Genomic DNA, 72089 nt, shown 5'->3' with positions numbered 1-72089 from the left:
ATAGAGTGGTGTGCAGCCGAAAAACAGGAGTACGCGCGCTGCGCGGGGTATTTGCTGCGCCAAGAGTCGGCCAGACCAAAGCTCTCCAACAATCGGGAGAACCTGGTCGGGGACGACCCCGGCGGCACCTGGGAGGCGCCACCGGACCTATCCAGACCCGAGTCCATCACATTGTTAAAGTCACCCAGCCAGATCACCGGGGCCCCTGGGCTCTGTGCCATAAACGCCAGTCCCTCCATAATAATCACAGCAGAGTAAGGGGGGGGCACATAGAAAGCCATCAGTAACATCAATTCCCCATAGACTGACGTTTTGAGAAAAACATATCTACCCATTGGGTCGACCTGAGATCCTAGGAGCTGGAATTGTACCGATTTGGCCACCAGTAGCGCCACACCCCTGGAGTGTGAGCTATAAGCAGAGTGTTGCACCCAACCAACCCAGGGACGTTTGAGGGACTGTTGTACACGGCCCTCCAAATGTGTCTCCACCAGAACTATAATATCAGCCCGTACACGGCGTAGGACATTAAAGACAGCCGTTCGTTTAATCTTATCACGCATACCCCTGACATTCCACGTCAACAATTTCAATGCGGCCATGGTAGGGGTAGTACAGTGCGCGGAGCGGAGGCTCCCAGGATCTCAGGCAGTAAGGCCGCGGAACCAATAAGTCCACGGTCACACACCAGCGGCGATATACAGCAGCAAAAGAGCAAATAATTATTACTTGAGGTCAATGTGCATAAAACAGAAACAGTATAGAGATTGTACCAAATATAAATCATAAACAATGGTAACACCCCAATCCCCCCTCCCTGCCCTGCACCAACCCCAACTTGTGCGGGCATGTTCCCAAACAAGTGCCTCAACCAGAACAGGCCCACATGCGACTGGGAAAGAGCAAGATCAGGAGGCCAGGGACCCCCAAGGTATGCAGCAAAAATACAGCAAAATACAAATAGAATAAACAAGGGGGCCCGGGGGCCCAGGTCCAGCAGAAGTCGCAGGGGGCAACAGGGGAGTTGGGCACAAACACACGCCTTAGCGGGTGTAGGGGGCGAAAACCAACAGGTGTATCGCTGGGTAGCAAAGCCTATGGGCAGGTGGAAGTCCATAGGAAGAGAACAGAGAAATCAGTTCCATCTGTGGAGCTAGGGCGCTCCGCCGGTCAAACACAGGAGCAATAGTGCAGGAAAATGAGGGGGGAGGGGGGGGGGAAGGGGGATGCAAAGTCTTGAGTTCCGCAGGATCTACAAAACCCCCTCCTCCGCTCTTGCAGCAGCTTAAGGTATAGGCCATCAGGGAGAAAGTATCATGAAGTCGCCAGGGCAAGGTGGTCAGGCTCTAGCTTCCAGGCCTTCTAGCCAGGAGATGGCGGCCTCCGGATCCTCAAAGAAGTGGGCTCGGTCCTCGCCCTCCACTCTAAGACGGGCCGGATACAACATGGAGTACTTGATATTCTTGATACGCAGTCTGCGTTTGACCTCCAAAAAGCTCTTGCGGCGCCTCTGGACCTCAGCAGAGAAGTCGGGGAAAATCGCTATTTTGTGGTTTCCAAATGGAATGTTCCCCTTAACCCTGGCCAGGCGCAATATGGCATCACGGTCTCGGTAGTTCAGGAATTTAGCGATGAACGTGCGGGGGGGTGCACCCTGAGGGGGGGGGCGCCCTGAAAGGCGATGTGCACGTTCCACAACAAAAGTGGGTGAAAAGGATTCTCTGCCATAAGTCTGAGTGAGCAATTGTTCCAAATATGAAGAGGGGTCAGCACCTTCAGAGCCCTCCGGGAGGCCGATGAACCGCAGGTTACAGCGGCGCAGCCTATTCTCCATGTCATCTTGTTTTTGGAGGATAAGGTGTACTTGTTGCTGCAGCCTGTCTGAGGAGTTTTGCAATGGGGGGAGGGAGTCCTCCACCTCACTAATTCTGTGTTCAGCCTCACCAACTCTGTCCCTCAGCTTCTGCATATCCTGACGCATCAAAGATATATCTACCTTCACCTCCTCGATTTTAGTAGTCAGCATGGTCTGGCAAGTAGCAATCGCCTCCAAAACCTTGGATGTAGCAGGGCTCTCAGGCTCCTCCACCACGAGCGACGGGCCGGCGCCATCTTGGATCGGGGCCTCCTTCTCCAGCCTCCGGAATGCAGCCAGTTTTGCCGCAGCTTCAGAGCCTTTCTTCGGCGGAGACATGCGGAGGTCGGTGCCGCGGGTGTGCGGGAGGTGAAGGAAGGATTATCGTGCCCGAAGGGCTGCAGGATTAGCGGTGAAGGATATCGGTCCGGCGGAGCTCCTCTCACACACGTCCTCTCACATGCTGCGCCAGGCCACGCCCCCGACTCACTTCCTTGTTTATTCATATAATAGTTAATTCATCATAACCTTCCTCTAGAATAATCTAGAGCAGCACGGCGATTCGTTTTTTTGCGGGCAATTTGTCGGGGCGTTTCAATCATCATGGCACCATGGTTGATATGGTGTCAGGATGATTACATTACATTGTGATATAAAATGAAATCGTTCAACTCACCATTTTGCAGGATCAGTGGGAGCTCAGAGTGTGTCACCCCCCACCGTTGCCTGCCACCAGATGCAGCTTGTCATGTCACCTGCCTTCAGATGTAGCTTGTTTTTTGCCACATCGTCTGCCACCAGATGCAGCTTATTACTTGTCATGTTGCCTGCCACCAGATGCAGCTTGTCACTTGCCACATCGCCTACCACCAGATGCAGCTTGTCACTTGCCAGGTTGCCTGCCTTCAGATGCAGCTTGTCGATTGCCACGTCGCCTGCCACCAAATGTAGCTTGTCACTTGCCATGTTGCCTGTCACTAGATGCAGCTTGTCACTTGCCACATCACCTGCCACCAGATGCGGATTGTTACTTGTCATGTCACCTGCTACCAGATGCGGATTGTCACTTGCCGCGTCGCGTGCCACATTGCCTGCCTGTCACTATTTTACAACAACAGTGACAGCAGAGAAAGACGCTTCTCTTCCAGCTTTTCAGCACATTGAGGGAGAGTAGTGAGAGATTATGTAATTTCTCTGCTGCCAATGGCTGCACAGTGAGGGTGGAACTGCAGTGATGCAGGGCAGGTGGTGAGAAATGATGTCATCTCTCTGTTTGCTAGCCCGCTCGCCTGCTTACTGGCCCGTTCGCTCTTTCGCTCGCGCACCGCTCCCAGGGCTCGGCTGCATGGAGGCCATGGCTTAGTGGTTGGGGACCTCTGGTCTAAAGATCTTCTGTGAAAAGTACACCAACCAAGTCATAGCTTAGGCAGCTCATAGAAGAGTCAGTTTTATTTTTTGTTCAACCAGTGGGTGGAGCAAAAACAAAAAAAAAATGGACTTGATTCCCCAATTCACACACATTTGAAGTGGATGGGGAAATCCTCTTCACTGAGCTATTATAATCTGACAGCGGAGAGATTTCTCCACCATCAGAATACACTGATCTGTATTGCAGGTCATATCCTGCAGTGCTGATCGAGCAAGGAAAATCTGACAGGGTGGTTGCATAGACGTCGATCAGTAGATTGACTTCTGTACAACCTTCCTGCCCAAACATGGATAGAAATACAGGCAGTCCTTGTTGAACCAGCCAAATTTCAATCTTTGTATGGCCAACCTTTACAAGATTCACAAGGGCTCAGAATTTTTCTTGAAACAGGCTAAAAGACCTCTTTTATACATTGTAGACCTTTTTTTAGCCCATTCCTACTGGTAAATTTATAAAAACTTGTATTGTCAGTAAAATCTCATGTTTATGATATAGGTGTTGAACAAATTACAGTAACTACCAGTGCAATCTTAGCAAACACAATGTACGGGGATATGTAAAACAATAGACGCACACACACACACACATACACATACACTCAGGTTGAACTGTATGGACTAGGGTCTTCATTCAACCTTACCAACTATGTAACAAGGAGACTAACAAGTGTATGTGTTAGCATTGGTAGGTAACAGATACTCTTTATGGAGACATCAGGGGTTTATTAGAGCCCCAATATCTCCCTTGCCCTCCACTGCAGCTAATCAAGCACAAATCATGCTAGATTAGCTGCATCCTCAGCTACACTTGCCAATGAATGAGCTGTGATAAATAGCTTCTGGGGTCATTAATTGCAGTAGGGATGGGGAAAAGAAGGTTCCCATGTCCTGGGAACCACCACAGACACCACCAGCAGGGACACACTTTGAAAGCCTCATAAAAGGGAATAGGCAACTCTAGAGCCTCCCAGGTCACTTTTATCACAAATCCCTTTGTAGGCAGGTGCAGTCTACTTTCTCCACTGTAGGTGGTGCTCATCCACAGCAGCATTTCAGTTGGAGAGGAAGTCAAGAGGAACACAGCTCCTCTATGATTTCCTGGGTCGTCGGGGAATCTATCTGATTGGATGTGGCCTTTCCATATGACTCCAGTAGCCATCTTGGGTTAAGCAGATCCTATTTAAGGCCCTGGCTTCCAGGCTTAGCATGCTTTTGTGAGTAGGTAGCTTAGGGACAAGTACCCCATCTTTCTGGGATAGTACTAGTGGCAAGGAAAGGTTCTGGATGAGGAGGGAAGGCATAGGGTTTGCAACTTTTCTGGACATCATCCAAATTGGGTTTGAGATGGACTGCCACAGTTTTCCCATCCTAACGGGTGCTGTCAGTTCACCTGAAACCTGCTCTCTACACACTGCTGCAATTTGTAAGTGTTCACTGTCTTTCCACTGGGTTTTTTGTATCGACTTACTACAATACAAGTTCTTTTTATTACATCTGGACTGTGTGTTATTTCTGCAGCACCATGCTGCACACGCCTACACTTTGCAAGCTGTTAAATCCGGTACCAAACTTACAGCTGCAGTAATAACTGTGAGCTTGCTTAACCACCTGATTACCATGCCATTTAAAAACTTACTTTAGTAGACAGGTGGTTAAAATATGTTCATGTATAGAAAGTATTGCTAATATTATATGCTCATCATTATCATACAGCCCTTTCTGATCTAGACAATGCTGCAAAATAGCAGTGCATTCTGTGCTAACTTGCCCATAGACTTGAGGAGATAGAGAAGACGATATCCTATTCCAAATCTTTGGCCAGATGATATGGAAATTAGAGTTGAGCGAACACCTGGATGTCCGGGTTCGTGTAACGCTCCTGCGTTTTTGTTATAGGCTGGATTTACAGCTGCAAAATCTCCACTCAGTAGTCATGTAGAGATGTGTTGAATACCAGATCCAACTCTCCAGGACTCATCACCGTGGGAGTGTCAGCTTCAACATACAGATATATACACACTCAATGAGATGTTCCTGGAGTGATAGGATGTATATGATAGTATGAAGGTGATGTGCTGAAGGGACAGGTGTGAACAGTGACAAGGATGGTAAGCACTTGATAGGTTTGTACAGGAGAGTTCAAGATGGTATTTAGGAATGCAGATAGGTTAGTATCGAGTATGCTAACAGGTGGTGAGGACAGCAGATGACAAATACAGGATAGACTAACCCAGTGCAAGGATAGATAGTAGTAGACAGGAGAGCTAGCAATCTATGCAGCAGTGCAGATGATAGATGGTAGTAGTCTCAAGAGCTAGCAATCTATGTAACAGTGCAGATGATAGGATAGTATGGATAGGTAGTAACAGTCCTTAATGCAATAGTAGTAGTGTAAGTTATGGAGGTTTCCCCTGCGGGGTACTTATCACTATAGTATAGTAGTAGAAGGGTCCAGTGATGAGGAAGTGATCCAGTAGCGAGATACAGGGATCAGTAGCGAGGTTCGGGTCTGAGGAAGTGATCCTGGTAGCGAGATACAGGGATCTGTAGTGAGGTTCCACAGCGAGACATGCTTGTAAGCATAGATGCAAGGCAGGTTGAAGAGTGAAGGGTGAAAGCAGCATGCCGGGAGTGATCGGGTGGCGAGACACAGGATCAGATATGAAACAAGTTCAGGTAGCGAGATACAGGAGCGAGTAACATCTGGTATGCTGACTTCAGACAGGGACGATCCAACCATGACGGTTGAACGAACATGTGAGTGAGAACGCCGGCGGTTGAAATAGCCACTCTGCGGCGCTTAGTGATGACAGCATCGGTCTTAAAGGTGTATGCGCACCTACCATAAGAGAATGGTGGGGCGCATACACGGAATGGAAAGTGGAATAAGGGTACCAGAGGTACCAGAACATTACAGTTCGGCTGGTTCGGCCGAACTTGAAAAAAAAAGTCCGGGTTCGTGCCCTGGACTTAACCCGAACTTGACCCCGAACACCATTGAAGTCAATGGTGACCCAAACTTTTGAGCACTAAAATGGCTCTAAAAAACACATGGAAAGGGCTAGAGGGCTGCAAATTGCAGCAAAATCTTCTTAAGAGCACAGCAAGTGCTCTGCAAACAAATGTGGATAGGGAAATAACTTAAAATAACATAAATACATAAAAATAAAAAATAATGATCTTGAAGGATGTAGGAGGAGGACGAGGCCCATATGGAGTAGGAGGTTGAGGTGGCGGTGGATATGACGGTGTAGGTGGAAGCGGTGGAGGCGGTGGAGGAGGAGGACAAGGTAGCCAACACTGGTTTTGGTTTTTAATTTAATTTTTTTTATATGAGGGTACACCCCAAAAGAGTAAGAAAGATCAAATACAACAATGGCTGGGTAAGGCCGGTACACATGTCTATTCTGCACAAGGTACGGACAAGTCCTGTGGAACCCATGCCTGGTTCATTTTAATGAACGTGAGCTTGTCCACATTGGCTCTGGACAGGCGGCTGCGCTTGTCTGTGATAACGCCCCCAGCCGTGCTAAATACACGTTCAGATAATACACTGGCTACAGGGCAGGCCAGCACCTCCATGGCGTAAAGGGCAAGCTCAGGCCATGTGCCCAATTTGGAGACCCAGAAGTTGAAGGGGGCAGACCCGTCATTTAGTACATCTAGGCGTGTGCACACATACTGCTCCACCATGTTAGTGCTGGGTCGTGGTGCTGCTGGTGGAGCTCCTGTTGCAAGGAGAGGACATGGTCGATCTGTGCCAGCTACATGCACAAGTGAAACACCTTTCTCAGCTGCGAGTAGGCGACAGAACCTGCAGCAGTATTTGGCAGGGCCTAATGCGCCTACAAATGTTGAGGCCAGAACAAGTACAGGCGATAGTAGATTGGGTTGCTGACAGTGCCTCCAGTTCCTTCACATTGTTTCCCACCGAGTCTTCTGCTGAAAGGGCAGAGTTGCCACCTGCAGCCGATGTCCATCAATCTTTCACCTCACCCCCTTGCAAATCAGCCAAGCAGTCTGAGCCCCAAGTCATGCAGCAGTCTCTTCTTCTTTTTACATAGTTACATAGTTACATAGTAGATGAGGTTGAATAAAGACAATAGTCCATCCAGTTCAACATGTGTAGGTGTGTGTGGCTGTAATGATCTCACACACCCCTGAATGTTCTGATCCTTGAGATGTATGTCTAAGAGTCTTTTGAAAGCCACCATACTTCCGGCAGAAACCACCTCTTGTGGTAGAGAATTCCACAATCTTGTAGCCCTAACAGTAAAGAACCCCCCACGTTGCCAGGTTAAAACGCTTCTCCTCTAATTGCATTGTATGCCCTCGAGTCCTCATGCAATCCCTTTGACTGAATAGCTGTTTTTCTATGCCAAGATCACCATTAAGATATTTATAAATTGCTATCATGTCCCCTCTCAGGCGTCTCTTCTCCAGGGAGAATAAATCAAGCGATTGCAGACGCTCTTCATAATTAAGGTCCTCCAATCCCCTAATCAGTTTACTTGCCCTTCTCTGGACTCTCTCCAGCTCCAACACATCTCTCCTCAGGACTGGCGACCAGAACTGGACAGAATACTCCAGATATGGTCGGACCAGAGTTTTATAAAGTGGAAGGATTATAGTCTTATCTCTGGAATACATCCCTTTCCTTATGCATGCTAATATTCTGCTGGCTTTGGCAGCTACTGCTTGACATTGCATGCTATTGCCTAGTCTATCATCTACCAAGACTCCCAGATCTTTCTCCATTTTTGATTCCCCCAAGGGTCCCCCCCCCCCAACGTGTATTGTGCTTTTATGTTTTTAGTCCCCAAGTGCAAAACCTTACACTTCTCCACATTAAACCTCATTTGCCATGTCGTTGCCCACTCTGTTAGGATATCTGCTTCATGCTGTGCAGTTATTGCCCTGCCAAAGTTTGTGTCATCTGCAAAAACTGATATCGAACTACCAATCCCATCCTCAATGCTGTTTATGAATAAATTGAACAAGGTTGGTCCCAGGACTGAGCCTTGGGGGACCCAGCTTACCACCTCAGACCAGTCTGAGTATGAGCTGTTTATTACCACCCTTTGGACACACCCTTTTAGCCAGTTCCGTATCCAAGAGCAAACCCTGCGGTCGATACCTGCAGACCTTATTTTATAAATTAAGCGCATGCTGACTCTGTTAGCATGGTTTCCCAGGGCCATCCACCTAGCCTTGCCCTAGAAGTGGAAGAGATTGAGTGCACCGATGCCCAACCACTTATGTCTCAAGATGAGTACATGGGAGGACCATCGCAGCACGTCTTGGATGATGACGAAACACAGGTGCCAACTGCTGTGGAATTCCAAATTGTGGAGACCGACAAGGAGGGCAGGGGTGAAGACTGGGTGGAAGATGATGTGGTAGACAATGAGATCCTCGACCCCACATGGAATGAACGTCATGCAGGTGACCTGAGTAGTTGGAGGAAGAGGCGGTGGTCGCACAGAGCCACCAGCTCAGCAGAAGAGGGAGCAGGGTGCAAAAGCAAAGCGGCCGTGCCCTAGACACTACGCCTGCTACTGCCCAATGCAGCAAGGGGCCAAGCACACCAAAGCCAGCTCAAAGGAGTTCCCTAGCGTGGCAGTTCTTTAGACAATGTGATGATGACAGGACACGAGTGGTTTGCACGCTGTGCAATCAGAGCCTGAAGCAAGGCATAAACCTTCTCAACCTGAGCACAACCTGCATGACCAGGCATCTAAGTGCAGTAGGAGTAGACACTTTAAATACCAAGAAAGGTTTCTGGCTCCTCCTGCTTCCTCTTCTGCTGCTGCAGTCTTGGCCTCTTCATCCACCTCTGTAGTGACAGTGGCACCTGCCACCCAGAAAACCGAGGATCTGCCAGCAACACCACCACCTGGGTCACCAACAACCATCTCCACAATGTCCCATGGAAGTGTCCAGCTTTCTATCTCCAAAAACACTGGAGCGGAAGAGGAAGTACCCCCCTACCCACCCATGATCCCTGGCCCTGAATGTCAGCATTTCAAAATTCCTGGCCAATGCTGTCATTCCGTCTGGTGGAGACGCAGAGATTTAAAAGCCTTATGGCGGTGGCTGTCCCACAGTACGTCATGCCCAGCCGCCACTACTTTTCCAGGCAAGCATCCCTTCCCTGCACAACCAAGTGGGTGACAAAATTAGGTGTGCACTGCGCAATGCCATCTGTGGCAAGGTCCACTTAATTACGGATACATGGACCAGTAAGCATGGTCAGGGACGTTATATATCTCCCTAACAGCACACTGGGTAAATGTAGTGGTGGCTGGGCTTGAGGCGGATAGCAGTTTGGCGCATGTCCATCCACCACCGAGAATTGCAGGGCGCTTCAGTTTGCCTCCTGTTCCTAACTCCTCCTACTCCGCTTCCTCCTCCTCTACCGCCTCCTCATGCAGTCAGCGTAACACCTTCACCACCAACTTCAGCACAGCCAGGGGTAAACGACAGCAGGCAGTTTTAAAACTTGCCTGTTTGGGGGAAAAACCCCACACCATGCAGGAGTTGTGGAGGAGCATTCAACAGCAGACTGATGAGTGGTTGGTGCCACTGAGCCGCAAGCCCAGCCTGGTGGTGTGCGATAATGGTCGAAATCTCGTAGCAGCTCTGGGCATAGCTGGTTTGACGCACATCCCTTGCCTGGCACATGTGCTGAATTTGGTGGTACAGAGCTTCCTTAAAAATTACCCTGATATGTCAGAGCTGCTGCAGAAAGTGCGGACCGTCTGTGGGCACTTTCGGCGTTCTCACCCTGCTGCTGCTCGCCTGTCAGTGCTGCAGCGCAACTTCGACCTTCCCGCTCACCGCCTCATATGTGACGTGCCCACAAGGTGGAACTCGACCTTGCACATGCTGGCCAGACTTATTGATTGACTTATTGATTGACTTATTGACTTATTTATTGATAAGCTTAATAGAACAACAGTATCCAATGGGTGTATCTCACTAACATATGCAGACTAGCCTGCAATTCAATTTTTTTCCCCTAAATGTTTTTTATTGATAAGCGGAATACAACAACAGTATCCAATGGGTGTATCTCACTGTAACATATGCAGACTAGATCGCAATTTAATTTTTTTCCTCTAAATGGGTTTTTATTGATAAGCGGAATACAACAACAGTATCCAATGGGTGTATCTCACTGTAACATTTGCAGACTAGGCCGCAATTATTTTTTTTCCCCCTAAATGGGTTTTTATTGATAAGCGGAATAGAACAACAGTATCCAATGGGTGTATCTCACTGTAACATATGCAGACTAGCCCGCAATTACATTTTTTCCCCCTAAATGGGTTTTTATTGCAAAACGGAATACAACAGCAGTATCCAATGGGTGTATCTCACTCTAACATATACAGACTAGGCTGCAATTACATTTTTTTCCCCTAAATGGGATTTTATTGCAAAGCGAAATACAACAGCAGTATCCAATGGGTGTATCTCACTCTAACATATGAATGAAAATTTTTTATTTTTCCCTTTAATTGGTGATTTTTGAAGAGCAGATTTGAACAGCAGTGTCTAAACGCTGTATGACAGTGTCACGGTAAAGTATGAATGAAAAACTGAAAAATAATTGTCCCCTTAATTGGTGCTTGTTGAATAGCAGATTAGAACTGCAGTGTCTAAAGTCACAGTAAAATATGAAGGAAAAAAGTTTTTTTTTTTTTTTTTAAATCCAGATTAAGCAGACACATATGCACTGAGCTTGCATTACATGGCCGCTGCATGCCGCACGCCGCAGGCCGCCCACCTAACAGACTGATAAAAGTTTTTTTTTTCTCCCTCCTCCTCACTGGGCTCAGGTCAGGGCAAAAAGATTGTGCACTGTACCCCAACACAATAAAATCAATGTAGATCGCTGTCTGATTAAAGAAGATTCTTCCTATTCTTTCCCTAAAAGCAATCTCCAGCCTGCCCCTACAATAATCTCCTATCTCTCCCTCAGCAGCATCGGGAACCTGTCCCTAGTATAGTTAGAGCAGAGTGACGCGCAGCGCTATGTGACTCCAGCTTATATAGAGGCTGGGTCACATGCTGCACTGGCCAATCACAGCCATGCCATTAGTAGGCATGGCTGTGATGGCTTCTAAGGGCACATTAGTTAAACGATTGCTGATTAGCTGCCTTGCAGCTGTTGAAACCGCGCCATTAAAACTGCGCCAAAACATGAAATAACACTACCGAACAACGGACTGTATCCCGAACATACAGTGAAATGTTCGGGTCCGTGTCCGGGTACCGAATATCCAAAAGTCTGGTACGATCCCGAACAATACAGTCCGGGTTCGCTCAACCCTAATGGAAATCTAATTTATATTTTATCAAGATGCCTGTGTCCCCTCTGTGCATTGTAATTGCTTTCCTATGACCTCCTACACTACTGATGAGTCATATACTGTCCTAGGAGTCAGAAGATGCAACCACAGTGTGCAGCGGGAAATATAGGCATCCTACACTGCAAGTTTTGATGGTTAATGCTGAACTGGAACATTAGGAGACATAGGAGACATAGGGCACTAATGCAGTGAGTATAATGGCTCTTCTTTTGAACAAATCCTCAGGTTTTCTTAGATTAAAAATCTAAAAAGCTAACTTGAATTGAAATATTCTATACAGCTGTGTAACATCACCCAGCTACACATTCACACTTCTTAATTTATTGGAATTAAAAGACTGGATTGTGCTTTCAATTTACCCGGTGGAGTAGAGAATATCACTAGACTGGATTTTCCTTGGTTTATGTGTATTCTGTCTCACAGGCAGTAGGGTACATAACAGTGTCAAAAGAGCACATACAGTCTGCCTTAAAGAAGGAAGCCTGCATGCTTCCAAAATGTTGCATCTGTTCACAGCTATGTACTTTAGGTATGCACAAATAAAGGAACCAAGTTTTTAAAGGAGATGTGCCATTCATTGGTCACTACAGAACAATTCACACAAGGTTTAGTACTGCTTTGATCTGAAATTATATTTCAATGATGTAAGGGGAGCTTCATCAGCACAGACCCATTAAACAAGGATAGATTTTGTAGTGTTATATTGTCAGCTTGAAGCAGCTGAAGTGAAGTACCAGTGGAGTACACATCAGCAGCTGAGACTGAAGCAGGTGGCAGACAGACAAATAACAGGAATCAAAAGAACAGCTGGGGTCATAACCAGAGCAATATTTAGAATTCACAAGATAAATGGCAAAGCCTGCAAGGACCAGCAAGAACCTTTTGCTTTAGATACAGAAACTGTGGAATGTGCCTGCACAACACTTCCCGATTTAAACCAGTGTTGGTGTGGTTGTACGGCTAAAAACAGCACACTTAGCCTAAAGGGAAACACACCAGCATGCGGCATGGATGGAAGACTGATGGCTGCCAACGGGACATGAGCAGGAGCTGCTGGTTCTTGGATTTTTTTTCATTGTGCCAAAGGAATGTCCTATTAGCCTTTTGAAGGCAGTGTTAAAAATAAACTGCTTTTTATTCAACATAAGGAAAAAAGACGGTAATGGGCTGTGGACTGAATAAAGAAGCCATCAGATAATTAAGGCTGGATGAAAGCCAAAAAGCATTCATGTATTTGTAGGAAAGTGGTTCACCTTGGACCTGCGTATTTTAAAAAGATTATTCATTCTCATCACTCCTCATTAAAACTGCATTTCGTGTATATTCATTGGAACTAGAAAAGAAGTCAGAAATGGCAAATTGAGTTTTCAGCACTTATCAGTTGTGGGTTTTTGTAAAGAATATCTACCTCTTGCACTTTAATATTGCTGGTTTGTTTTTGTACACATTTCATTGTGTATTGTTTTAAAAAAAACAATGGTTTTCTAAATAACTAACAACCAGATAAGTTCATCCATAGTTATTAGCGGTGATCATTTTTTTAAAATAGATGGTAATGGCATTAATTTAAATGTTATATTAAACATCTCTTCTGGATGCTCCTGTTAATCCTCTTGCACACTGCAGCTTGAAAAAGCTCAGTACAACTTTTTTTTACTAAGCTAAAATACAGCCCATTAATTGTAATGTGCCTATGCACACAGACGCATAAACAAGCGATGCGCATTCTTCTTCAAATAGAAAAATTGCATGTGCAAATGCGCATAAACATGCGCAAATGATCATAACGTATTATGCAGAACAAGAACGTGAGAATAAATTTGTACGCAAATGCGAAAAATTCCTGAAATGATGTCTGAAAAAATAGATCACCCAGCAATATGGGCTGTTCCAAACATCCAAGGACACGGTAACACTCCACTGGCCTCAGGCCGTCACTTCCGGTAGTGTACACCCTTGTGCCAATTCTCTTTTCTTGGTGAGCTGGATTTTCCTCTCAGGAATATTCTTTTCTTCCTTGTATAGTCTCAGATTTCCTCTCAGACCAGAAGTGTGCACTTCCTCCCCCTTCTCCCAGGAACACACAGTGTGCACAGCGCCCCCAGAGGACGGAGGACTGACTGACCTCTAAGGGCTGCACTGCACTGCATATTGCTGGATGATACAAAGTAGCCTACTGTGACCTCCCGTAATAGGAGGTCTACTGTGACCTCCCAAAATAGGAGGTCTATGCTCTCTGGTAAGAGTACATCTTGTATATGGTGGCAGTGAATTCACAAGGTGAAGGGACCCCATTTGAACCTGGAACACAGAGATGTTCCTATACTTATTATTTCAACCCTTGGACTTTTCACTTATGTTATGAGTTTGACACTTGGATGCACTGATTGATAATATTTGATTTTAATTTAGCGCAACGCTGTGTTTGACAATAATCTTAATTTTGGAAAATATCTCATAAGAGTGGTGCAGCTTTGTTTTTGTTTATATATCACAAGTGCAATATTCCTTTGTTAATTGAAAAAATAGATTCTCCAACAGGAGTATAATGTGCAATAGGCCTTAAGATGTATTTACCATGCTAAATCAAGTTGCAATCACTTATCCGGGGTTGAAGTTGAAATGCAAAGGTGGGGCATCTGATGAGGATTTATTTGTATCCTTAAAAGTGTGAATAATGTGGTTGTAATAAATTGAAATTCGTTTTTCTATTGTGTTGTAGCCTGAACTACCTTTCCTGTGTTACTTTGCAGCTTATGTATACTGTTTTCCTGGTAGAAAAGAGGAGAAAGTTCTGGGTCATTGGATGGGAGCAAACACTGGCATCTATACCTTCAGATCACAGGTGGTAACAGCATGCACAGATTTGTGTGTTTTTTCAGGTATAATCTAGTGATCGACCGATATCAGTTTTTGTTGCCGATATTTTGGCCATCGCATATCGGTATCAGCCGATATTGGCCGATATTTTTGTACATTTAAAATTCTTTTTAAAATCCACTGTCTAGCTTTTTTTCTAGCAGTCTTGCACTGACTGCAGCGCAGCATGCAGACTCCAGTGTGGCCGCGGCGGGAAAAACACACTGTAACAAGGCTGAGGGAGACAGCCTAAGAAGGCCGCAGAAGCTGCCCAGTGCGCAGAGGAGCGTGGCGAAACATATGCGATAATGTCACGACAATATCGGCAATATCGGTAAATCCAAAGGCCGATTCTGATATATTGGGGAAAGTGCATATTGGCCCTTGATATATCGGCGTTGCTGATAATCGGTCGATCTCTAGTATAATCCACGTCTGCTAATTCAGAGAAAGAGGATTTCTGACACAAACATTCATCTAACAAGCATCTGAACTAATAAAAATGTATACCTCCCAACTTTAGACATTGAGAATGAGGCACACGTACCCACAGCATGCACAGCGTGCAGTGTCAATAAATGGACGTGGCTAAATTGCACTCAAATATGGCGGTGCTTAACAGAATCTGAACCTACATATTATATACACCACACATGTATGTTAGATACCTTTTACTCACAAAAAAACACTGCTTAAAGTAGAACTATTGCCACAAATTTTATTTTAGTATTGGATAGAGCAAGGGAAGGTAGCAACCCCTGTCAGATTTATTTTCTCAATCTGTGTCCCATTGCAGAGATTTCCCTTCACTTCCTGTCCCATAGATAAGCAGGAAGTGAGAGGAAATCTCTGCAAATTGAGGGAATTCCATGGGGACCCCTGGGTCACCAGAACTAGTGTCCTCATTGGAACATTTTCCCCCTATTCATTTTCTGGGGACAACCCAACATTTTGTGATTTTCACTTTCAGTGATAATGGAAAACAGGACAAATAGAGAGGGTGAATCTCCTTAACAGGGTCACAGACACCAATAAAAAATGACAAGTGTTCTAATCCCTCCCCGCTCTAATCCCTTTCCACTCTAATCCCTCCCCACTCGCTTACACTTTGCACGGTAGCCAATCAGCTTCCAATTTCAGCTTGTTCAATTAAGATTTGGCAAAAAAAAAAAAATGGAAGCTGATTAGTTTGGTATGCAGAGCTTCACTAGTTTTTGCATTCTCCAATTTTAGTAAATAAACAATTTTGTCTCATCCTACCTTGAAAAAACAGTTGGGGACTACATACAGTAGTTACATGGTTAATCTGATTGAAAAAAAGACACAAGTCCATCCAATTTAACCACTTGCCGACCGCCCCACGCAGATATACTACAGCAGGGTGGCTTGGCTGTGCATAATCACATAGATCAACGTGATTATGTGCATGCGGTTTTGGCGGCGCATGCGCGCCGTTGGAGCCACGCTTCCACTGTGATTAGACACAGTGGGAGCCAGACCATGGGAGGTCGCTCGATCGCCGCCGGCCTCCCACGATCTTCAGCTAGAATAACAGAAGAGCTACCTGTCTATGTAAACAAAGCAGGCGGGTATTCTGTCAGAGGCAGATAAGATTGTGTGATTCAGCTAAGCTGAATAACAGATTTCTCTCTGCCTCTATCCAACCCATCCCCCCACATAGTTAGTAAGCACAATAGGGAACAAATTTAACCCCTTGATCACCCCCAGTGTTAACACCTTCCTTGCCAGTGTCATTTATACAGTTACAGTGCATATTATTTAGCACTGTTTACTCTATTAATGTCACTGTTCCCCCAAAAATGTCAGTTAGGGGTCTGATCTGTCCGCCACAATGTCATAGTCCCGATAAAAGATGCTGATTGCCGCCATTACTAATAAAAAATAAATAAATAAATAAAAAGTCCATAAATCTATCTCGTAGTTTGTAAACGCTATAACTTTTGCGCAAACCAATTAATATACACTTTTTGGGATTTTTTTTTCCCCAAAAATATGTAGCAGAATACAAATTGGCCTAAACTTTACATTTTTTTATTGGAAATGTTTTACAGCAGAAAGTAAAAAATATTGTTTTTTTTTTTTTTTCAAAATTGTTGCTCTTTTTTTGTTTATAGCGCAAAATCTAAAAACCTCAGAGGTGATCAAACACCAGCAAAGGAATGCTCTATTTGTGGTAAAAAATGACATCAATTTATGTATTTGTGTATATCGTCACACGACCGCGCAATTGCCAGTTAAAGCAACGCAGTGCCGAATCACAAAAAATGGCCTGGTCATTAAGAGGGTAAAACCTCTCGGAGCTAAAGTGGTTAAACAAACACACAAACCGAAAACTTCCATATACACTATCCTATACCCACAGTTGATCCAGAGGAATGAAAAAAAATTAAAGCGTGATCCAATTTGCTCCAAAGGGAAATACAAATTCCTCCCTGATCCCCCATGAGTAGGGTTGAGCGAACACGGACTGTATTATTCGCGTTCGTACCGAATAATTGGATTTTTGTTACCCGAACACGGTCCCGAAAACTTTACTGTATATTCGGGTAAAAATCCGTGTTCGGTCGTTTTATTTCCGGGTTTTGCATGCTTTGGCGCGCTTTTCATGGCGGGCTTTCAACAGCCAATCAACAAACGTTTAACTGGTGTGCCTAAGCCATCCCAGCCATGCCTACAAATGTATCAGTAGCTGTGATTGGCCGTCTGAAGCATGTGACCAAGTCTTTATAAGTTCGAGGCAGCGCCGCTGAGGCGTCATTCTGCTGTTTAGTTCAGGGAGAGAGCACACATCAACGTGCTGGCTGCTGATTAGGGACAGACAGGAAAAAAAAAACATTTGTGTCTGGATAGAATTGAGGGACAGGTCGGAGTGTGTTAGGCAGGGCGAGTTGTAGGCATTTTAGGGAGAGAGTCTGCTGATTTTTAGGGTCAGTGTGTTCTACAAACTACAATCGATATTGCTGTGTGGGGTGGGGTTTGCAGTGACCGATCTACGATCTTAGCAATCCTTTTAGGGACAGAGTCTGCTGATTTTTAGGGTCAGACAGTGTGTTCTACAAATTACAATCGATATTGCTGTGTGGGGTGGGGTTTGCAGTGACCGATCTACGATCTTAGCAATCCTTTTAGGGAGAGAGTCTGCTGATTTTTAGGGTCAGTGTGTTCTACAAACTACAATCGATATTGCTGTGTGGGGTGGGGTTTGCAGTGACCGATCTACGATCTTATCAATCCTTTTAGGGAGAGAGTCTGCTGATTTTTAGGGTCAGTGTGTTCTACAAACTACAATCGATATTGCTGTGTGGTGTGGGATAGGAGATAGGCAGGTGTCAGTGGTCCACATCTATTTTGCTGTGTGTGGGCTGCAGTGAACACAATCTTTTTGGGCTGCAGTAAACACAATCTTTTTGGGCTGCAGTAAACACAATCTTTTTGGGGTGCAGTGAACACAATCTTTTTGGGGTGCTGGCTGCTGATTAGGGACAGACAGGAAAAAAAAAACATTTGTGTCCGGATAGAATTGAGGGACAGGTCGGAGTGTGTTAGGCAGGGCGAGTTGTAGGCATTTTAGGGAGAGAGTCTGCTGATTTTTAGGGTCAGTGTGTTCTACAAACTACAATCGATATTGCTGTGTGGGGTGGGGTTTGCAGTCACCCGATCTACGATCTTATCAATCCTTTTAGGGTCAGACAGTGCGTTCTACAAACTACAATCGATATTGCTGTGTGTGGGGGGGGGGGGTTTGCAGTCACCCGATCTATGATCTTATCAATCCTTTTAGGGACAGAGTCTGTAGAACACACTGTCTGACCCTAAAAATCAGCAAACTACAATCGATATTGCTGTGTGGTGTGGGATAGGAGATAGGCAGGTGTCAGTGGTCCACATCCATTTTGCTGTGTGTGGGCTGCAGTGAACACAATCTTTTTGGGGTGCAGTGAACACAATCTTTTTGGGGTGCAGTGAACACAATCTTTTTGGGGTGCAGTGAACACAATCTTTTTTGCCCACTGAGGAGGAGGGAGAAAAGTATTTTTCTATCAGGCACTGTGTGCAGCATTTTTCCTTCAGCTGTGCTGTGCTGAGTGACTGATCATACACTGCTGTGTTCAGTTCACATGTGCTAATATTGAGTGGTTTCAGAAATCATACACTTTTTTTCTATTCCACTATTCAATATACAGCCTTGGGTAAAAAAAAATTAAATTGTGGCCTGCAGCAGAGCTGAATGATATTTGGGGTTTTTGGGGTTCATCTCATATTTCTGAAGATTTGAGGGTGCTGCCTGTTCCATACTCCTCCTACTCCTCATTCAGCCTTTTAGGGGTACAAACAATAGTAATTGGGGCCTAGTGTGCTTCTGTACGTGTGAGATACATACACTTTTTTTGATCATATTTCCTATTCCGCTATTCAATAAAAACCTTTGGGGATCAATTAAATTGCGGGATAGTTTGTGTTGGTACATGTGAGATCCACCTTTCCAAGTTTTTGGGGTTCATCTCATACTTCTGAAGATTTGAAGGTGCTGCCTGTTCCATACTCCTCCTACTCCTCATTCAGCCTTTTAGGGGTACAAACAATATTAATTGGGGCCTAGTGTGGTTCTGTACGTGTGAGATACATACACTTTTTTTGATCATATTTCCTATTCCGCTATTCAATAAAAACCTTTGGGGATCAATTAAATTGCGGGATAGTTTGTGTTGGTACGTGTCAGATCCACCTTTCCAAGTTTTTGGGGTTCATCTCATACTTCTGAAGATTTGAGGGTGCTGCCTGTTCCATACTCCTCCTACTCCTCATTCAGCCTTTTAGGGGTACAAACAATAGTAATTGGGGCCTAGTGTGCTTCTGTACGTGGGAGATACATACACTTTTTTTGATCATATTTCCTATTCCGCTATTCAATAAAAACCTTTGGGGATCAATTAAATTGCGGGATAGTTTGTGTTGGTACGTGTGAGATCCACCTTTCCAAGTTTTTGGGGTTCATCTCATACTTCTGAAGATTTGACGGTGCTGCCTGTTCCATACTCCTCCTACTCATTCAGCCTTTTAGGGGTACAAACAATAGTAATTGGGGCCTAGTGTGCTTCTGTACGTGTGAGATACAGTGGGTACGGAAAGTATTCAGACCCCCTTAAATTTTTCACTCTTTGTTATATTGCAGCCATTTGCTAAAATCATTTAAGTTCATTCTTCTTCCTCATGAATGTACACACAGCTCCCCATATTGACGGAAAAACACAGAATTGACATTGTTGCAGATTTATTAAAAAATAAAAACTGAAATATCACATGGTCCTAAGTATTCAGACCCTTTGCTCAGTATTTAGTAGAAGCCCCCTTTTGATCTAATACAGCCAGGAATCTTTTTGGGAAAGATGCAACAAGTCTTTCACACCTGGATTTGGGGATCCTCTGCCATTCCTCCTTGCAGATCCTCTCCAGTTCTGTCAGGTTGGATGGTAAACGTTGGTGGACAGCCATTTTTAGGTCTCTCCAGAGATGCTCAATTGGGTTTAAGTCAGGGCTCTGGCTGGGCCATTCAAGAACAGTCACGGAGTTGTTGTGAAGGTAATATACACCCTGTTTGAGTGTAAAAAATTAAATTGCGGGATAGTCTGTAACGGTACATGTGAGATACACCTTTTTAAATTTGTTTGGCGCATTTCCTTCTCCCGCCGAGGATTGCAGGGCTCTTCAGTTTGCCTCCTGTTCCCAACTCCTCCTCCTCCTCTTCCTCATCCTGCCTTTAGGGTACAAAAAATTGTAATCGGGGCCTAGTTGGTGTTTGTACGTGTGAGATACACCGTTTTGTAAAATTTGTCCTATTCCGCTATTCAATATACACCCTGTTTGAGTGTAAAAAATTAAATTGCGGGATAGTCTGTATTGGTACATGTGAGATAAACCTTTTTAAATTTGTTTGGCGCATCTCCTTCTACCGCCGAGGATTGCAGGGCACTTCAGTTTGCCTCCTGTTCCCAACTCCTCCTACTCCTCTTCCTCATCCTGCCTTTAGGGTACAAAAAATTGTAATCGGGGCCTAGTCTGTGTTTGTACGTGTGAGATACACCGTATTATAACATTTTTCCTATTCCGCTATTCAATATACACCCTTTTGGAGTGTAAGAAAATTAAATTACGGCATAATCTGTATCGGTACGTGTGAGATACACCTTTTAAATTTGATTGGCGCATCTCCTTCCACCGCCAAGGATTGTAGGGCGCTTCAGTTTGCCTCCTATTCCCAAATCCTCCTACTCCTCTTCCTCATCCTCCCTTTAGGGTACAAAAAAATTTAATCGGGGCCTAGTCTGTGTTTGTACGTGTGAGATACACCGTTTTTTTATCCTTTTTCCTATTCCGCTATTCAATATACACCCTTTTGGGGTAAAAAACATTAAATTGCGGCATAGTTTGCATATTTGACTGTCAGATACACCCGTGCGATACTGTTGTTGTTTTTTTCCGCTATTCAATAAACACCTTTCTAGGGCAAGATCATAAATTACAGAAATATGAGGAGACCGTCAAATAGGGGCCGTGGCCTGGGTCGTGGTGCTGCTGGTAGAGCTCCTGTTGCAAGGAGAGGACGTGGTCGATCTGTGCCAGCTACACGCACAAGTGAAACACCTTCCTCAAGTGTTAGTAGGCGACAGAACCTGCATCAGTATTTGGTAGGACATCATACGCCTCTAGAAGTGATGAGGCCAGAACACAGAGAGGCGATAGTAGATTGGTTTGCTGCTGACAGTGCCTCCAGTTCCTTCACATTGTCTCCCACCCAGTCTACTGCAGAAAGGTCAGAGTTGGCACCTGCAGCCGATGTCCAACCGTCTTTCACCTCACCCCCTTGCAAATCAGGCAAGCAGTCTGAGCCCCAAGCCATACAGCAGTCTCTTCTTCTTTTTGAGGACTCTGTCAGTAGGGTTTCCCAGGGCCATCCACCTAGCCCTGCCCCAGAAGTGGAAGAGATTGAGTGCAGCGATGCCCAACCACTCATTTCTCAAGATGAGTACATGCAAGGACCATCGCAGCACGTCTCCGATGATGACGAAACGCAGGTGCCAACTGCTACGGCGTTCAGCATTGTGGAGACCGACAAGGAGGGCAGGGGTGAAGACTGGGTGGAAGATGATGTGGAAGACGATGAGGTCCTCGACCCCACATGGAATGAACGTCATGCAGGTGACCTGAGTAGTTTGGAGGAAGAGGCGGTGGTCGCACAGAGCCACCAGCACAGCAGAAGAGGGAGCAGGGTGCAGAAGCGGAGCGGCCGTGCCCTAGACACTACGCCTGCTACTGCCCAACACAGCAAGGGAACGAGCGCACCAAAGTCAGCTCAAAGGAGTTCTCTAGCGTGGAAGTTCTTTAGAAAATGTGCTGATGACAGGACACGAGTGGTTTGCACCCTGTGCAATCAGAGCCTGAAGCGAGGCATAAACCTTCTCAACCTGAGCACAACCTGCATGATCAGGCATCTAAGTGCAAAGCACGAGCTGCAGTGGAGTAGACACCTTCAAAACCAAGAAACGTCTCTGGCTCATCCTGCTTCCTCTTCTGCTGCAGTCTCGGCCGCTCCAGCCACATCTGTAGTGATACCGGCACCTGCCTCCCCGCAAACAGAGGATCTGTCAGCAACACCACCACCTGGGTCACCAACCATCTCCACAATGTCCCGTGGAAGCGTTCAGCTTTCCATCTCCCAAACACTTGAGAGGAAGAGGAAGTACCCTCCTACCCACCCGCGATCCCTGGCCCTGAATGCCAGCATTTCAAAATTCTTGGCCTTTGAAATGATGTCACTCCGTCCCACAGTACGTCGTGCCCAGTCGCCACTACTTTTCCAGGCAAGCAATCCCTTCCCTGCACAACCAAGTGGGGGAAAAAATCAGGTGTGCACTGCGCAACGCCATCTCTGGCAAGATCCACCTAACTACCGATACGTGGACCAGTAAGCACGGTCAGGGGCGTTATATCTCCCTAACGGCACACTGGGTAAATGCAGTGGCGGATGGGCCTGAGGCGGATAGCAATTTGGCGCATGTCCTTCCACCACCGAGGATTGCAGGGCGCTTCAGTTTGCCTCCTGTTCCTAACTCCTCCTACTCCGCTTCCTCATCCTCTAACCGCCTCCTCATCCGGACAGCGTAACACCTTCACCACCAACTTCAGCACGGCCAGGGGTAAACGACAGCAGGCAGTTTTAAAACTTGCCTGTTTGGGGGACAAACCACACACCGCGCAGGAGTTGTGGAGGAGCATGGAACAGCAGACAAATGAGTGGTTGCTGCCAGCGAGCCTCAAGCCCGGCCTGGTGGTGTGCGATAACGGGCGAAATCTCATAGCAGCTCTGGGCCTAGCCGGTTTGACGCACATCCCTTGCCTGGCGCATGTGCTGAATTTGGTGGTGCAGAGGTTCCTTAAAACTACCCCGATATGTCAGAGCTGCTGCAGAAAGTGCGGGCCGTCTGTGTGCACTTTCGGCGTTCTCACCCTGCTGCTGCTCTCCTGTCAGCGCTGCAGCGTAACTTCGGGCCTTCCCGCTCACCGCCTCATATGTGACGTGCCCACAAGGTGGAACTCCACCTTGCACATGCTGGAAAGACTGTGCGAGCAGCAGCAGGCCATAGTGGAGTTTCAGCTGCAGCACGCACGCGTGAGTTGCTCTGCGGAACAGCACCACTTCACCACCAATAACTGGACCTCCATGCGAGACCTGTGTGCCTTGTTGCGCTGTTTTGAGTACTCCACCAACATGGCCAGTGCCGATGACGCTGTTCTCAGCTTAACTATCCCACTTCTATGCCTCCTTGATAAAACAATTCGGGCGATGATGGAAGAGGATGTGGCACAGGATAAGGAGGAGGATGAAGAGGTAACATTTCCAAGGCTTTCAGGGCAGTCATTCGCAAGGGGCTCCGAGGGTGGGTTCCTGCACACACAAACGCCAGGGACACAATTGTCCAGCAGGGGCACAGTTCTGGAGGATGAGGAGGAGGAGCTGGAGGAGGAGATGGAGGAGGAGATGGAAGCATGTTCACAGCAGGGTGGCACCCAGGCCAGCTCATGGCCATCACTGGTGCGTGGCTGGGGGGATACAGAGGACACGGACGATACACCTCCCACAGAGGACAGCCTTTTGTTGCCTCTGGGCAGCCTGGCACACATGAGCGATTACATGCTGCAGTGTCTCCACAATGACCGCCGAGTTGCCCACATTCTAACTTGTAATGGGGATCCAGCAGCGTGGCCACCCAGTAATCAGCACAAGGACAATGTACCGTCCTTAATTCACTCACTGGAGCGCGATCGCAAGATGCGCGAGTACAAGCGCACGCTGGTAGACGCCATGCTGCTGGCATTCCCACCTGACAGCGGGGCCACAGTGGAAGCACAAGGCAGAGGAGGAGGAGGAGGAGGAAGAGGTCGCCAACGCAACCAGGGCACCGCCAGCACCTCAGAAGGCAGGGTTAGCATGGCCGAAATGTGGAAAAGCTTTGTCAGCACACCACAACAAACAGCAGCACCAGCAGCTCATATGGAACGTCTTAGCAGGAGGCAGCATTTCACCAACATGGTGGAGCAGTATGTGTGCACACGCCTAGACGTACTGAATGAGGGGTCTGCCCCCTTCAACTTCTGGGTCTCCAAGTTGGGCACATGGCCTGAGCTTGCCCTTTACGCCTTGGAGGTGCTGGCGTGCCCTGCAGCCAGTGTATTATCTGAACGGGTATTTAGCACGGCTGGGGGCGTTATCACAGACAAGCGCAGCCGCCTGTCCAGAGACAATGTGGACAAGCTCACGTTCATTAAAATGAACCAGGCATGGATTCCACGTGACTTTACCGTACCTTGTGCAGAATAGCGATGGATACCGACCTTACCCAGCCATTGTTCCATTTTTGCTCTTTCTCACTCTTTTGGGGTGTACCCTCATTTAAAATTTGTGAAAAGAAGCAGTGTTGGCTACCTCGTCCTCCTCAGGGCCAGATTAACGTAGGGGCTATTGGAGCTGCAGCTCCAGGCCCCTACCTTTATATAGGCCCCAGGTTGGCCATATTCACTGTTACCGCTCTTCTGTCACTTGTAAACACAGAAGTCTGGCTTCTATGCTCGCTTCCCCAGGCAGCTCCCTCAGAACCTCCCCACACAGCACGAAGGCCGGACAAGGAGGGACAGTTGCCGATGCATGGATGTGTTTATGGGCTTCAGAGACAGCATCCCATGTGGAATTAGGCATGCATGGCTGCACCCTTCCTCCTCTGGGTGCATGCCAAGGCACGGCCCTTAAGGCCCTTCAAAATCCTCAGCACCAAGCCCATGATGCTCTTAATCCGGCCCTGGTCCTCCTCCACCGCCGCTTCCACCTACACCGCCCATAGGTGTGCGCAGCCTATTGCATTAGGGTGTGCACCCCGAAGTTTAAATACACATGCATGTGTTTGCCTACATGTACATGGCCCCGATACATTACTCTCCCTGCTGTCAAAGTGAAATAGAGCAGAGCAGGTCCGAGGGAGATCTTTCCCATCTCCTCACTGGCAAACAGAGCGATAATGCTATGTGCCCTAGGTGATTAGGGTGTGCCCAGGCACATCCGGCACACCCTGTGCGCACGCCTATGACACCGCCACATCCACCACCACCTCAACCTCCCTCCTACTCCATATGGGCCTCGTCCTTCACAGATGAAGAACATTGTTTTATTTTTCTGTTTTTTTTTTGTTGTTTTAAGTTATTTCCCTATCCACATTTGTTTGCAGAGCACTTGCCATGCTCTTAACAATGTTTTGCTGCCATTTGCAGCACTCTAGCCCTTTCCATTGGTGTTTTAGAGCCATTTTAGTGCCTGAAAGTTCGGGTCCCCATTGACTTCAATGGGGTTCGGTGTCCGGGAAAAGTTTTTTTTTAAAAGTTCGGCCGAAGCCGCCGAACACGGACATCCAGGTGTCCGCTCAACTCTACCCATGAGGCAATTTGATATTACCTGGATCAACTTTATATATAAATATTAGTATCCAGTTATATTTTGTGCATTTAGGAAAGAATACAGGCCTTTTTTTTTAACCACTTAAGCCCCGGAAGATTTTACCACCTTCCTGACCAGGGCCCATTTTGCTATTCGGCACTGTGTGACTTTAACGGACAATTGCGCGGTCGTGCGACGCTGTATCTAAACAAATTTGACGTCCTTTTTTCCCCCAAACAGAGCTTTTTTTTGGTGGTATTTGATCACCTGTGCGATTTTTTGATCATGCGCTATAAACAAAAAAAGAGCGTCAATTTTGCAAAAATAACAAAATTTTTCACATTTTTTTATATGAAATTCCCCCCAAAAAATGTAAAAATCAAAATTTTTTAACATTTTCGGCCAATTTGTTTTATGCTACATATGTTTGTTAAAAAAAATTGCAAAAAGCATATTTTGATTGGTTTGCGCAAAAGTTATCGCATTTACTAACAAAGGGAAAGATTTTTGTCATTTTTGTTCTTTTTTTTCTTTTTAACGAGTAATAGCGGCGATCTGTGATTTTTTTTTTTGTGGGACTGCGACATTGCGGCGGACAGATCGGACCCATGACGGACATTTTTGACACTTTTGGGGTTACCAGTGACATTACTACAGTAATCAGTGCTATACATATGCACTGTTACTGTAAAAATGACACTGGCAGTGAAGGAGTTAACTGTATTGGAGAGGGAGGGGTTAAGTGTGTCCTAGGGGCGTGTTTATAACTGTGATTGGCTGTGGCTACTAGTGTAAGAACAGAGATCAACGGTCCTACATAGTAGAACCGTCTGATCTGTTGGGATTATTGGGGGATGATTAATATAATAATAGGTAAAAAAAATGATTTTAAAAGCCATGTATATTCATATCTTATGATGCTGAACAGTACAGCATGGCTTCCATTTTGTTTTGAAGGTGAAAGAAAGTTCACATATGTACTTGTTAAACAAAATGTCTCTTACAAGCTTACAATAGGGTTTTATAATTTCAACAGAGGTCTTTGTATCTATGTAATCGTAAATAAGGTAATACATTGACATCTCATCAGATAACGGACAATTAGCGAGACACCATACTAGTCTAGCTTGTAATCTTATCTGTATATAACAATGGACAATACCCCAGTATACTCTATCAGACATATGAACTATAAGTATTTAGAGATGCATTATTATGTGTGTGAGGATATTAGCACTAATTATGTCATTATATTATGTAAGGCATATACATATATATTTAAGAATGTTATATTACCTTTTGGTTTTATATTCTTACAGTAGTAATCTTAGAATTATTATTAAGTGTAAGAACATGTGTATCTCGTCACTAATTACCTCATTTCAGAGAAGTTTGTGTGTAGGTCTAGTGTAAGTTTTTATGACACTATAGATCTTCCTATCCTAGACGAGATGTCTGACAGCCTATGGCATGGTCAAATAAGTAATGGCTTTTCACTAGCCAACAGGTCAAAGATCATCAGATAAGGATATAGTGGTAATTATTGTTAAGCACGAAATTTAATGAACGGTACGATACTGCCCTCTGTATACGAAATACCAAATGCAGTCTTGGGATTATTCAGATATTCCCATATAGAAATATTATATTGTATTAAAAATATAGTTATCGAAATGGCATTAATTGCCAAGGAGAATGATGGAGATACAGATGGACATTTACAGTGCCTTGCGAAATTATTCGGCCCCCTTGAACTTTGCAACCTTTTGCCACATTTCAGGCTTCAAACATAAAGATATAAAACTGTAATTTTTTGTGAAGAATCAACAACAAGTGGGACACAATCATGAAGTGGAATGAAATTTATTGGATATTTCCAACTTTTTTAACAAATAAAAAACTGAAAAATTGGGCGAGCAAAATTATTCAGCCCCCTTAAGTTAATACTTTGTAGCGCCACCTTTTGCTGCGATTACAGTTGTAAGTCACTTGGGGTATGTCTCTATCAGTTTTGCACATCGAGAGACTGAAATTTTTGCCCATTTCTCCTTGCAAAACAGCTCGAGCTCAGTGAGGTTGGATGGAGAGCGTTTGTGAACAGCAGTTTTCAGTTCTTTCCACAGATTCTCGATTGGATTCAGGTCTAGACTTTGACTTGGCCATTCTAACACCTGGATATGTTTATTTGTGAACCATTCCATTGTAGATTTTGCTTTATGTTTTGGATCATTGTCTTGTTGGAAGACAAATCTCCGTCCCAGTCTCAGGTCTTTTGCAGACTCCATCAGGTTTTCTTCCAGAATGGTCCTGTATTTGGCTGCATCCATCTTCCCATCAATTTTAACCATCTTCCTTGTCCCTGCTGAGGAAAAGCAGGCCCAAACCATGATGCTGTCACCACCATGTTTGACAGTGGGGATGGTGTGTTCAGGGTGATGAGCTATGTTGCTTTTACGCCAAACATAACGTTTTGCATTGTTGCCTAAAAGTTCGATTTTTGTTTCATCTGACCAGAGCACCTTCTTCCACATGTTTGTTGTGTCTCCCAGGTGGCTTGTGGCAAACTTTAAACAACACTTTTTATGGATATCTTTAAGAAATGGCTTTCTTCTTGCCACTCTTCCATAAAGGCCAGATTTGTGCAGTATATGACTGATTGTTGTCCAATGGACAGAGTCTCCCACCTCAGCTGTAGATCTCTGCAGTTCATCCAAAGTGATCATGGGCCTCTTAGCTGCATCTCTGATCAGTCTTCTCCTTGTATGAGCTGAAAGTTTAGAGGGACGATCAGGTCTTCGTAGATTTGCAGTGGTCTTATACATGCTGGCTCATATGCTGAATTACAGGGACCGTGAGATCATTATGTGGCTGGCTAGAGAAAAAGCAAATATTCAATAGAATGGCGTGAAAGCCTTCTTTTACCCAGATTTTTCAGCGGAAGTTCAGCACAAGAGTGCAGGATATGAAATATTTGTCTCCAACTACCGTATGCGATGCTGTACAATGGCAGGTTGAGAATTACAGCTAGGGGCCAAATTCACTTCTTTGAATCTGCTTGTGACACGTCTTCTTGGCTGGATCACAACGATCAGTCTACGAAACCGTTGTGCCGCTGTGGATGAAGGCTGACCTATCCTGTCATACTCCACGCTGGGGGATATGTGCTTTCCTTTTACTGGATACCTACCTTCCAATTTCTTTGTGTCAGGAGGGCCATTTCCTAGCCTTAATATTTAGCAGAAAACTTTGTAGATCTAGCTCACATTGTTGTTACTGAGGCTATTGCCTCTCTGACATCAAGACCTTTCTTTTGTCTCAGTTCGTCCTGTTGACCTGGTAAGCTGTGGCAACCTCTGTTCGGTCTGCTGAGTTCAGTGTTACCTGTACTTGCATGACTCTGAAGGTTAGTTATGGAGCTGCTATGGAGCTTCTGTGTGCATCCTGTAGTTATTTCCTTTATGTACTCATCGGGTGGTTTTCCACACACGACATTTACTCATTGCCTGTTTGGACTTCTGCTATACTGGCGTGCATCCAGGCGGCTGCTTGGGGACCAGGTCATACTTACAAACTCATCCGGCTCCTGTCCTGAACTGGTCTGGACTTATAGGCTTGAATCTCCCCTCTTGAGTCCACCTATGCATATGATAATAATTTTGCCTTACTATGGCTGATGTCCCTCTGCAGTGTTTATGACCCTTTGAAAAGGACTATGATCTCCTCCTGTATAAGACAATTCCAGACAGCCATAATACAGTATGTTTCCAGGAGACTCGCCTTAATTATTCCTGGCTGCTTAAGAGCTATCATTCCACAAATATGGCGTATTCTCACAGGGTCACTGTCCTGATCCATAAGGCACTGGCCTTTCAGGAATTAATTTTATCTTTTTATATTGCAAGCTGTATACCCTTACTATTGTGTTATCTTTTGTATGTATATGTTTCTTTCACAAGCTCAAGCTCCAGTCTCCAACAGAATGTATATATGTTCACATAAATATGACAAACCACTTAACACTGACAGGGGTTATTAAAATATTCTGCTCTTTTTTATTCATGCAAAACCTTTATTTCAAAAGGGAAAAACCATCTGCGGTCTGCTGTGTCTCCTATTCTCATTCTTCCAGAGTTGAGTCTTACTAACAAAGGTGGTGTGTTACTGGCCAGATAATCAGGTGAAAACAGGAAAAAAAATACAAAGAAAACAAAACTGATACAACAGCCACAACTAGTGATTGATACGTTGCAATATATTACATTTTTGGGTTTAATATTGTTTTAAATTCATTAGGCTCCTGCTGCACCTGTGGTGTGGCTCAAAGTACAGGCAGCATTTATAAGAATAATGTCTTGGAGGTTCTTTTTTTACTATAGCCCCTAAGTCCCTGAAATCATTTTCAGGACGCTTCATCTTCCTTTAATTTTGTTATTGGTACCGATATGTACCATGACAGTTGGGTCTTCCTGAGCACCACAAAACAATCTGTCCATTCGATCTGTGATCTGCTGAACCCAAATTCCCGGTAAACAACATACTGTTAGTCGATCACAGTCTTTGAGACAGATTGCCCTATCTATCCTTCTAATAATTGAGTCCCCTACCACCAATATCTGTTTAGCCTTTCCTATAATATTGCCCCCATCCTCACTGGAGAAGATGTTCCCCTGACAGCTGGAGTCTCTCTGCTCCAGCAATGTCACTCCTGTACTGAAATCCCCAACATCACGCAACCAGGTGTATTTACTGGGATTTGACAGCTCAGGGCTAGACTCTCTAACACTTTTCCCTCTTCCCTCTCTTACTGTCATCCATCTACCCTGTTCTGATGCCTGCACCTCCATATTTCAACCCATGTCTGCACCTGACCGGTGCGGTCCAAACTTCCTTTCCGGTTGTCAATGCCTCACAGTTTTTCCAGCTGCTTCCTTAGATTCAGGATCTGCTCACATTTTGTGCAGCAGTATTAACCATTGAATGGTTGCTCATGGAATTCATACATGGCACATGATGGGCACCAAATCACAACAGCATTCCCATTGGACATGTTACCCGCTAACATAATGGGGATAATCCTGGAAAGATTAAGATTTATATTTGACACAATTTAGTGTTAAACTTCATTCCTGCCTTTATTTTATTCTGAGCACTAATTGTTCTCTAGCTGTTTGGGATCTCCCACTTACTGATCACCACACGACCCCCCGACATCCTCTTCTCCTGTTCCCACTCACTGACCCTTACTCATTTGTGTCCTCTCCTTTTGCTCCCGCTCACATGGCCTTTAGTGTCTGCTCCTAATGCTCCTGCTTGATGATCACACAGCCTTTCCCCCTGCTCATGCTCACAGTGCCCCTATACCCAGTGCCCAGTTACTCACAGTCCTTTTTACTCACAATTCCCCAGTTACTCAAAGTCCTCAGTACTCAAAGTACTCAGTAAATCAATGTCCCCAGTTACTCACAGTCCTTAGTACTCACAAATTTCCAGTACAATTCTCCCAGTTACTCAGTACTCACAAATTGTTCTTTTAGCTATCTGTTGTTATCACTACCTACTATGACCCTTTCCCTATGGAGTATTTCTACTGTAATGTCTAGCGGTTTCAGTTTATATTGCAGTTTCTGATTCCCCACACTTTGCTTTCTGTCAATTAAGTGTTCTTTAAAATTTTGTTCGGCTATATCAATTCTGGCTCTACTATCTATGTCAAGAGAATTTTGAAAGGAAGGAGCAAGATTAACCTTTTTGCTTCCCCTTCTAGAGAACTAATTGCTAGTTTTGCCTGTTGAGTGGGCAGTATCCTATATGATTGGATCAGGCAGAGCAAAAGGGCCTCTCCAAAACCCTGATGTCTTGTTAAAGAGAATCTGTCTTTAAAATATTAAATCACATAGGGGATTTTTGTCGCCTACGTGTTATAAATAAAGCTTTAGTGAAAGTAAAAAAAAAATAAATAAAGTTATACCAAAGCACATATATCTCTCCCCCCCCCCAAAAAAAAAAAACGTTGAGCCCACCCTGACCCACGTGCATGCACACTCAAACATAAATGCACCCATCTGGCACACATGTATGAAAACATCACTTGCAGTACACAATACATGGAAAAAAGTTGATAAAGATGCATTGATTAGAAGCTGTGCTATCCTAGAAGATGCATATATAGCATTAAATATCTTCAATAAAGTGAAATATCGGATGTGTAATAAATACAAAAAAATATATAAAAATACAAATACACAAAAATGCAAGTGATATGTGGTTATACACTTCTATACAATGTGTCAAAGGTGTTAAGTAAATATGCTATTAAGAAACAGTTGATAGAGAAAAAGGGTCCAATCCCATGTGTAAAAACAGGAGAGATTTCACTGCCAGTGACACAGAGTGAATTACTAGAATGAATTGCTCCAGTTGCTCCTAGATCCACCCAAGTGTGGAGTAAAATAATGGCCACTTACCAAAAGGCAGCAAAAAAGACCAAACTTTCCAGTGCAAGGTGATGGTCCCCTTCTGATCAGATTCTAAAACCGGCATCCATGACAAAGCAGCTAATGGGCTCCATATGTAATGAAGGACATGCGTAAAGAGAAAAAGGGGAATCCAAACCATGGAATAAAGCAAATGGTGCATGGTATTAGCAAACACGGCCGCCTGCAGTGCGAACCGTGTGAAGTGACAGGCGCTGGTTACTCAGTCCAACGCGTTTCCCCTTCTGGCAGGCGTCAACACGTTACATATCACAGCACATGCTGGAGTGAGAACAATAATTCTAAGGCCACTGTTCATGGGTAACTCTGAATACCTGTAGGGGCTTTTTAATCATTGCCTATGAAAAATATAGGTTACTGAAGTCTGTCGTCATTTTGCAGGTGTGTGCATATTTACAGCTTGACATGTTTGGTATCTATTTACTTGGTACAACCTAATTTTTTATAATTTACAAAAAAACATTGTGCTTTTATGCCCTAAAATGAACTTGTAATATGTTTTTTAAAGAAACTTTGCATTTGCTAAACTGTTAAGCAAATATCGCTTGACATAACACATTAGAACTTCCACAATTTTATTCTCCCAAGTCTTTCAGAAAACATATACTTCTTCGGGGGGGTTAAATAATCTTTAGGCCTCAAATTATTTTTTAAACATGTTCAAAAATGTTATATCTTTTCATGTGACAACACTGAAGAAATTACACTTTGCTACATGGTAGTGAGTGTAAAGCTTGTATAACAGTGTAAATTTGCTGTCCCCTCAAAATAACTTAACACACAGCCAATAATGTCTAAACCGCAGACAACAAAAGTGAGTACACCACTACGTGAAAAAGTCCGATATTGGGCCCAAAGTGTCAATATTTTGTGTGGCCACCATTATTTTCCAGCACTGCCTTCTTGGGCATGGAGTTCACCAGAGCTTCACAGGTTGCCACTGGAGTCCTCTTCAACTCCTCCATGATGACATCACGGAGCTGGTGGATGTTAGAGAACTTGCGCTTCTCCAGGATGTCCAACGGATGCTCAAAGGGTTTAGGTCTGGAGACATGCTTGGCCACTCAATCACTTTTACCGCCTGCTTCTTTAGCAAGGCAGTGGTTGTCTTGGAGTTGTGTTTGGGGTCATTATCATGTTGGAATACTGCCCTGTGGCCCGTTCTGAAGGGAGGGGATCATGCTCTGCTTCAGTATTTCACAGTACATGTTGGCATTCATGGTTCCCTCAATGAACTGTAGCTCCCCAGCGCCGGCAGCACTCATGCAGCCCCAGACCATGACACTTCCATCACAATGATTGATTGTAGGCAAGACACACTTGTCTTTGTACTCCTCACATTATTGCCGCCACACACGCATGATGCCATCTGAACCAAATAAGTTTATCTTGGTCTCATCAGACCACAGGGCATGGTTCCAGTAATCCATGTCCTTAGTCTGCTTGTCTTCAAAAAACTGTTTGCAGGCTTTCTTGTGCATCATCTTTAGAAGAGGCTTCCTTCTGGGATGACAGCCATGCAGACCAATTTGATGCAGTGTGCGGCATATGGTCTGAGCACTGACAGGCTGACCCCCCCATCCCTTCAACCTCTGCAGCAATACGGGCAGCACTCATATGTTTTCTTCCCAAAGACAACCTCTGGATATTACGCTAAGCATGTGCTCTCAACTTCTTTGGCCAACCATGGCGAGGCCTGTTCTGAGTGGAACCTGTCCTGTTAAACCGCTGTATGGTCTTGGCCACCGTGCTGTAGCTCAGTTTCAGGGTCTTGGCAATCTTCTTATAACCTAGGCTATCTTTATATATAGCAACAATTCTTTTTTTTCAGATCCTCAGAGAGTTCTTTGCCATGAGGTGCCATGTTGAACTTCCAGTGTCCAGTATGAGATAGTGAGAGCGATAACACCAAATTTAACACACCTGTTTCCCATTCACACCTGAGACCTTCTAACACTAATGAGTCACATGACACCAGGAGGGAAAATGGCTAATTGGGCCCAGTTTGGACATTTTGACTTAGGGGTGTATGGTGTGACATTTTGACTTAGGGGTGACATGAATGGCTGTATATTGAGTTATTTTGAGGGGACAGCAAATTTACACTGTTATACAAGCTGTACATTCACTACTTTACATTGTAGAAAAGTATAATTTCTTCAGTGTTGTCACATGAAAAGATATAATAAAATATTTACAAAAATGTGAGGGGTGTACTCACTTTTGTCAGATACTGTGTGTATATATATATATATATAAACCGTATATGGTCTGGTGTTCTTTTTGCTATTGACAAGTACAATACCATCATACTGAAATAAAAAGAGCTCTCTAAGGCCCATGAAAACCTCATAGGGTCACTTAATTGCAGAGTGTTCAGGTAACTCCTGCAACAATTGCGGTCAAAGTGCAAGCATCTACTAGAAATGGGCTGAACACCTCCCTATTTGGTTCACAGTAGAACTCTTGAACAGGGGAAATGTTCTTACCCAAACGGCAAACCCAATTGAAGCCTGTGGGTGCCGAACAGGAAAAATCAAAAGTGCCCATTTTGAAGGCTTATATGCAAGTAATTGGCCATAAAACGGGTATGGGAGTACTGCCTTGGGGGACATGTATCAATGTTTTTTTTTTTTTAAACAATAGTTTTTTCAGGAGCAGTGATTTTAATGACGCTTAAAGTGTAACAATAAAAATTAAAAATGTCTTTAAATATAGTGCCTAAGGGGTCCCCTTAGTCTGTAAACTGGCACAGCTGTAGCATGCATAGAACATGCTGCAGCAAAAATGACATTTCTAAAGAAAATAAAATGGAGTCAAAACACATTAAAATTGACTCATGGTTTCAGTTGCTGGCACTCGGCTATTGAAAAAATAAAAATAATAAAAAAAAACAGCTTGGGGTGCCCCCCCACCAAGACCATACCAGACCCCTCAGGTCTGATATGGATTTTAAGGACAATCCCACACCAAAATGTAAAAAAAAAAACAAAAAAAAAAAAATAGTCCCTGATCCAAGCATGCGGCCTGGTAGGTCAGGAAAGGGGGGGGGGCAAGCGCCCTCTCCTCTTGAACCCTACCAGGCCACATGCCCCCAACATAAGGGGTTGGGTGCTTTAGGGCAGGGGGGCTTCCCCCCCGCCCTAAAGCACCTTTGTGCTTGATGGGGACAAGGGCTTCATCCCCACAACTGTGGCCTGGTGGTTGTGGGGGTCTGAAGGGGCATATCAGAATCTGGAAGCCCCCTTTAACAAGGGGGCCCCAGAACCCAACCCCCTCATGTGAATGGTACCCCTACCCATTCACTAAAAAAGTGTCAAAAAGTAATAAAAACACAGAGACAGTTTTTGATCATTCCTTTATTAAAAAAAAAAGTGTCCCCCAATGTAAATCCATCATCAATCACACCGCCTGCCCCACCCAAAAAAATTAAAACTGCTCCAGCCATTCATGAAGGCTGGCGGCCTACAGAGGGCTCCTCCTATGTTTGACAGTTGTTTTATAGGGAAGGATGAGGCCACCTACTGTCAAACAGCAGAGCCTGCAAACGGTGGCTAGCCTTCACGGACCGCGGGAGTGTCTTGTTATTATTCGGGTGCGGTGTGATTGACAGTGGAAATACATCAGGGGACAAAGGAATTGTCAAAAACTGTCTGTTTTTATTTTACTTTTTGACACTTTTTTGGTGAATGGGTAGGGGTACTATGTACCCCATACTCATTCACATGGGGAGTGGGATCGAGGGGGCCCCTTGGTTAAGGGGGCTTCAAGATTCTGATAAACTTCCTGCCCGCAGACCCCCACAACCCCTGGCCACGGTTGTGGGGATGAGGATCTTGTCCCCATTAACATGGTGCTTTGGGGTTGGGGGGCACAGACCCTCCCACCCGAAAACACCCACTCCCCCATGTTGAGGGCTTGTGGCCTGATATGGTTCAGGAGAGGGGGGCACCTGCTTGCCTCCCCCTCATTTCCTGACCTGCCGGGCTGCATGCTCAGATAAGAGTCTGTTATGTATTTTGGGGGGGGGACCCCACATTGATTTGTATTTTTTTGGCTTCCAGACCAGGGCCTGGGGGGGGGGGGGTACACCACATTGTTTTTTCTTTATATTTTTTCAATAGCCGGGTGCCAGCAATTGAAACCGAGAGTCAACTTAAATGTGATTTGACTAATTTTTTGTTTTTTTCTTTAGAAGTGTCAGTTTTGCTGCTCTGCATGCTACAGCTGCACCACTTTACAGGCGGACTAAGGGGTCTATATTTAAAGGATTTTAACATTTGTGTTGTTGCACTTCAAGCATCATTAAAATCACTGCTCCTGAAAAAACTATTGTAAAAAAAAAAAAAAAAAAATGTTGGCATTGATTCATGTCCCCCAAGGCCCCATACCCTTTTATGGCTAATTATTTACATATAAGCCTTCAAAATGGGCACTTGGATTTTTCCTGTTCAGCTCCCATAGATTTCTGCTGCGACCCAAATAGAAAGGGTATTCTGCCCTGCGAGATCTGCGAGAGCATCTCATGCGAGATGCTTGCGATAACTCAGTGCAGGTTTTCATGCCTTATTTAAGGCATACTTGGGAATGATAACGCATGCAAGTTTTTAAAGAGTGTTTCTTCGTGAATTGCAGAGTATTTTTTTTTCAAGACTTTGTGCGGTATTTTAACGCATACTCTGATGCAGTAATATATCGCTTAGTGAATTGTGCCCAATATGAATAGTAGCACTTTGTAAACAGTAGCAGTCATGTCCAACTTGCCATGCTAGGAGCTAAAAAAAGTCACTGTTCACTATTTCTCTTCAACTAGACTGCAAATATAAATTAATCGTAATTATAAAAAAATATATACTAAATCCCGAGCTATGGAAAAATTCAGTGAGCTTTGATCCAAATAAATGTGTTTCTAAAAAATGTGTTGCTTGTTTAGCTAGAATTGTCTAAACTGGCTTTCTTCTTCTTCAAAATACACAAATTTAAAACTGGAAATGGACTCTCCCCGTACACATCGAACGTCCTACTCCACTCTCCCTGGTCCACTCCTCTCTACCCTCACATCTTCGTAACAACGTACTTTTCAGAGATACAGTTATCACCTGGAGAGAGATCAGGAAAAAGCTCAAACTTTCACCTTTCGTCTCAAGACTTGAACCCCATACAAGGAAACCCCATGTTTCCTCAAAGCTCTAATTACACAGCCTATAATCTTTGGAAGGACTATTCACTTAAACTTGCTGTGCAATTGTTTAACCCTGATTACAGAGGTTATGACAAAATTCAGCTTACCATCTTGCCATAGGTTTTACTATAACTGGCCCATTGCCTTTGTTCAATCTAAATGCCCATCAAAGCCCAAGAGATTTTCTCCCTCCTTTTTTGATGACCTTATTCAACTACGCTCCTACTCCATCTCTGACGTTTACAAACGTCTCCTGCTACACCAGTCTGCTTCTCCTGGAAAAAAACGTACAACCTCGTGGAATAAAGACTTCCCTGACCCTTTTATCAATGAACAGATCATACGTGGATACCTCAGGACTTGCAAGCATTTGATTAACAAAAATTGGAGGGAAACTCAATTCAAAATTGTACATAGAGCCTATGCCCCGTTCATCTCTTCTGATGAAAATAAGCCTTTCCACATCCAATGTCCTAAGTGTGGCCTTCATAAACCTTCTTTACTACACAGGCTTTGAGAATGCCCACCTATTGCAGAGTTTTGGGACCAAATATCCATCTATCTCACCAACATCTCTGGAAAGAACACTCCCAAGTCCCCCCTCCTTTACCTTTTCAGCTGTGAAAATCCCCCCCAATCTAATACCCGTGACGGGCATGACATGGCTATTAACTCACCTTGGACTTACATATGCATACTTGCTGCCAGGAGGGCCATTATGAAAACATGGATTGTCTCAACCTTCCCCACGGTTTCCATGGTACGCAAAGACCTAATAGATCTTCTATTCAAGGAGAAATTGGACAAAATTATTCTCCCACCCAAAAATATTTTTCTCGTTGGCAGAATTTTATTGAGAATTTTTTCTCCAGCACAGAAATAACTGCACTTATGTCTTCTTTCCGCTATACGGACTGGTACTGAAAGGCTGACACATCCAATTCTCTTGGTATACTTCGACAGAGTCAGAAGGAGTGACTTGCCCTATCTCTTCCACCCTTTACCCCTTCCTCCCTACTCCCCTTCTACCCTTTTCTCCTAACTACTCATTAGTAGTCAGAAGACTTCAGGACTCGTTATTCTTCTCAATATGATATTTCTAACGTACATGTCTAGAGCATAGGTTGTTTTAATTGCACTAAACTAGATTTCCAGGTCTCTAGTTTTGATAGGCTTTTTCCCCTTAGCCTCCTCTGAGAGAAAACTGTTATTTGGTTTACATGGCTAAATGTATATTTGGATTTAGATTTCTGAGTATTACTTTTTACAAGATGCAGCTTAAGGTCATCCCCTTGGCCCCTCAGGGGTCCAAGTATAGAATCCTGCCTTCCTACTGTCCCCCCCACCCCTGTAGGCTTCCTTGCTCCTTCATATAGTTTGGTGGGCAATTCCTTTACTGTATATGGTGAGCGCTGTCTTGTTACCTACAATGTTATAAATTTTATGTTATGTTTGTTATTGCTTTTTCTTGTAAAGAAAAATGTCAATAAAAGTATGATTTAAAAGAAAAAAAAAATGTGTGTGCAAAATATACAGATGCTGTGAATATCACCTTTTTTATGAGACATGGCAGTCAATGGCCCTTGAATGAAGTGAATATGTACACAGCGCTGCTCACTTCCAAAATCCTTCTCATACACTAGAATATATAACACCAAAAGTCCATATATAACCAAGTGTCCATCAAATTAACTTGTGTAGGTAAAAATTAAATAAACTAAAACAACTAAAAAAAATCCAAAATAAAAAAATCCAAAATGCATCTAACAATACTTTGTTAGGGTCAACAACACTAGGTGAGCGTGGGACCATATGAGGGGAGCATATCTGATTATTCAAAGTTTGAAGAGCGGAAGAACTATTTTTTATCCCACTAGGTTTTTTAGGTGAGTAAAAGTCTTTAGTAATAGTAGTCCTGCGATGTCTGCCCTTCTTGCTCTTTGGTCTATGAACATAAGGAGATGAGACCAAGTGGTGTTAAACTACAAAGCCCAGCAGTTCAAATTTGTTTTCACTGTGGATGACACAAGCACCAGTGGTTTCTTTAATCCTTTATGCCTGGAGGAGTAAGCTGACGAAACATCGTAGAGATAAGGGTATATTGCTCCCAGCAAGCCCAGGATGTCTGCAATCTAAAGCACATCTGACTTCTAAAATGTATTTGTTGGGGTCCACAACACTTGGTGAGTGTGGGACCATATGAGGGAGCACATTTGATGATTTAAAGTCTAAAGAGTGGAAGAACTCTTATTTATTTCAAGGTTTTTTTTTTTTGTTTTTTTTTCAAGTTTTTCAAGTTTTTTTTTTATTTTATTTTAACCTACACAAGTTGATTTGTTGGACACTTGGTTATATAGGGACTTTTGTTGATATATGTTTTTGTGTATGAGAAGGATATGGGCAGTGAGCAGCGCTGTGTATATATTCTTTTAATCTTAATTATAAATGAATATAAATATATATTTATAAGAATATATAAGTATATATATATTATGTATAAGTCTGCATAAATATAGATTTATACAGATAAACTGTGTATATTAAGCATTATGTTTACCTATCTATCTGTCTGGATAAAATTGAATAGTGAAGGAAAGATCTAGGAGCCATGTCAATTTACTTGTTGATGTGAGTTTCCCTGACTTCTGCCTGATCAGAATCTCACAGTTGATGCCCAGCTTTTGCTTGAGTTGTTTGATCACACAAATAGCAGTTCCTTTAGTAGATGCCTTAAATGCACCAAAAAAATGTCAGTGAAGACTCTGTTAACCACTTAAGCCCCAGCCCTATTTCGGACACTTTTTGTTTACAAGTTAAAATCAGTATTTTTTCCTAGAAAACTACTTAGAACCCCCAAACATTATATATATTTTTTTAGCAAAGACTCTGGACAATAAAATGTCGGTCATTGCAATATTTTTTGTCACGCGGTATTTGTGCAGCTGTCTTTAAAAATTTTTGAAAAATCACATTTCACTGCATTTGAAAAATACTAAATAGTAAAGTTAGTCCATCTTATTTGTATATTGTGAAAGATGATGTCACGCCAAGTAAATAGATACCCAACATGTTACGGTTTAAAATTGCCCCCCCCCCCCCGTGGGATGACGACAAACTAGGGTCAATAGAGATCTCAATAGGCGACGCATTAAATTTGTTTTAACGGTTACCAGTTTAGAGTTAGAGTGTAGCTCTTTTTTTTAATTATTGCTCACGCTCTGGCAATCGCGGAGATACCTCACATGTGTGGTTTGAACAGCGATTTCATTCACGGCTCGACTTCCGTATACGTTTTTTTTTGTGCGCGAGCTAACGGTGAGGGGGGCGGCTAAATTTTTTTTTTCCTATTTATTTTATTTTTTTTAACTTTATTACAGGTTTTTTTTAAAAAAAAAAATCTGATCACTTTTATTGCTGTCACAAGCAATGTAAACATCCCTTGTGACACCAATATGCAGCGACAGGTACTCTTTATGGAGGGATCGAGGGTCTAAAAGACCCTAGACCCCTCCACTACACTTTCAAAACGGCGTTTTTGCATACAGCCGTTTTTTAAAACTGCCGCCTTTTGCAGCAGAGTAACCCAGAAGTGACTTCATGGACACCGCCTCCCGGTTATGTCATCGGAGACTCGATCGAAGTCGTTTCCGGCTTTGATCGGGACTCCATCCAGCCAGCAGACGTGCCGGCTGAGTGCTCGGGGCTCCCGGTGGGATGGGAGCCCCGAGCAAATTCGTGGAAGGCGGCAGGAGGGGGGGGACATCCCCTCCCGCTCACCCGGGTAACGATCGAGCAGCTCCCAAGCCACATCGGTCGTTACCGACGGAAAGCCGACCGTCGGCTGTTAACCATGGTACCGGGATGGTGTCTCTAGCTAAAATGGGACTATATTCAAGAATTTGCTTATGAAAACATTATCTAGTAGTAATCAGCATAGATTTATGAAAGATAGTTCTTGCCAGACCAACTTGTAACATTCTTTGAGGAAGTGAGCTGTCATCTAGATAGAGGAGGGCCTGTTGGTGTGGTGAATCTAGAATTTGCCAAAGCATTCAATACAGTTTCAAATAAATACTTTATTTACAAAGTGAGGTCTGTTAGCAGGAACAATAGTGTATGTACTTGGATCGTAAACTGGTTACAGGGGTGCGTTCAAAGGGTGTTGATAAATAGCATGTTGGCAGAATGGTCTGGAGTTGTGTACGGGGTACCCCAAGGCTCTGTCCTGGGACCGTTTCTGTTTAATTTATTCATGCATGATATGGAAATTGGTATAATTAATTAAACCTTAGTGTTTGTGGATGATACAAAGTAGGGCATTAAGGTAAAAACTGTTTAGGGAACAGTATCGTCCCCTCACACCCCTGTATACAGTTCTTACCTGCATTTTCATTTGATCTATCTTTGTGCCTGGCTATTAATGTTCTCTTTGCTATAACAGGCTTTGCTAAGGCAGTGGGAGGCATTGGCTCCCTCTGCTATCATTAAAATCCTGTTACAAGGGAGCAGGGGGTAGGGCAAGCAGTGCTGTCTGTGTCTATCACAGCAGGCAGCACGGCTAAGAAGCAAGCTTAAAGGTGGTACCCCATAGGAAGCAGCTTCCTGTGGGGTACCACCCAAAAGAGGAGGAGCCAGGAGCGCCAGCTGGGGATCCGAGAAGAGGAGGTTAGGTGCTGTTTGTTATTAAAAAAAAGATAACTCTACAGCCACTTTAATGTTAAAAATATAAAGTAATGCACTTGAAAGCTTAAAAAAAAAAAAAAAAAAAAAAGAAAGCTAATTACTTAGTGGTGGTATGCCTTTTAAAGAAATACAGGATGGGAAAATATCTGGGAGTCCTATTAGATCACAGGCTCAGCAATAGTATGCAATGCCAAGCTGCAGCAAGCAAAGCTAGCAGACTAATGGCATGCTTTAAAAAGGGTATTTACTTAAAAGATAAGACTGTAATCCTATCACTTTACAAAACTCTGGTCCAGCCACATTTCAAGTATGCTGTCCAGTTCTGATCACCAGTCCTCAGGAAGCATGTGCTGGAACTTGAGAGAGCCAAGAGAAGGGCAACAAAGCTAATAACAGGACTGGAGGACCTTAATTACGAGGAATGACTACAAGCATTAAACTTTGTCTCCCTGCAGAAGACACTTAAGAGGAGATTTGATAGTGATATACAAATATCTCAATGGTGATTCTAGCATAGGGGGATACCTATTCATAAGAGGACCCATGGCCACTCAATGAAGTTGAACAAGAAGCGCTTTAACCTTAAACTGCGTAAGGGTATCTTTACTGTCAGATGTCTTTACCTTGACACCTCTAATATATTATGTAAAATAACTTCTACATTATTTTCTATCCTAGATTTAGAAGATGTGTATTGTATTTTTATGATTCTTGGAGATGCCTTCACAGCAATGAGGAAGATTTCACTTTTTTTCCACAACCACAACAATCCTATTCAAGGATTGATTTGTTTCTTGTTAACAATCTCACACTCCAACATGTATCAAAAGGAGAGATTGGCCGTATTACATGGACAGACCATGCTCCTTTATCTATAAAGATTTTTACTATACCATTAAACAAAAACATCGCCATGTGGAGGCTTAACTCTGCTTTGCTTACAAACACACACCACAGGGACCAAATCAAACAAGAATTGGTTTCCTTTTTTCAAACTAACACTACTGAGAATGTTGAAGATTTTTTTTAATGTGGAACATGCATAAGGACTTGATGAGAGGTATACTTATTAATCTTGAAAAACACAAACATAGCCTTGATGTTAACACATATGAGTAACATTATAAACTACACCACAAGTTGCTGCTATGTCTAATTAGTCAATATGTCTTTCTGCTTAGAAGTTTGAAACTTTTTACACTAAATACAACAAAGTGGGAGCCTTTCTAGTGAAACAATTTAAACATAAACAAACTAAGCCCGAAATTGAATTTCTTTATCAGACCTTATTAGAAGCAATCTAACCAACCCCCTGGACATAGCTATTTCTTTAGGAAAATTATATGCCTCTCTTTATAATTTAAAATATTCCTCAGATGTCCTCCCTTCCACCAATAATCAGATTAAAAGCTTTCCAGATTCTATTAATCTTCCTAAGATCTCCCCTATGCAATTAACTCTTCTCTCTGAGCCTTTCGCTATTAAAGAATAATGTGTAATCATCCATAACCTCCCTTCCCATAAACTTCCATGCTTGGAAGGCTATACTATTGAATATTTCAAAATGTTTGAGACTGTCCTCTCTCCCTATACTTATGTGCAATAGTAAACCCAGTGGCCACTATATGGTCTATCCTCAGGGAATCCCTGGAAGCACTTTGTTAATGCTATTCTGAAACAAGGGAAACCCCTACTGAACCTGTTATTTTCCAACAAACCTCCAGATATAAAAATATAAACTATACACATATCTAACAGAATACAACTGCCTATACCCAGTTTAATGCACCCAGATCTGGGGGGGTTTGTCCAATGGTTGTCAGTTGTGGCTTGATGGCTCTAGGAGATTTATTGATCTCATTCAATGGGCTGATCAGCATTGAACACCTTCTCTGCTTCCATCTTAGATGCAGAGAAGGCATTTGACAGAGTATACTGATGGTACCTTAAATTTGTATTGACTAAATTTGGTCTAGGATCTTTTTGGACTGCCTTCTTGGATCTATATTCTAGTCCCAGCCCTAAAGTTTGGATTTTAGGTATGCTGTCAGATCCATTTTCAATTAATGGCACTAGGCAGGGATATCCCCTTTCACCCCTTGCCTTTGCCTTCGTTATCAAACCACTAGCTGAAGCTATTCAGGATATCCCAACCTCAAAGGCATCATGGTTGGAACTGTGGAATATAAAATTGGACTCTACAGAGATGATATCTTGTTAGCCATAACTGACTACATGAACTCCTTACCTATTCTGCATGCAGTCCTTTTCAACTTTGGCCCTTTTTCCTTATATAAAATAAATTAATCTAAATAATTTATGCTACATATGCACCTCTCGTCCCCACTGCAAAAACACATTTTGCAGATTTCCTCTTTCTCATGGGTACATTCCTCATATATACATACATTTGCTATAAAACTGAAGTCTCCAGGCACTACAACTACCAACTACCCTGAAGTACTTACCAACATTTCAAACTATGTTAGATTTTATCCAGATCTACAATGTACAACTTTTAGGGCTGGAAAAATGGCTCTCACCAACATGTTAATCCTGCCTCACATATTCTACTTGTTCCATACACTACCCATCCCTGTTCTTTCATCCTACATCAAAAATCTGCAAAAAAAATATTGATAACTTTATTTGGGAGAACAAAAACACACAAGTAAACAAAATGTCCCTATATGTTCCTAAATCTCAAGCAGAAATGGGTGCTCCAGATTTAAGGCATCACTAGATCAAATGCAACACTGGGGGTCTCCCTCCTCGAATAAAAGCTGGGTACAAATCCTACAGCAAGTCTTTTCAGTAAACCTATGGGCTTTGTTAGGCACCATCTTTTTGACCCACAGAACAAATAGATACCATTTGGACACTGTTAATACTGCTTTATATACTTGGGTATCTCTTCTTAAGTCCTCTCTGGTTGGAATCCCCAACAAATTATGCTTTTGTCCCTCTGACTTGTTTATCAGTGGCATTACTGGATATGGATCTGTCAATTTGGAATGCATCAGAGATCTGCTTAATTTGCTAGCTACATACATAAGGAACTTGATATTATGAAGACATTAGCTTTTCTTGGTCTATCACTAAGTGAGATGTGTATAAATATCTCAGTATTCAACATTTGCTATCATCGTGACTAGGGATAGACCAATTTAGTTTTTCCAGGGCCGATACAAATATTTTGGTCACAACGTCTGTCTGCACATTCAATCACACATACAATGCAGAGTGACCAGTGCCCCCATCAATGCAGAGTGACCAGTGCCCCCATGAATGCAGAGTGACCAGTGCCCCCATGAATGCAGAGTGACCAGTGCCCCCATCAGTGCAGAGTGACCAGTGCCCCCATCAGTGCAGAGTGACCAGTGCCCCCAACAATGCAGAGTGACCAGTGCCCCCATGAATGCAGAGTGACCAGTGCCCCCATGAATGCAGAGTGACCAGTGCCCCATCCAATGCAGAGTGACCAGTTCCCCCATCAATGCAGAGTGACCAGTGCCCCCATCCAATGCAGAGTGACCAGTGCCCCCAACAATGCAGAGTGACCAGTGCCCCCATCAATGCACAGTGACCAGTGCCCCCATCAATGCAGATAGTTACATAGTTACATAGTAGGTGAGGTTGAATAAAGACAATAGTCCATCCAGTTCAACCTGTGTAGGCATGTGTGGCTGTAATCATCTCCCATACCCCTGAATGTTCTGATCATAATAAGGCGGCACTCTAATTACCACCCCCCTCCCCTCCAGAGGCAGCCCTACCCTAAGAAAATATCAGTCATATCGGGCAAGTTTTTGGCCGATACCGATACTTTCAAAAAAGTGAATATTGGCCAAACCGATAATCGATCAATCCCTAATCTATACCGCTTGGTGATGATCCACTCATTTTTTCCTTTCTATGCGTCTACTAAATTAAATCAAAGAGGGGTCTCCCTTATCTATACTTTCCTTTCCAAATGAATGTTACCAGGAAAACTACTAGCAATGCTCAAATCAGAATATGATTTGGGGTTTTCTTTAACTAATCAATATTTTTTTTTTAATCAATATTAATACTATGCTCTTCACTGGCCTAAGAAAGTCTCTAGATGTTTATCCCATTCAATTATGGTCCAAAACATTTTACATGGTATTTCACACCTCAACTCTTGGCATATCGCCCCTCTTCTCTCAGCCGCAATCTCTATTGTGTTGGAGAAATTGTGGACATATAGGGGAAGATTTACTAAAGCTGCTGCTCATAGAATCTGGTGCAGCTGTGCAAATGAACCAATCAGCTTCTAAGATTGTCAACATTTTATTGAACAAGTTGAATTTATAAGCTGAGTGTTTACTATGCACAGCTGCACAAGATTCCGGGTGCACCAGTTTTAGTAAATCTCCCCATAGGCTCCTTAGTCCACATTTGGTGGTAATGTCCAAAAATGCTAGCTTTCCGGAATAGTATTTTTCAATTGTTAGCATCATTTACCCATGTTGCTCCTACCTCAGATCCTATTTTAGCTCTGTTTGGAATTACTCTTGATAATTGGCCCCCTTTTACTAGACATTTTCTCATACATGCTTTGATTACATCTAGACTTGCCCTAACAAGATTATTTATTATAGTGGCCTTCACCTTCTGTTGCCACTGATTGTGTGATTCTTTGTATGCCTTCCTTTTTTATATGTATATATACAGTATATGGTTGTGTTTAGTGTTGAGCGAACACGGACTGTATTATTCGTGTTCGTACCGAATAATTGGATTTTTTGTACCCGAACACGGACACGGACACTTTACTGTATGTTCGGGTAAAAATCCGTGTTCGGTCGTTTTATTTCCGGGTTTTGCATGGTTTGGCGCTCTTTTCATGGCGGGCTTTCAACAGCCAATCAACAATCGTTTAACTGGTGTGCCTTAAGCCATCCCAGCCATGCCTGCAAATGTCTCAGTAGCTGTGATTGGCCGTCTGAAGCATGTGACCAAGTCTTTATAAGTTCGAGGCAGCCGCAGCGGCGTCATTATGCTGCTTAGATTCAGGGACAGAGCACACATCAACGTGCTGGCTGCTGATTAGGGAAAGATAGGCAGGAAAAAACCATTTGTGTCCGGATAGAATTGAGGGACAGGTCGGAGTGTTTAGGCAGGGCGAGTTGTAGGCATTTTAGGGATAGAGTCTGCTGAATTATAGGGTCAGTGTCTTCTACAAACTACAATCGATATTGCTGTGTGGGGGGTGGGGTCTGCACTCAATCCTGATCTACGATCTCTTCTCAATCCTGTTAGGGACAGAGTCTGCTGAATTTTAGGGAAACTGTGTTCTACAAACTACAATCGATATTGCTGTGTGGTGTGGGATTGGAGATAGGCAGGTGTCAGTGATCCACATCCATTTTTCTGTGTGTGAGCTGCAGTGAACACAATCTTTTTGGGCTGCAGTGAACACAATCTTTTTGGGCTGCAGTGAACACAATCTTTTTGGGCTGCAGTGAACACAATCTTTTTGGGCTGCAGTGAACACAATCTTTTTGGGCTGCAGTGAACACAATCTTTTTGGGGTGCAGTGAACAAAATCTTTTTGGGGTGCAGTGAACACAATCCTTTTTGGTGTGCAGTGAACACAATCTTTGTGGGGTGCAGTGAACAAAATCCTTTGTGGGGTGCAGTGAACACAATCTTTTTGGGGTGCAGTGAACAAAATCCTTTTTGGGGTGCAGTGAACAACATCCTTTTTGGGGTGCAGTGAACACAATCTTTTTGGGGTGCAGTGAACAAAATCCTTTGTGGGGTGCAGTGAACACAATCTTTTTGGGGTGCAGTGAACACAATCTTTTTGGGGTGGAGTGAACAACATCCTTTTTGGGGTGCAGTGAACAAAATCCTTTTTGGGGTGCAGTGAACAAAATCATTTTTGGGGTGCAGTGAACACAATCTTTTTGGGGTGCAGTGAACACAATCTTTGTGGGGTGCAGTGAACACAATCTTTTTGGGGTGGAGTGAACAACATCCTTTTTGGGGTGCAGTGAACAACATCCTTTTTGGGGTGCAGTGAACACAATCTTTTTGGGGTGCAGTGAACACAATCTTTGTGGGGTACAGTGAACAGAATCTTTGTGGGGTGCAGTGAACACAATCTTTGGGGGGTACAGTGAACACAATCTTTGTGAGGTGCAGTGAACACAATCTTTGTGGGGTGCAGTGAACACAATCATTGTGGGGTGCAGTGAACTCAATCTTTGTGGGGTACAGTGAACACAATCTCATACTTCTGAAGGTTTGAGGGTGCTGCCTGTTCCATACTCCCCCTACTCCTCATCTAGCCTTTTAGGGGTACAAACAATAGTAATTGGGGCCTAGTGTGGTTGTGTACGTGTGATATACATACACTTTTTTGGGATCATATTTTCTATTCCGCTATTTAATCAAAAACCTTTGGGGATCAGTTAAATTGGGGGATAGTCTGTGTTGGTACGTGTGAGAGAGATCCACCTTTCCAAGTTGTTGGGGTTCATCTCATACTTCTGAAGGTTTGAGGGTGCTGCCTGTTCCATACTCCCCCTACTCCTAGCCTTTTAGGGGTACAAACAATAGTAATTGGGGCCTAGTGTGGTTGTGTACGTGTGATATACATACACTTTTTTGGGATCATATTTTCTATTCCGCTATTTAATCAAAAACCTTTGGGGATCAGTTAAATTGGGGGATAGTCTGTGTTGGTACGTGTGAGAGAGATCCACCTTTCCAAGTTGTTGGGGTTCATCTCATACTTCTGAAGGTTTGAGGGTGCTGCCTGTTCCATACTCCCCCTACTCCTAGCCTTTTAGGGGTACAAACAATAGTAATTGGGGCCTAGTGTGGTTGTGTACGTGTGATATACATACACTTTTTTGGGATCATATTTTCTATTCCGCTATTTAATCAAAAACCTTTGGGGATCAGTTAAATTGGGGGATAGTCTGTGTTGGTACGTGTGAGAGAGATCCACCTTTCCAAGTTGTTGGGGTTCATCTCATACTTCTGAAGGTTTGAGGGTGCTGCCTGTTCCATACTCCCCCTACTCCTAGCCTTTTAGGGGTACAAACAATAGTAATTGGGGCCTAGTGTGGTTGTGTACGTGTGATATACATACACTTTTTTGGGATCATATTTTCTATTCCGCTATTTAATCAAAAACCTTTGGGGATCAGTTAAATTGGGGGATAGTCTGTGTTGGTACGTGTGAGAGAGATCCACCTTTCCAAGTTGTTGGGGTTCATCTCATACTTCTGAAGGTTTGAGGGTGCTGCCTGTTCCATACTCCCCCTACTCCTAGCCTTTTAGGGGTACAAACAATAGTAATTGGGGCCTAGTGTGGTTGTGTACGTGTGATATACATACACTTTTTTGGGATCATATTTTCTATTCCGCTATTTAATCAAAAACCTTTGGGGATCAGTTAAATTGGGGGATAGTCTGTGTTGGTACGTGTGAGAGAGATCCACCTTTCCAAGTTGTTGGGGTTCATCTCATACTTCTGAAGGTTTGAGGGTGCTGCCTGTTCCATACTCCCCCTACTCCTAGCCTTTTAGGGGTACAAACAATAGTAATTGGGGCCTAGTGTGGTTGTGTACGTGTGATATACATACACTTTTTTGGGATCATATTTTCTATTCCGCTATTTAATCAAAAACCTTTGGGGATCAGTTAAATTGGGGGATAGTCTGTGTTGGTACGTGTGAGAGAGATCCACCTTTCCAAGTTGTTGGGGTTCATCTCATACTTCTGAAGGTTTGAGGGTGCTGCCTGTTCCATACTCCCCCTACTCCTAGCCTTTTAGGGGTACAAACAATAGTAATTGGGGCCTAGTGTGGTTGTGTACGTGTGATATACATACACTTTTTTGGGATCATATTTTCTATTCCGCTATTTAATCAAAAACCTTTGGGGATCAGTTAAATTGGGGGATAGTCTGTGTTGGTACGTGTGAGAGAGATCCACCTTTCCAAGTTGTTGGGGTTCATCTCATACTTCTGAAGGTTTGAGGGTGCTGCCTGTTCCATACTCCCCCTACTCCTAGCCTTTTAGGGGTACAAACAATTGTAATTGGGGCCTAGTGTGGTTGTGTACGTGTGATATACATACACTTTTTTGGGATCATATTTTCTATTCCGCTATTTAATCAAAAACCTTTGGGGATCAGTTAAATTGGGGGATAGTCTGTGTTGGTACGTGTGAGAGAGATCCACCTTTCCAAGTTGTTGGGGTTCATCTCATACTTCTGAAGGTTTGAGGGTGCTGCCTGTTCCATACTCCCCCTACTCCTAGCCTTTTAGGGGTACAAACAATAGTAATTGGGGCCTAGTGTGGTTGTGTACGTGTGATATACATACACTTTTTTGGGATCATATTTTCTATTCCGCTATTTAATCAAAAACCTTTGGGGATCAGTTAAATTGGGGGATAGTCTGTGTTGGTACGTGTGAGAGAGATCCACCTTTCCAAGTTGTTGGGGTTCATCTCATACTTCTGAAGGTTTGAGGGTGCTGCCTGTTCCATACTCCCCCTACTCCTAGCCTTTTAGGGGTACAAACAATAGTAATTGGGGCCCAGTGTGGTTGTGTACGTGTGATATACATACACTTTTTTGGGATCATATTTTCTATTCCGCTATTTAATCAAAAACCTTTGGGGATCAGTTAAATTGGGGGATAGTCTGTGTTGGTACGTGTGAGAGAGATCCACCTTTCCAAGTTGTTGGGGTTCATCTCATACTTCTGAAGGTTTGAGGGTGCTGCCTGTTCCATACTCCCCCTACTCCTAGCCTTTTAGGGGTACAAACAATAGTAATTGGGGCCTAGTGTGGTTGTGTACGTGTGATATACATACACTTTTTTGGGATCATATTTTCTATTCCGCTATTTAATCAAAAACCTTTGGGGATCAGTTAAATTGGGGGATAGTCTGTGTTGGTACGTGTGAGAGAGATCCACCTTTCCAAGTTGTTGGGGTTCATCTCATACTTCTGAAGGTTTGAGGGTGCTGCCTGTTCCATACTCCCCCTACTCCTAGCCTTTTAGGGGTACAAACAATAGTAATTGGGGCCTAGTGTGGTTGTGTACGTGTGATATACATACACTTTTTTGGGATCATATTTTCTATTCCGCTATTTAATCAAAAACCTTTGGGGATCAGTTAAATTGGGGGATAGTCTGTGTTGGTACGTGTGAGAGAGATCCACCTTTCCAAGTTGTTGGGGTTCATCTCATACTTCTGAAGGTTTGAGGGTGCTGCCTGTTCCATACTCCCCCTACTCCTAGCCTTTTAGGGGTACAAACAATAGTAATTGGGGCCTAGTGTGGTTGTGTACGTGTGATATACATACACTTTTTTGGGATCATATTTTCTATTCCGCTATTTAATCAAAAACCTTTGGGGATCAGTTAAATTGGGGGATAGTCTGTGTTGGTACGTGTGAGAGAGATCCACCTTTCCAAGTTGTTGGGGTTCATCTCATACTTCTGAAGGTTTGAGGGTGCTGCCTGTTCCATACTCCCCCTACTCCTAGCCTTTTAGGGGTACAAACAATAGTAATTGGGGCCTAGTGTGGTTGTGTACGTGTGATATACATACACTTTTTTGGGATCATATTTTCTATTCCGCTATTTAATCAAAAACCTTTGGGGATCAGTTAAATTGGGGGATAGTCTGTGTTGGTACGTGTGAGAGAGATCCACCTTTCCAAGTTGTTGGGGTTCATCTCATACTTCTGAAGGTTTGAGGGTGCTGCCTGTTCCATACTCCCCCTACTCCTAGCCTTTTAGGGGTACAAACAATAGTAATTGGGGCCCAGTGTGGTTGTGTACGTGTGATATACATACACTTTTTTGGGATCATATTTTCTATTCCGCTATTTAATCAAAAACCTTTGGGGATCAGTTAAATTGGGGGATAGTCTGTGTTGGTACGTGTGAGAGAGATCCACCTTTCCAAGTTGTTGGGGTTCATCTCATACTTCTGAAGGTTTGAGGGTGCTGCCTGTTCCATACTCCCCCTACTCCTAGCCTTTTAGGGGTACAAACAATAGTAATTGGGGCCTAGTGTGGTTGTGTACGTGTGATATACATACACTTTTTTGGGATCATATTTTCTATTCCGCTATTTAATCAAAAACCTTTGGGGATCAGTTAAATTGGGGGATAGTCTGTGTTGGTACGTGTGAGAGAGATCCACCTTTCCAAGTTGTTGGGGTTCATCTCATACTTCTGAAGGTTTGAGGGTGCTGCCTGTTCCATACTCCCCCTACTCCTAGCCTTTTAGGGGTACAAACAATAGTAATTGGGGCCTAGTGTGGTTGTGTACGTGTGATATACATACACTTTTTTGGGATCATATTTTCTATTCCGCTATTTAATCAAAAACCTTTGGGGATCAGTTAAATTGGGGGATAGTCTGTGTTGGTACGTGTGAGAGAGATCCACCTTTCCAAGTTGTTGGGGTTCATCTCATACTTCTGAAGGTTTGAGGGTGCTGCCTGTTCCATACTCCCCCTACTCCTAGCCTTTTAGGGGTACAAACAATAGTAATTGGGGCCTAGTGTGGTTGTGTACGTGTGATATACATACACTTTTTTGGGATCATATTTTCTATTCCGCTATTTAATCAAAAACCTTTGGGGATCAGTTAAATTGGGGGATAGTCTGTGTTGGTACGTGTGAGAGAGATCCACCTTTCCAAGTTGTTGGGGTTCATCTCATACTTCTGAAGGTTTGAGGGTGCTGCCTGTTCCATACTCCCCCTACTCCTAGCCTTTTAGGGGTACAAACAATAGTAATTGGGGCCTAGTGTGGTTGTGTACGTGTGATATACATACACTTTTTTGGGATCATATTTTCTATTCCGCTATTTAATCAAAAACCTTTGGGGATCAGTTAAATTGGGGGATAGTCTGTGTTGGTACGTGTGAGAGAGATCCACCTTTCCAAGTTGTTGGGGTTCATCTCATACTTCTGAAGGTTTGAGGGTGCTGCCTGTTCCATACTCCCCCTACTCCTAGCCTTTTAGGGGTACAAACAATAGTAATTGGGGCCTAGTGTGGTTGTGTACGTGTGATATACATACACTTTTTTGGGATCATATTTTCTATTCCGCTATTTAATCAAAAACCTTTGGGGATCAGTTAAATTGGGGGATAGTCTGTGTTGGTACGTGTGAGAGAGATCCACCTTTCCAAGTTGTTGGGGTTCATCTCATACTTCTGAAGGTTTGAGGGTGCTGCCTGTTCCATACTCCCCCTACTCCTAGCCTTTTAGGGGTACAAACAATAGTAATTGGGGCCTAGTGTGGTTGTGTACGTGTGATATACATACACTTTTTTGGGATCATATTTTCTATTCCGCTATTTAATCAAAAACCTTTGGGGATCAGTTAAATTGGGGGATAGTCTGTGTTGGTACGTGTGAGAGAGATCCACCTTTCCAAGTTGTTGGGGTTCATCTCATACTTCTGAAGGTTTGAGGGTGCTGCCTGTTCCATACTCCCCCTACTCCTAGCCTTTTAGGGGTACAAACAATAGTAATTGGGGCCTAGTGTGGTTGTGTACGTGTGATATACATACACTTTTTTGGGATCATATTTTCTATTCCGCTATTTAATCAAAAACCTTTGGGGATCAGTTAAATTGGGGGATAGTCTGTGTTGGTACGTGTGAGAGAGATCCACCTTTCCAAGTTGTTGGGGTTCATCTCATACTTCTGAAGGTTTGAGGGTGCTGCCTGTTCCATACTCCCCCTACTCCTAGCCTTTTAGGGGTACAAACAATAGTAATTGGGGCCCAGTGTGGTTGTGTACGTGTGATATACATACACTTTTTTGGGATCATATTTTCTATTCCGCTATTTAATCAAAAACCTTTGGGGATCAGTTAAATTGGGGGATAGTCTGTGTTGGTACGTGTGAGAGAGATCCACCTTTCCAAGTTGTTGGGGTTCATCTCATACTTCTGAAGGTTTGAGGGTGCTGCCTGTTCCATACTCCCCCTACTCCTCATCTAGCCTTTTAGGGGTACAAACAATAGTAATTGGGGCCTAGTGTGGTTGTGTACGTGCGAGATACATACACTTTTTTTGATCATATTTCCTATTCCGCTATTCAATAAAAACCTTTGAGGATCAATTGAATTGCGGGATAGTCTGTGTCGGTACGTGTGAGAGAGATCCACCTTTCCAAGTTGTTGGGGTTCATCTCATACTTCTGAAGGTTTGAGGGTGCTGCCTGTTCCATACTCCCCCTACTCCTCATCTAGCCTTTTAGGGGTACAAACAATAGTAATTGGGGCCTAGTGTGGTTGTGTACGTGTGATATACATACACTTTTTTTGGATCATATTTTCTATTCCGCTATTCAATAAAAACCTTTCTAGGGCAAGATCTTAAATTACAGAAATATGAGGAGACCGTCAAATAAGGGCCGTGGCCTGGGTCGTGGTGCTGCTGGTAGAGCTCCTGTTGCAAGGAGAGGACATGGTCGATCTGTGCCAGCTACACGCACAAGTGAAACACCTTCCTCAAGTGTGAGTAGGCGACAGAACCTGCATCAGTATTTGGTAGGGCATCAAACGCCCCTAGAAGTGATGAGGCCAGAACAAGTTGAGGCGATAGTAGATTGGTTTGCTGCTGACAGTGCCTCCAGTTCCTTCACATTGTCTCCCACCCAGTCTACTGCAGAAAGGTCAGAGTTGGCACCTGCAGCCAATGTCCAACCGTCTTTCACCTCACCCCCTTGCAAATCAGGCCAGCAGTCTGAGCCCCAAGCCATACAGCAGTCTCTTATTCTTTTTGAGGACTCTGTCAGCAGGGTTTCCCAGGGCCATCCACCTAGCCCTGCCCCAGAAGTGGAAGAGATTGAGTGCAGCGATGCCCAACCACTTATTTCTCAAGATGAGTACATGCAAGGATCATCGCAGCACGTCTCCGATGATGACGAAACGCAGGTGCCAACTGCTGCGGCGTTCAGCATTGTGGAGACCGACAAGGAGGGCAGGGGTGAAGACTGGGTGGAAGATGATGTGGAGGACGATGAGGTCCTCGACCCCACATGGAATGAACGTCATGCAGGTGACCTGAGTAGTTTGGAGGAAGAGGCGGTGGTCGCACAGAGCCACCAGCACAGCAGAAGAGGGAGCAGGGTGCAGAAGCGGAGCGGCCGTGCCCTAGACACTACGCCCGCTACTGCCCAACGCAGCAAGGGAACGAGCGCACCAAAGTCAGCTCAAAGGAGTTCTCTAGCGTGGAAGTTCTTTAGAAAATGTGCTGATGACAGGACACGAGTGGTTTGCACCCTGTGCAATCAGAGCTTGAAGCGAGGCATGAACCTTCTCAACCTGAGCACAACCTGCATGATCAGGCATCTAAGTGCAAAGCACGAGCTGCAGTGGAGTACACACCTTCAAAACCAAGAAACGTCTCTGGCTCATCCTGCTTCCTCTTCTGCTGCAGTCTCGGCCGCTCCAGCCACATCTGTAGTGATACCGGCACCTGCCACCCCGCAAACAGACGATCTGTCAGCAACACCACCACCTGGGTCACCAACAACCATCTCCACAATGTCCCGTGGAAGCGTTCAGCTTTCCATCTCCCAAACACTTGAGAGGAAGAGGAAGTACCCCCCTACCCACCCGCGATCCCTGGCCCTGAATGCCAGCATTTCAAAATTATTGGCCTTTGAAATGCTGTCATTCCGTCTGGTGGAGACGCACAGTTTTAAAAACCTTATGTCGGTGGCTGTCCCACAGTACGTCGTGCCCAGCCGCCACTACTTTTCCAGGCAAGCCATCCCTTCCCTGCACAACCAAGTGGGGGAAAATATCAGGTGTGCACTGCGCAACGCCATCTGTGCCAAGGTCCACCTAACTACGGATACGTGGACCAGTAAGCACGGTCAGGGGCGTTATATCTCCCTAACGGCACACTGGGTAAATGCAGTGGCGGATGGGCCTGAGGCGGATAGCAATTTGGCGCATGTCCTTCCACCACCGAGGATTGCAGGGCGCTTCAGTTTGCCTCCTGTTCGTAACTCCTCCTACTCCGCTTCCTCATCCTCTACCGCCTCCTCATCCGGACAGCGTAACACCTTCACCACCAACTTCAGCACGGCCAGGGGTAAACGACAGCAGGCAGTTTTACAACTTGCCTGTTTGGGGGACAAACCACACACCGCGCAGGAGTTGTGGAGGAGCATGGAACAGCAGACAAATGAGTGGTTGCTGCCAGCGAGCCTCAAGCCCGGCCTGGTGGTGTGTGATAACGGGCGAAATCTCATAGCAGCTCTGGGCCTAGCCGGTTTGACGCACATCCCTTGCCTGGCGCATGTGCTGAATTTGGTGGTGCAGAGGTTCCTTAAAAACTACCCCGATATGTCAGAGCTGCTGCAGAAAGTGCGGGCCGTTTGTGCGCACTTTCGGCGTTCTCACCCTGCTGCTGCTCGCCTGGCAGCGCTGCAGCGTAACTTCGGCCTTCCCGCTCACCGCCTCATATGTGACGTGCCCACAAGGTGGAACTCCACCTTGCACATGCTGGAAAGACTGTGCGAGCAGCAGCAGGCCATAGTGGAGTTTCAGCTGCAGCACGCACGCGTGAGTCGCTCTGCGGAACAGCACCACTTCACCACCAATAACTGGGCCTCCATGCGAGACCTGTGTGCCTTGTTGCGCTGTTTTGAGTACTCCACCAACATGGCCAGTGGCAATGACGCCGTTCTCAGCTTAACTATCCCACTTCTATGCCTCCTTGAAAAAACAATTCGGGCGATGATGGAAGAGGATGTGGCACAGGATGAGGAGGAGGAGGAGGATGAAGAGGTAACATTTGCAAGGCTTTCAGGGCAGTCATTCGCAAGGGGCTCCGAGGGTGGGTTCCTGCACACGCAAACGCCAGGGACGCAATTGTCCAGCAGGGGCACAGTTCTGGAGGATGAGGAGGATGAGGAGGAGGAGGAGCTGGAGGAGGAGATGGAACCATGTTCACAGCAGGGTGGCACCCAGGCCAGCTCATGGCCATCACTGGTGCGTGGCTGGGGGGATACAGAGGACACGGACGATACACCTCCCACAGAGGACAGCCTTTCGTCGCCTCTGGGCAGCCTGGCACACATGAGCGATTACATGCTGCAGTGTCTCCACAACGACCGCCGAGTTGCCCACATTCTAACTTGTGCTGATTACTGGGTGGCCACGCTGCTGGATCCCCGTTACAAGGACAACGTACCGTCCTTAATTCACTCACTGGAGCGCGATCGCAAGATGCGCGAGTACAAGCGCACGCTGGTAGACGCCATGCTGCTGGCATTCCCATCTGACAGCGGGGCCACAGTGGAAGCACAAGGCAGAGGAGGAGGAGGTCGCCAACGCAACCAGGGCACCGCCAGCACCTCAGAAGGCAGGGTTAGCATGGCCGAAATGTGGAAAAGCTTTGTCAGCACGCCACAACAAACAGCAGCACCAGCAGCTCAGATGGAACGTCTTAGCAGGAGGCAGCATTTTACCAACATGGTGGAGCAGTATGTGTGCACACGCCTACATGTAGTGAATGACGGGTCTGCCCCCTTCAACTTCTGGGTCTCCAAATTGGGCACATGGCCTGAGCTTGCCCTTTACGCCTTGGAGGTGCTGGCGTGCCCTGCAGCCAGTGTATTATCTGAACGGGTATTTAGCACGGCTCTGGGCGTTATAACAGACAAGCGCAGCCGCCTGTCCAGAGACAATGTGGACAAGCTCACGTTCATTAAAATGAACCAGGCATGGATCCCACGGGACTTTTCCGTACCTTATGCAGAATAGCAATGGATACCGACCTTACCCACCCATTGTTCCATTTTTGCTCTTTCTCACTCTTTTGGGGTGTACCCTCATTTAAAATTTTTGAAAAGAAGCAGTGTTGGCTACCTCGTCCTCCTCCTCAGGGCCAGATTAATGTAGGGGCTATTGGAGCTGCAGCTCCAGGCCCCTACCTTTTATATAGGCCCCGGGTTGGCCATATTCACTGTTACCGCTCTTCTGTCACTTGTAAACACAGAAGTCTGGCTTCTATGCTCGCTTCCCCAGGCAGCACCCTCAGAACCTCCCCACACAGCGTGAAGGCCGGACAAGGAGGGACAGTTGGCGATGCATGGATGTGTTTATGGGCTTCAGAGACAGCATCCCATGTTGAATTAGGCATGCATGGCTGCACCCTTCCTCCTCTGGGTGCATGGCAAGGCACGGCCCTTAAGGCCCTTCAAAATCCTCAGCACCAAGCCCATGATGCTGTTAATCCGGCCCTGGTCCTCCTCCACCGCCGCTTCCACCTACACCGCCCATAGGTGTGCGCAGCCTATTGCATTAAGGTGTGCACCCCAAAGTTGAAATACACATGCATGTGTTTGCCAGCAGGGAGAGTAATGTATCGGGGCCATGTACCTGTAGGCAAGGAGAAATAGAGCAGAGCAGGTCCCAGGGAGATCTTTCCCATCTCCTCACTGGCAATGCTATGTGCCCTAGGTGATTAGGGTGTGCCCAGGCACACCCAGCACACCCTGTGCGCACGCCTATGTCACCGCCACATCCACCACCACCTCAACCTCCCTCCTACTCCATATGGGCCTCGTCCTTCAGAGATGAAGAAGAACATTGTTTTATTTTTCTGTTTTTTTTTTGTTGTTTTAAGTTATTTCCCTATCCACATTTGTTTGCAGAGCACTTGCCATGCTCTTAATTACGTTTTGCTGCCATTTGCAGCACTCTAGCCCTTTCCTTTGGTGTTTTAGAGCCATTTTAGTGCCTTAAAGTTCGGGTCCCCATTGACTTCAATGGGGTTCGGTGTCCGGGAAAAGTTCGGTAAAAGTCCGGGACACGGACCCGGACTTTTTTTTAAAGTTCGGCCGAACCCGTCGAACACGGACATCTAGGTGTTCGCTCAACCCTAGTTGTGTTATGTTTTTTTACTTATTTATTATGTGTTTCCCCTTCCCTATTCTCTTTTTTACCAATGAAATTATGTAATTTCCATAGATCAAATGATATGATATTTTCTACTTGAATTTTCATATCATCATATCATTTTATAAATGAATGATATGATATTTTCTACTTTTATTTTTTAGAATACGCTTTGGTAATTATTTTTAGGTAATTGTATTGATTCATGTTTTTTGATACACTAGACATGGGTGGATTGTAGGACTATGGAAGCCTACCCACTTTTTTGCTCCTTTTTATATATGTAATTTTTCACTTGTCTTTTAAATTATGGCCTTTGGCGATCCTCCACACACTCCATCCGGATCGCTGCTTGATTCTTAGCTATCTGGATGCTTCTGCTGAGTGTTTTGTAGGACAGCCATACTTCACTCATTCTTTCCCTCTGGGGGGGTCAGCCTTAAGAAGGAGGCTGGGCCTCGGAAACTAGCTGCGGCCCACCCCCTCCCCAGCTTGTGTGCCTTGTCTTGTTGCAGCCAGTAGTGGTGCGTGAGAGCCTGTGATGCCGCCATCCTCCCGCTCTCTTATGCAGCGGGTCTGGACTTGTGTGAGCGGTGCTCTTCCTGTTGGCCGGTTTTATCTTTGCTAATGTGATTAGCCCCAGTTGTCATCCTTAGCAGGTCCAGACATCTTCAGCAGCCCTCCAGCCCACCCTGTCTACCGTCTTGGATTACCACACACAATGCCACTGCACCTCTACATGCAGTCTGCAAGTTATTCAGATGTAAGTGGATATTGGAATAAAGTGTTGTTGTTTTTACTCGCACTGACCTGGCGCCCTGTTTTCTCTTTTTAATTTTATTCTCGAGGGAATCCCATACCTCAACAAGGAGCACTTGTGAGTGTTCTGTCCAGTCACCACCTGTTGTTTTCCATTTGGCCTGGTTATCCTGTGGTTCTCAGCTATTTTTGGACTAAATTGACTTAAAACACCATAATATTCTTTTTATTGTCATTTTTTCTCTATTCCTATCATTCTGCATATTTTTACCTTTATTTTTATTTTCATTTCATCTCATAAAGATCTCATCTAATGTCAGTGAGGGCTGACTACCTTGCAGTTGGTGATGAATTGTTTGCACATTTGATTCAAACAGGGTTTGGTGAACTTCAAAGAACGTTGGATGCCAAATCTGTCAAATTAAAAATACCAATTTTCTGAGCCAATAGGCAAGGGGTTGTAAAAAAAAAAAAAAAAAACAAGGTGAGTGGGCACTGCCCTAGGGAACATGTACAGATGCATTAAACATTTTTGAAAAAATCCATTTAGCCAGGAGCAGCAATTTTTTTAACTTCCTAAAAAAGATGCTGTCAATTACATTTCTGCATGTACATCATAGAGATGTTCCCCTTCTCTTGCAGGATAAGGATAAGGATATACCTTCCAGGCATGTTATTTAAAATAATTGTTATTATTTCACTTTAAATAGCAAATACTAAAACGTATGTGCTCTCCCGAGTCCCTAATCCCCTCAATCCAAGCTGCTGTATAAACATTTAAATATTATAAAACTTTATTTGCAACATACAGTGCTACCAGTAATTAAATCTAAAAAAAATAAATAATAATAATTCCTCCCCTCACAAATAATCTAAACAAATGAAAAGAAGTGCAGTAAATCAATACATTAATAAATATTCCATAACAGAAACTTCTATGCAAATCAATAAAGTTCGCAGGGGCACGTTTGGGGAGCAGAATTTTTTTAATTAATTTATTTTATTTTATTTTTATTATGTACTAGCAGATTTACATATGCTAACAAATTGAAAATTGAAGCCAAACTCCAGCTAACACTATAAGCAGTTACAGAAGCATTTTTTTTCCCTATTGGAATAAAGGTTTTACATAAATAAAAGCTGATCATTGTAAGCAACCCTGTCAATTTTAAATGGTTTGTCTCATCTCTGTAACTGTTATATCTGCAGGACAGCTTGTTATTTTGAAAAACAACAAACTTACTTGCAGGATCACCAACTGAAAATGGAAGAAAAAAAGACTAAAATCGAGTATAGCCATCATATCTGAAAATTGGTAAGCTGCAATATAATAAATGTTTACTGTTGGGTATAATACTGCTTTAAAATAGAATATGTAGTGGTAAGAGTAGGGATGAATGCTTCTTTTAAATGGATTCTAATGTTTCTGTGTAATCACATTTGCAGTAGGCCCCTTTTACATCTGTAAGTTTTATTGCTCCTCTAAGTTTTTTGGGGGTCTGAAGAACAGACACACCTTAAATTCATTTCATACTTTAAGCAGTGGCGCTTTTGCTATATTATTAAAGTTTTTACTGTTTTCAGCGGTTTCTGAAATAAATCCTATATCGCAAGATGGGTCAGTAGCTCTGGATTTAGGCAGAACTTTATATAATGACATCATAAATTTAAGTGCACACTCCATATTGTGGCAAAACAAACTATATTGTAGTCTGATGATGCATACTGTAATGTGTAGACAATTTCAGGTCATATTTAACTGTGCTACTCAGTGAACTGAGCAATAAGTGATGCAGATATCCTCATAGTCACTGAGCACCTTGTATACATTAAAACATAGTGTACAATGCTTTAAGAGCAGGGAAGCTTTTTCAGGTTAATTACCCACAACAAGCTACTTGTCTGAGAACCCCTTGGACTGAGTCCATTTTACCTAAGGTAAACATGTTTAACCACTTTACCACCGGAGGAATTTGCTGTCTTACGTCTGGGCCACTTTTTGCGATTCGGCACTGTGCGAATTTAACTGACAATTGCGCAGTCATGCAATGCCATACCCAAACGAAATTTACGTCCTTTTTTTCCCATAAACAGAGCTTTCTTTTGGTGGTATTTGTTCACCTGTGTGATTTTCACTTTTTGTGCTATAAACAAAAAAAGAGCGACAATTTTGAAAAAATAACAACATTTTTCACATTTTTTTATATGAAACCCCCCCCCCCAAAAAAAAAATGTAAAAATCACAATTTTTTATCATTTTAGGCCAATTTGTTTTCTGCTACATATTTTTGTTTAAAAAAATCGCAATAAGCATATTTTGATTGGTTTGAGCAAAAGTTATTGCGTTTGCTAACTAAGGGAAAGATTTCTGTCGTTTTTGGTGTTTTTTTTTTAACGAGTAATGGTAGCGATCTGCGATTTTTTTTGCGGGACTGCGACATTGCGGCGGACACATCGGACCCTTGACTGACATTTTTGACACTTTTGGGGGTACCAGTGGCATTACTACAGTAATCAGTGCTATAAATATGCACTGTTACTGTAAAAATGACACTGGCAGGGAAGGGGTTAATTTTTATTGGTGATCAAGGGGTTAATGTATGCCTGGTGCTTACTAACGTGTGTGGGGGGAGGGGACTGAGTGACACAGGGACAGATCGCAGGTTCAGCTATGCTGAACCCTGCAATCTGACCCTGCCTGTCACTTGGGAGATCCGCCCGCTTTGTTTACACAAGCGGGCGGATCTCCACACTCGATTCCCCGACGATCGGGGAAGAGCGGTGGTGATTACCACTGCTCCTCCCCTGGCCCGACTCCCGCTGTGACTGAATACAGAGGGAGTGAGCCTCCGGCGGCGCGCGCGTGCCGCCGAGAGAGGGGAATGTCTGGCGACGTAGGTCTACGTCGCCAGACGTTATCGAGCCACTTTGCCGCAGTAGAGCTCCAGTGAGCAGCGGTAAAGTGGTTAAAGCTGAGCCTTCTACATGTTTTCTAGAAAACAACCTTCTCTAAGTTGCAAAAGTATATTGCGATTGTGAGCTCAGATATCCTACTATATTCAGACCAAAAGATGTTTTTCCATCTTGTGTATTAGCCAGCAACACATATTCCCAATTTATACATTTCTATATATTCTCTGGGATGGAGGATCGTGGAGACTATAGTGAGGATTCACCCTAATGCAGAAGGGCCTTGCTGAGGCAGTGTGGCTTCCACGTATATTTGCAAATGCTGTGCAACTAAATTATTAGTAAACCGCAGCAACAAAGAAAATAGAATTGGGCCCTGGGCAGTTTAAGTCATAATATGCTAGTATGCAATGCATACTAGCACATTATGAAAGACTTACCTGAAAACAAAGCCCTCCAGCGGTGCCCTGTCACCATTGTAGGCTCTTCCATCTTGACCTGGTCTTCCTTCTGGATTTGTGGGCTTCGGGGGTATGAATGACCGAGCCGCAATGACGTCACTCCTGCACATGCATGCAGGAGTCACTGTTTACAGCACAGGGTTCTGAAAGAACAGCATGGGTATGCTGTTCCTCCAGAGTGCATGTGCCGCTGATGTCACAGACTGCTTCTAAAGTAAATATCTCCTAAACAGTGCACGTTTAGGAGATTTTTCCTGCAGCTATAGGTAAGCTGTATTATAGGCTTACCTATAGGTAAAAATCAACCAAGGGAGTTTACTCCTACTTTACCACAAATTGTAAGTGTAATGCGTTTTTTTGTTGGCTAGCTGATAACATGCCTTACTGGCCAGATCACCAGGTAAAAGCAGAGGGAAAAAAGCCTAATAAAAAAGAAAATGAATGCAGCCACCATATCTAATGACTGGTAAGCTGTAATATATTATATTTTTGGTTTAATACCACTTTAAGTGTAATGTTGACATTTGCCACTACCGTCACAAATTGCAGTTAGACTATGCATATAATGGCTGCTTTACTGGCCAATGGCCAATAGGAATGTGGATGCTCAAGCTTTGTTACTATCAGGAAGTGCTGAAGCATGAATCAGAAATCCTGTCTTTACAGACTAGCTGCAGTAAAAGTAATTATTTTACTTTAATTTGTATTTCTCTTTAGACCACTCTACCATTCACATTCAAAAGGGTGCAACAATGACCTTCTAAAGGGAGCTAGCAACATTTATTTGCTGTAGAAAAACTCCAAAAACCAGTAAGACCATCCCCTCTGTATCACCAAACTTTGCGCTCAGTTATTCCTAAAAAAAATACTTCCCACTTAAAAAAAGCAAAAAAAAAAAAAAAAAAGATTTTTCACTCACTATGAAATAAATGCAAAATAAAATATGGACTTGCAGCCAAAAATTTCTCATTGTTCCCCTTCTTTTAAATCTAGAGGTTGCAGCACTTTACACCCTTACAGTTCATTAGCTTTCAGATTGTGAAGCACTCACAGATTTCATCAGGTAAAGGCTTCTGCTAAAAAAAATAAAATAAAAATGTTCTGTCCTCCTTTGTAGAATATGCTTCAAATGCCTAATAGCAGGAAATATTTTGATTTTTCCTTGCTAAATGATTTGTTGCCCCAAACAGAGAAGAACCCCCAATACACCTCAAATCATATTTGAAATATTATGTTGTATGACTCCTAAATTCAAAATGCTCATTTCTATCTTATATATCACTGTACAACTGTAACGCTCCTGCGTTTTATGTATGATGTGGATTTTCAGCTGCAGAAATATTCCACTTCAGTAGTCATGTAGAGAAACGCTGAGACACCATTCCCAACTCTCAATGACTCATCATGTGTGGATGATCTCAATTCAGCAAGTAAATACACACACTCAATAAGATGTTTCCTAGAGTGACTTATGTATATAGTAACACACTGATGATAGGCTGAAGAGACAGGTTGGGTAGAGATGGTAGATGACAGACACTTGAAAGGAAATGTTCTTGAAAGTAAGATAGTAGCAGATGGGATGCAGATAGGTTTAGCAATCATGTATGGTAGCAGATGACAGAGTAGCAGGTGGACATACAAGAGAGATCAACCCAGTGCAAGAACAGGTGGTAGTAGGCTCAAGAGCTAGCAATCTTAGATAATGCAGATGTAGTAATAGTCCTTAGTATGCAGAGCTAGATAGTGTAAGCTTTAGTATGAAAGTTATAGAGGTTTCCCCTGTGGGGTACTTATCACTAATAGCAATGTAGCAGAGGAGAGGTTCGGCAAGAGCGGATGATCCGGTAGCGGGATACAGCGATCAGCGCAGCGTGGTTCCGACAGCGAGGTATGCTTGCAAGCATGAGAGCTTCAAGACAGGCTAGCATCAAGGCACAAAGCAGTTCGAACGAACACATGTGAGTGAGAGCCTGCGATCTAAATAGCCATCCAGTCCGGCGCTCAGTGATGACAGCATCAGTCTTAAAGGTGTATGCGCACCTTACCAAAAGAGAATGGTGGGGCGCATACACTTATGAAAGAGTAATTAGGATACCCGAAGGTACCAGAACATAACAACAACATGTCTATTACAAGGTATTTTCTACTTGTGTAGCCAAATAGGAGAAAACATCTTTTTGAGCAGTTATCAGTGATAGTAGTCTCCCCAATACTCTATGGGGGGGGGGGGGGGGCTTACTAAAACTAGAGAGTGAAAAATCTGGTGAAGCTGTGCATGGTAGGCAATCAGATTCTATCCTCCTTGTTCAATTTAGCTTTGACAAAAAAAATAAAAAAAACCTGGAAGCTGATTGGTTGCTATGCAGAGCTGCACCAGATTTTTCACTCTCCAGTTTTAGTAATTCAACCCCCTATGAAAGTCTTCTCCTTTAGTTCCCCTTATTGATGGCAAACAAAAAGATTCATATGAGCATATCTGGTGAGATTTCCAATCAACTATTTATTTTGAAATTATATTTTTAAAGTATTGAAACAGAGATGGTTTTTGCCTTTGATTGTGCCATTGAACACAAACATCATGGATTTGTCAAAAGCTCAAAGAAAATTTAGAGAATGTATCATGACAGCAGCTAGATGGACTATAGGAGTTTGAACAACCAGATCTCTAAATACTGTACATTGTTACATAGTTAGGTAAAAAAAAAAAAAAAAGGCACTAGTCCATCTAGTTCAAGCCGTTAAATAAAAAAAAAAAAAAGAATTATTACCGTATTTATTACAGCTTTGCAATTTAATGAGTGCACTTTAGGTGTCTTATCAGATAAAATATCATATTGGAAAATTAGCAACAATAGGTAATTGTAAAGAACATTTTTTTTTACCCACTTCTTCCCCACCTCTCTCTCTTCCCCCTATTTTGGGGGCGTTTAACATATTTTACTGAAGAATTGTAAAATCTAAAAAAATAAATAAAAGGAACAAAAAATTCTTAAAGACAGGGTTTTATGGGCTTGCTGACACTCCTCTCAATCCCCTTAAACCAAAAAATTTATCATGAGGGGATACAATTCAGTTGTCTCTTTTTCTGTTTTGTACAGTGATTGGGTAAAGTGCTGTTTCTTTGCATACTGTATAGTGTGCTTTTTGAAACTTACAGTATATCTTTATTGCTGTATTTAAAAATGGAAAAACTAAAGGGTTGTGCTGGCATCATTGGCTGTTTAATTAAATTGTCTATAAAGGAATGAGAGTATTATTTATACACTTGAGAAAGGTCATTGCTATGCCCAAAACGTGCACTTTGTGAACTGTGGATGAAACAGTAAAGGTTGTTGGCAGGAATAAGAATAGAGGGAGGATGAAGGATAAAAGAACATGCTGTATGATGAAAGCATATCTACAATAAACCCAATAACAGAAATTCAGCACATTGCAGCTTACCGGTCCTTAGATTTGCTGGCTAAAGTCTTTTTCTTTTTTCAGGCTAAAATAAGAAGAGAGAGAGGCATACTTAAAAAAAACCCTCACTGGAGCCCTCCAGCCTGAACAAATTAGGCTTAGTCTACAACCTTCATGACCCCTTACAGTTCAGCTTTCACTTACTACACTCCACTGAATCTCACTAATGATCTACTAACTGCTAAAACCAGTGGCTACTACTCAATACTCAGACTGCTAGACCTCTCTGCAGCCTTTGATACTGTTGACCATCCCCTCCTCCTCAAAAAATGCCACTTTCTTGGCCTTCAAGTCTCTGCTCTCTCCTGGTTGGCCTCCTACCTATCACCAGTGTTAATTTTGTCAACAAAAACTTTTTGTCAACAAAAACTTTTTGTCAACAATTTCGTCAACAGCATTTTTCAAGTGACGAAAACTAAACGCAAAGTATAGCAAATTTTCAACAAATGAGGACAACTATGACGAAAATCAAATCCGTTTTCATTAACGAATGAAAACTAGATTTAAGGTGTGTCACTAATAGGATAAATATAGGAAAACTTAGCACAGTGGTACCAACATCCCTAATAAACTTGTTTAGAGTGTATCTCTGAAATTACAGAGTTCTCGCCTAGGCGAGAAAAAAAGGGGGGAGGGCTTGGCAAAACCAATTTGAATGGGATTTTAACGGTACCAATAAAGATTAGGGATGATCGAACGGTTCGGGTCGACCATCGGTTCGGCCCGAACATTGGGTGTTCGAGGTTCGGCCGAATTTAGAACTTTTTGCCCAAAAAGTTCGGAATTCGGCAACCAGAACCGCCCAAAATGCAATGCTTCAGGAAATGGGCTTTAAAAGCCCGTGATTGGACCAGAACCATTAGCAAAAGCCAATTGAGGGGGCAGGAGAATGCTAGGAATGTGATTGGAGTGACTAGGGGGTCCCTAGACCAATCATTAGTGAATACGCCCCCCAGTATATAACATCGCCCCCGCCATATTCCTAACATTGTTATACTGGACATGGAAGAGAGTGGAAGCAGTTCTGTTAATTTTACTTTAAAAGTGTCATTTAGCTATTTTTAGTGTGAGGAAAGGGATATCTAGTGTAGTTAGAGTGCTCCTTTACACTTAAGTTAGCTTCAAAAATTGAGTTTCTGTAGGGAAAGTGTTAAGTGTAAGGGGACCGTAGTGTAGTGTAGGGTTAACTGGCAGTGACTGCTATGGCAGGGTGACAAAACCCTTCCATAGCAGGGTGACCGCTATAGAGAAAAGATCATTTCTCTGAATAGCTTCGGCACACCCATATGGCTTCTCACCAGCCAAGCATTTTTTATGCTGCAGGGGCTGCCACTGCCAGTGCTTTTTTGAGGACATGTTTGATGTCAGACATGACATCTGAACATGTGTATAGGGGGTATATATAGACATATATGTCTGAATATATACCCCTAGACATATATAGGTGTGATAGTAGCAGAAATAAATGCTTGCGCTAATGAAATCATTTACAGTAATATATTTCTGCTACTATCACACCTATATATGTCCAGGGGTATATATTCAGACATATATGTGTATATATACCCCTATACACATGTTCAGATGTTTTGCCTGCCTCAAAAGAACCCAAAAAAATGCCAAAAAAACGCTAGCGTCAAAAAAAAATGCCCAGGTGTGTTTTTGCTGGCATTTTTTGGGGGGTTTTGGAGGCAGGGAAAACATCAGAACTTGTGCACAGTACCACTATACACAAGTTCAGATGTTTTTCCTGACTGCAAAGAACCCCAAAAATGCCTGCTTTGAAACCGGCAAGGTGTGGAGAGAAGCTAACCCCCTGAGCTGAAAGTTTTCTAATACATACAATCCTTTTTTTTTTCTGGTTCTGGACATGCTACAGAGCTGAAACTTCACAGGTACACCTTTTAGACCCCCCAGACACAAAATCACACAAAAGAAAGTTCTTAAAAATTTTCATTTTTGATAAAAAAGCCAATTATTGAAAAAATTAAAAAAAAAAGAGATTTTTTGATTTTTACTTTGGATTTCAGATCTGGGGGGTCTAAAAAGTGTACATGTGAAGTTTCAGCTCTGTAGCATGTCCAGAACCATAAAAAAAAAGATTGTTTGTATTAGAAAACTTTCTGACAGGGGGTTGGCTTCGCTGCTGTAACACCTTGCCGGTTTAATAGAAGGCATTTTTTTGAGTTCTTTGCAGTCAGGAAAAACATCTGAACTTGTGTATAGTGGTACTGTGCACAAGTTCTGATGTTTTGCCTGCCTCCAAAAACCCCCCAAAAATGCCAGCAAAAACACACCTGGGCATTTTTTTTTTTTTGACGCTAGCGTTTTTTTGGCATTTTTTTGGGGTTCTTTTGAGGCAGGCAAAACATCTGAACTTGTGTATAGTGGTGTATATGCACACATCCATATATTTATATACACACCTAGACATATATAGGTGTGATAGTAGCAGAAATATATGCTTGCGCTAATGAAATCATTTATAGTAACATATTTCTGCTACTATCACACCTATGTGAAAAAACTAATTTAAACCCGCGCTTATGGATTTACAATTAAAACCACCAAATAAAATTATATATCTCCAAGTGAGCAAAAGTGTATAAAATTCTGTATAAAAAAGGTGTGTATATATATAAAAGAGCAGCTGCTGCGACACTAAGAAAATCTTAGGGATAATAGACAACACAAATTTAAGCAGCGCTGGCCCTTAGTATTGTTGAAAAAAATATATTAAATAAATACCACTGTGTTTCTCCAGAAAAAAATATAATATGTGACACTCTAATAATATATGTGAGTGTTTAAAATTCCTATTAAAATGTGTGAAACAATTATACAACAACTGTATACCAAATATATTAAATACGGTATTAAGGTGATAAGAATATAGTGCTAAGAGATCGTGCAAAAGTCCATAGAAACATGTGAAATATAAAAGTCCTTAAGTGATCCAAAGTTAAGGTGCTCCAGTGCCGGTAAACAATATAGTGCTCCAAAGTGAAAAGTGCCCCTCTTGGTTCACTACTCACCACAACGCCAATATTTGAGAGCCTCAATTATATTGCACATAAGCCTTGGCACCAGGATAATTTTCTCCGTACGCCTTTCACTATAAATAAGGGTCTGCTTGCGCATCCACCATTCAAAATAGAAAACAAAGGGCGTACATAGTGAAGTATGTAGGTATGGGTTTATTTCTGCTTTATAGCCAAATGCATACTTACAACAAGTAAGAAAAAGTAGGCATGTACAGCGTAGAGCCTCGTGGTTACGCCGCTCGGCGTGCGTTCCACGGGCAGGAAGTGATAGGCCGGAAGTGACGTGCCTCTCCGTGCGTGACAGGAAATACGTCAACGCGTTTCACCGTAAGTTCCGGCATTTTCAAAGACATCATTTCCTGTTTACACCGGCCTTTTATATGGTAGGCAACCCGATCGTCATATCCGGATGTCATATTATTTCGGAACTTTATCGTGCAAAAACATAACAAATCCTCAAATACAATATCAAGATTGGTATATTGGCACTACCAACCGATATTCTATATTTACAACATATAATTTTTTAAAACATTAGATAAATTGCGGTAGGTAAGATCCGGGCTTCACTTCCTGTTTACATCAAATTGACATACAAATACTGAACATATACATTTCAATCATACTAAAAAATCTAAATTAATTTGTTAATAGTTTTAAAAATTCATTTATTATTAGAAAGAATTACATATTATGTGGATTTATGGGAAATAAAAGAAGGTTTCTGAATTAATATTATTATTATTATGCATATATTGTGGACTACGATTAAAATTATATATTAAAATTACTTTGAATTTAAAATTAATTGAATATTAATCAAATCTAAAACAAAGAATAACTAAAGGATAAATGGCAATGTTAATATGGCATTATTTTTAATATTATATTGATTATATACATGGAGGAGAATAAAATTCATTAGGTCAATATCTATATTAATAAACTCTATGGTTATATTATAATCAAAAATTTTATTAATTTTTAATGTAAAATCATCCAATATTTATTCTATATATTGGATTTTAATATTTATTATATATAAATTATTTTATTAATTTAATTTTGATTATATTTAAGGAGATTTAAATATGGGTTCCAATATGAGGTTTGGTAGGGAGAGGAATCATTTATTTCATACATATACTGCGGGGAAGGGGGGGGGGATAGAAAAAATCTTGGGTTACCAGTTGGATAGAAAGCAATTGACATCAACATCCACGTTTAACCCCTTTGGTTTTAATGTCTCTAAACGGTGGATCCATTGTGTCTCATTCTGTGAAATAGCTTTTTTGAGATTACCGCCCCTTCAATGGGGCTCAATTTTGTCAATACCACAAAAAATTAAAAAGGCAGGATTGCTCTGGTGTGCTAGCTTAAAATGGTGGGAGAGACTGTGGTTTTTAAACCCTTTTTTAATGTTTAGAACATGTTCTCTGAGTCTTGTTCTCAGTTCTCTCGTGGTCCTTCCCACGTACTGCAACCCACAAGGGCAAGAGAGAAGATAAGTTACGTGGGTGGACGCACAGGTAATGAATTTGTTAATTTTGTAAGTTTTACCATTATAAGAGGATTTGAAGTCGCTGCTTTTCCTTTTTCTATATCTCGAGGTTCTGCAAACCATGCACCTACCGGAGCTGAAAAAACCCACCTGATCTAAGAACGTGCAGGTTTTTGTGGGTGGGTTAATTACATTGTGCGCCAACTGTAACCTCAGGGTCTTAGGTTTCGTATAAATAAATTGAGGTTTCGGGGGTAGAAGGGTCTTTAAAACGTTATCTTTTAATAGAAGCTGCCAGTGCTTTTTAAATATTCTTTCAATTTGGGAATGCTGTCTTGAAAAGCTTGTTAGAAAGTCTAGACTGAAGTCTTTTTCTTTATTTTTCTCCTTTTTTCTGAATAAGTCTTTACGTTCAATATTTCTGACCTTATTTTTAGCTGCTAAAAGATCTCTTGTTTTGTACCCTTTTTCTTGAAAAGAAAAGAGACGAAGAACTAGAGGATGTAGAGGATGTAGAGGAGGGCAGAAAAAGAAAAAGAACCAATTAAATGAAGGAATCTTTAATCTAAGTAGTGTCACATTTTCAGAAGATGAGTTAAAAGTTTTAAGCTTAAGGTTGAAATATGCGCCAGAAAAAAGTCTTAATAAATTCGATACTTGTATCGACCTACAAAAATTCATCAGAAAACTAAATATTAAAAAATACTATGCTGGAAAAACCTCAGAGAATACTGTACCCACGGGAGATTTTACATACACTAAATTAAGAAACAAGTCTGTTTTTAACCCTAAATTATTGAATAACCAGTTTTTAGATGTATTTTTAGCTATGGTAGAAAACGATCTAGAGAGTATGAAAATAAAAAACTCAAGGAAAAAAGAGGATATTGAAAGGGGTCTTAAATCCTTGGAAAAGAGGAAAAATATAGTAATCCGAGCCGCCGACAAGGGAGGTGGCCTTGAAATTTTAAACAAAAAAGATTACCTAGATGAATTAAACCGGTTGGTTAGTGACCCAGACACATATGAACTACTAAAAGGAAACCTTACTAATAAATATAACGCCAAACTAACAAAGCTGGTCAAATGGGCAAGCAAAGAAGGTATTATAAACAAAAAAGAA

Source organism: Pelophylax lessonae (assembly GCF_965119305.1).
Source record: "Pelophylax lessonae genome assembly, chromosome: 9".
NCBI lineage: Eukaryota > Metazoa > Chordata > Amphibia > Anura > Ranidae > Pelophylax > Pelophylax lessonae.
The sequence above is the reverse complement of the archived record's forward strand: the minus strand, read 5'-3'. Positions refer to the sequence as shown.